Source organism: Hetaerina americana, unplaced genomic scaffold (genome assembly GCF_022747635.1).
Source record: "Hetaerina americana unplaced genomic scaffold, ioHetAmer1.1.p SCAF_18, whole genome shotgun sequence".
In the NCBI taxonomy this organism is placed as follows: Eukaryota; Metazoa; Arthropoda; class Insecta; order Odonata; family Calopterygidae; genus Hetaerina; species Hetaerina americana.
The window spans coordinates 7,491,696-7,563,784 of record NW_027286741.1 but is presented as its reverse complement, the minus strand read 5'-3'; the positions used below and the strand labels follow the sequence as shown (position 1 = coordinate 7,563,784).

The 72,089-nt window shown below is 37.3% G+C and overlaps 5 protein-coding genes across 5 annotated transcripts; 3 read left to right on the top strand and 2 right to left on the bottom strand.

Annotated features, from left to right (window-relative positions):
- Positions 1–14,816: 14,816 nt before the first annotated feature.
- LOC139687224 (uncharacterized) lies at positions 14,817–20,302 on the top strand. The gene is made up of 4 exons (XM_071584347.1): positions 14,817–14,904; positions 15,604–15,803; positions 19,851–19,940; positions 20,139–20,302. The coding sequence occupies exons 1-4, from the start codon at positions 14,890–14,892 to the stop codon at positions 20,173–20,175; spliced, it is 342 nt and encodes a 113-aa protein (XP_071440448.1). The 5' UTR covers positions 14,817–14,889; the 3' UTR covers positions 20,176–20,302.
- A 3,159-nt stretch (positions 20,303–23,461) lies between these two features.
- Positions 23,462–30,202, top strand: LOC139687211 (dynein regulatory complex subunit 2-like). The gene is made up of 4 exons (XM_071584332.1): positions 23,462–23,680; positions 23,792–23,989; positions 25,670–25,864; positions 29,945–30,202. The coding sequence occupies exons 1-4, from the start codon at positions 23,462–23,464 to the stop codon at positions 30,200–30,202; spliced, it is 870 nt and encodes a 289-aa protein (XP_071440433.1).
- A 7,922-nt stretch (positions 30,203–38,124) lies between these two features.
- ATPsyngamma (ATP synthase, gamma subunit) lies at positions 38,125–45,854 on the bottom strand. The gene is made up of 6 exons (XM_071584389.1): positions 45,767–45,854; positions 45,449–45,617; positions 45,170–45,369; positions 41,286–41,429; positions 39,491–39,711; positions 38,125–38,619 (listed from the first exon to the last, which is right to left on the bottom strand). The coding sequence occupies exons 1-6, from the start codon at positions 45,799–45,801 to the stop codon at positions 38,516–38,518; spliced, it is 873 nt and encodes a 290-aa protein (XP_071440490.1). The 5' UTR covers positions 45,802–45,854; the 3' UTR covers positions 38,125–38,515.
- Positions 45,855–46,248: 394 nt separating this feature from the next.
- Rsph1 (Radial spoke head protein 1) lies at positions 46,249–56,173 on the top strand. Its single transcript, XM_071584331.1, has 4 exons — positions 46,249–46,302; positions 46,374–46,593; positions 52,036–52,262; positions 55,538–56,173. Exons 1-4 carry the CDS (start codon positions 46,249–46,251, stop codon positions 56,171–56,173), a joined length of 1,137 nt encoding a protein of 378 aa, XP_071440432.1.
- Cog8 (conserved oligomeric Golgi complex subunit 8) lies at positions 55,957–68,170 on the bottom strand. The gene is made up of 9 exons (XM_071584387.1): positions 68,035–68,170; positions 67,818–67,889; positions 67,612–67,736; positions 67,265–67,540; positions 66,609–66,822; positions 62,022–62,185; positions 61,598–61,885; positions 60,006–60,350; positions 55,957–56,534 (listed from the first exon to the last, which is right to left on the bottom strand). The coding sequence occupies exons 1-9, from the start codon at positions 68,087–68,089 to the stop codon at positions 56,241–56,243; spliced, it is 1,833 nt and encodes a 610-aa protein (XP_071440488.1). The 5' UTR covers positions 68,090–68,170; the 3' UTR covers positions 55,957–56,240.
- Positions 68,171–72,089: the final 3,919 nt, after the last annotated feature.

The window sequence follows — 72,089 nt, the reverse complement described above, 5'->3', positions numbered from 1 at the left end:
GGGTTTGTGTGCCTTCGAACATGTCGTATTCTAGTGATTGAATAAAGCGAATACTTATTTCTTCATCCCCCTGAGCAATCACTTTTGCGCCGGGAGTTCATATTTCTAGTTACACGATGTCCACCTTAAACAACTTCTTCGTCCTCTGCCGACTTCGAATTTCGCATCCAACTCTAACCAGCTCATAAAACCTTTTCTGCTTACCCATGGTTTTTTTTCACTTGCTTTTGTTTGCGATGACGCAACTCCCGCGTGAGATCACCGTTTCGGGGAAGATGGAGGAAAAAACGGGACTCTAGCTTCCCCCCTAATGCGCCCTAATCACACCTTTTTTTCGAGGGGGTCAGCTTGTTTTTCCGCTTGCCGATTCTTCCCCATCTTTACCGGAGATCTTTTCTCCTCTCCTCCTCCTCCCCCGTGCAAGCCCCACTCCAACCTTTAGACAAACAACCGGCGTCTTATAAAAGTCCTCCGCCACGCAGAGAAGGTCTGTCCGGTGCCCAACCCGAAGACAACATGGTGTCCGTCGCTTTCGCTTCGCTCCTCTTGGCCCTGGTGTTCGTCACCCACGCCGCCACCCTCCAGGGCCCCGGCGTTCTCGAGCCGGAGTTACCCTTGGACGTGCCCCGGCCAGCCACTCTGCCAGCCAAGGTACCCGGGAGCTGGGACAAGCTCGGTGACTCCAGCACCACGCCTGGAGGCAAGCAGCGCAGGGAGGCGGCCGAGAGCAACCCGATTCCGAGCCAACCCAACCGACCCGTGATAAAACCCCTGGCCAGCCGGCCGACGACCAAACCCTCGACGCAACCGGTCGTGCCAAATCGCCAGGGGCTAACGAAGCCCGCCCCACCAAGGCCAGTGTAAGAGATATTCCCAGAAAAAAGTACTATTTACTTCTCAAGAGTTCATAATATCCTCATTCATCAAAAATGCAGGGCCAACCTTGCGATGCTATACTCCAAATGAAGATAAATTCAAATCAATGACAAATGTCCGTAGCTCCACCAGCCTGGCATCTCTCGGCTACCTAAGGGCCCACTAAAATCTGGTTGACTCCTGTGGACACCCTCAGCTTCACCCAAGCTGTGAGATTTTTCGGTAACAAGATCTTCTAAAGATCTTTCTGTAGGACACTTTCCCCTTCCGGGAATCCTCTTGAGTAAATACCTCCCAACAGGTCAGGAACGGCGGACACAAGGGATATTGAGAGGCATTGGCATGTTGGCGGCCGTGGCAGAGTGGAGGAGGATGGGCGTGCTATGCATGGTGGGGGAAAGAATGGGAACTTTGTTCGGCATTAAGCGATAGAAAGGGCAGGAACCATGTGGTGCCGAAATATAGTTTCTTGCAATGTATGCCGCTAGGCTGTTCAGTTTATCGTTAGGCTGGTAATGGAAATGCAGAAATCCCGGGGTTTGTCAAAAACCCACCTTGACCGATGGACTTCTGCTAGAGATATGTACCTAGAGAATCGCTGCTGTCATGGATTGCACCTCTGATGAATTTCACATGCTAAGGGGTGAATTCTGTGACCTCCCCTCTTTCATTAAACCAAACACGGGGCTGATTGGTGCAGTTCGTAGGGTTGGACCAGAGACTCGGTGTAGAGAGGCGCAAACTGCGTTTGAGAAACAACCGGCAAATTGTCTTTACACGTAAAAAAAATCTCCCAAAAAAATACGTAAAAAAAGCTCCCGTTTTATACAAGACCCGCTAACTAAAAATTTGAAAAATCTTATAATTTTTCATTACCATTTGGTGTGCGTGTATAAGGAATAAAAATAAATCGAGGGTGATTCACCACCAATTTCAAGTTAAGGCGAAATTTCCTTTACTAGATATAATATTTAATAGTGTGAATAGTTTATTATGACTTCGTCAGGGGGTAGATAGATAGTAGAAGGTTCCAAACGTGTGGCAGGGTTCCGCCTAAGGTTCCATCAAAGGTTAATCTAAAGATCGGAAAGGCCTCATTTCAGTGAGGACATTAGCCATAGTGATGTACATCACACCGAAAACAAACCGATCGAGACTGAAATATCCATTTAAAAAATAAAAAATCAATTATTATTGTTAAAAACAAACGTAAAAAACATGCCAATCATGTTGTACAAAATAAATATAATTTTAAGAAAATTTATTATTTATCTTCCATTTTCTTGCGGAGTTAAGGCGAGACTCAACCTCCACCACAGGACTCCAGAAGCCTCAACCCCTTCCTGGAGCAGCCAATACCCACAAACCGCAGACCCTTCCAGCCCAGACGGGACTCAATGGAAATCGCCAAGGATTGACAAAACCAGCGCCGTCCCCATCCAAGCCTGCGTGAGTACAGCTGAAAAAAACTCATCGAAATACCTTTCCGATTCTCATGAGGCGAGACATAAAATCTGAGGCCTCCGATCACTGGGAACATTCGTCCAAGTAGACATCCTACGCGGCAGATGAATTAAAATATTTCAACACATAAAACTATTTATTAAAAATTAAGCATCTTTAGAGAGCAACTGAATCATATATCCAACTTTTTCTGATATTCCTTAACTGAAAGGTGAAGATGAAGCATGGATGTCTCCAGTGAACACGGTCCTTAGCTTTTGAATGGTTTTTCATTTCCGAAGAATGTAGACAATAATTTCTAAAAAGCCTAAATGTTGACGTCAGTACAAAAACTTTAATTGGGAACTAATTTGATAAAAATATGGAAATAATTACGTAGTGTATTAAAATTTAGTTACTGTATTGATAGACACCACAAAAATTACTCGTTTGATTTTATTAATTCACGTAACACTTTTTAAAATATTATATACGATGATAGGCTGAGAACGAATGCACATATGCTTGTAGACCACGAACAAAATGATCAGCAGAAGCACTACTGGTGGCATGTGGAAGTAGCATTCCCCATCTCAATGCGCATGCGTAGGTTTGGTGTCGTTTCAGTCATCCAGTGTATTTTGAGAAGCGGAAGTATGGAGACGTGTTCTAGTGCTATGTCAACGCGAGTTAAACTGCATGCTGTTGTAGAATTTTTAACTGCTGGAAAAGTGACTTATACTGAAATTCATCGTCGTTTGAAGGCTGTTTATGGTGACAATACTGTTGATAGGTCTACCGTAAATCCATGGGTAGTAAAATGTCGTGGTTGCGAGCCTGGAAAAGCCATCTGTTGATGAAACACGCAGCGGATGTCCGATCACAGCCACAGACGATAAAAATCCCAAAATCGTCGAAGATTTTATTCAAAATGACCGGCGAATCACTCAACAGCATATTGCAAACCGTAATGGAATATCCAAGTGAGAAGTTTGTCGTGTTAAAGGCAGCCTGGCGCCAATAATCTTGAGTCATTTCAAGGCTCGTCCACACACTGGAGAGGTAACTGGAGAGGCTCTGCGAAACCTGAAATTTGAACCGATTCCACAACCTCCTTATTCCCCCGATTTTGCACCTTGAGATTTTTATTTTTTTTGCTCTAATCAAGAGACATCTCAAGGGTAATCATTGCACCTCGGATGATGAGGCGAAGGCAGCTGTCAAGTCAAGTGGATTCGAGAAAAGTCGGAAGAGTTTTTCAATGACGGATTGAAAAAAACTTGTTACACGTTGGGAGAAATGTGTTAGCCTTAAAAGTCACTATCTGTTTTTGTTCTCGCTTTCCAAGCATTTGTGCTTTACTTTTCAGCCTACCTTCGTATTAATACGTTTTATTTGTCGAGTTATTCTTTAAATAATTTAGTAGAAATATGTAAATATAATTCGATCTTGCACTGGGTTACGTAAAATACGCCATCCAATCATCCAGAAACATTTTTCTTCTTAGATAATTTTCTCTTTATCATTACCTGGAGTGGTTTGCTTAAATCTCTCTTTGAATTTAGGTAAAAGCAGCCAAGAAATAGAAAATATGGCGAGCTTTGACATTTTAATCGCACAGTTATTAGATTTGATCATAAATGAATAATACAGGTTGGTTGAACAAAAAAATGCGTCTGCCAAATGTTAAACTCTCTCCTTTACAACACACTCATTATTAATTTATGTAGCAGTTGAACAGGCTTGTCTTCCTTCTGTCATCTTCAGTCTTTTCCCGTGATTTTGCGAACCGGACGAAAACTTGTTCCGTGGATTATATCGATCGATAATGTAAATATAAAAATAACACGACCTCCCAATAAGCATTCACTTCTTAGACTTAATCCATAGTTTCATTTACGGTCAGTGAAAGTCGCGCGCTCCTACCATTTGCAGGCAGGCCAACACGCAGAGACCCCAGACCCTGCCATCGCAGACAGGGTTGAATGGAAACCGACAAGGATTGGCAAAGCCCGCACCACTCCCGGCGCACTCTAGGCCTGAGTAAGTAAAACTTAAAATAATAATAATAGCAGTTAAAAATATAAATAATCCAAATATCTTGATTATTCAATGATATTGGCTTGAAATTTATAATTTAAAATGCTAAGAAAATTATGCTACTACTTAGGCTAAAGCTTAATACAGCAGCAATAACAGGACATTTATAAAGTAATAATGGCTTTTAAGATTTCTGGTCTATTTTTAAGCATCCCTTTACCACCTGGGTGAAAAAAAAACCAAGTCTCCAACTGTTAATTTATCACGGATTGGTAACTAATCCTAATAACAGAGACGAAAACTCTTGCAATTTTCCGCTTTAAAAAGATTTTTTTCGACTAGTTTCGATGTACATTTCGATGTCCAGTCCCGGTCATTTTTAAGAACAATGCTTCACATTATTTTCACATACTAACACATTTGTTCCCGACTAGTTTTGGAGTTCTATATCATTTTCAAGTGCAGTATTTCATTTGAAATTGCTAACACATCGAAACTAGGCGAAAACAAATCTGTAATAAGTTCAACTTTGCAATAGTTTTTGTCTCTGTTAATATGAAACAGTTCCACCACATCACACCTGAATTTATATAAAAACCATAAACACAGTAATCAACCCGAAGGTCGTTTTGGTAAGGCTCACCCAGTACTAAGCCCTATACGGCGTGTGAAATTCACACAGCATGGTAGGGGGGCCAGTGCCAGTGCTTTTCCTGTGCCGGTTATGGTTTCCCTAGAAGACATCTGGTACACGAAAAATCACATGGCGAGTGGAACTGAGGGTGCGAGGGAATCGAACCTGGGCCCTCCGGCCAGTAGTCCACCGCTCTACCCCTGGACTACCGCAACCCTGTAATTTATATAACCAATTACATATTTTGTGATGGGAGAAGCCAGTTTAAAATAAACTTTTACTCAATGTTACACGAAGTAAAATATTTCAATACCTTATCGTATTAATCGTTGCGTACAGTAATTTTTTTCAATTTAGGGAAATTCGACGGTTAGACCTTAGAAGGGCCTCAGAACCATTAATTAGTTTGCAATTCCAAATAAGTTGGCACATTAAAATACTTTACGACTAAAAATTAAAAATTAAGACTAAAATTGATTTTCCTTGCACATTAGAAAATAATTTAATATAAATATTACCGAAAGTTCTTGCCTAGTCTAGTTTGTCCACTTCTAAGTCATATTCTCAAAAGTAAGCATACGTATATTATATTTTTATCTTCACTAAAGTAATCTGTAACGATAACTTGCGAATAATTTGATGATAAATTTCATGCATCGTTTTCTTCAACATTAGACGTCGCGCCATTGATGAGGAACCAGAAGCCCCGGTGCGGCCAGGCCTATCGGGAACCCAGAAGCCCCAGACGCTGCCGGCCTTCATCGACAGACCTCTGCCGGCAATTGCCGAGAAACCGAACCCTCTGCCGCCATTGGCTGGGACCGTGAGGCCGCAGACGATCCCGGCGTTCTTGGGCACCCAGAGGCCGGTCACGATCCCGGCGGTCATCAACCCGCATCGCCCCCTCACCCTTGTAGATCCAATTCCCCCGCAAACAGGAACCCCATCCCCTTCGGACAGGCCAGTGTAAGTTTTAGAAGTTTTCGGCTCTTATGTCAGGGAAGGCGGGAAACTAATTACGATTCGCCAATCAAACAATCCTCCAATTCTCACTGGCGCCAACCTGTTACTTAGTACATGGGTAAATTAAAATACAATTTTATTTTTATTATGTCACATTTTACTGATTTATGGGTTGTTAAAAGTTTAATAAAACCAAATTGGTCTGCCAAATCGTTGAAATTCAAATTTTTAGCAAGACATATTGAATTCCAGATTTAAAAAGAAAAACAGGAAGGATATTTAGAAAACGAAATGTAGAAGTAATACCCGGAGTGACAAGAATGGAGTATCAACAGGCTGTAGAGAAAATCATCACTGAGAATAAGAAGCTGGGTGTTATGGAGAAAAAATGGAAAACACATCAAAAAAGGGATATAAAATGCAGAAAAAGAAACTGGAGGGACTGTTAATAGGAAAAGGACAAGGAAACCATGGATTGCAGATGAGATCATTGGAAGGATAGATGAGAGAAGTAATTGAAAGAATGTAAATGCAGAGTTAGGTAGAAGGAAGTACAAAGAGTCAAATACTAAATTGAGGCGAGTGACAAATACATAAAGCATGGTGGCAGACGCAGTGCGAGGATATGGAGAGTTTGCAGAGGAAGGGTGAAATTGGTGCGCTACACAAAAATAAAAATCAAATATGTTGAAAAAAAATATGTTGGGAAGTAAGAAGGGAAAATTTGCGTAAACAATCAGAGATAAGTCGGGAAAAAAATTAGTTGACCCACAAATGATCAAAGGGAGGTAGAAGGAATATATAGAGGAACTGTATGGATGGAGAGAAAAACAAATGAATGCTTAGAGATTGATCATTTTTGGTTCAGGAAGAGGAGAGACGCGCGATTCCATTGGACTAATTAGGTCACTGATAGAGAGGAGCATATAGTGCACTCAGGATGTATTTGTCTGTTTCGTAGATTTCGAAAATGCTTTTAAAAGAGTGAATTGGGAAAACCTAATGGATTTCTTGCAGAAAATGGGAATAGATTGGAGGGGAAGGAGACTAATTCGCAACTTGTACATGTCTCAGACTGCTCAGGTGCGGGTGGGGAACGGGGAGTCCGGATGGGCAGTGTTAGGAAGAGGTGTAAGGTAGGGTTGCCCATTATCACCGTTGCTGTTCAACCTGTATGCAGAGGAAACGATTAAAGAGGCATGGGAAGAACTGGAGGTAGAAATAAAAGTCGGCGGGGAATCGCAAAATCAGTTAGATTTGCTGATGACCAAGCTCTAGTTTGTCAGGCAGCCAAGGGGTTGCAAGCATTTCTGGGTGAATTGGAAATGCAGTGCGATACATATCGTATGAGAATAAATGTAAAATAAAGACACTCATATACCGTTTTCTAGACAGAGGAAAACTAAGTTAAGCGTTAAAATAACAGGTCAAATACTAGAGCAGGTGGAAGAGTTTACCCATATCGAACTTTCCCAAGGAGGAGGGAGTTGATGACAGGAACGTTGAGTAAGAATGTTAAAAAAGGCTCATCAAAACTTTTATATGGAGTGTAGCTATGTACGGCGCGGAAACATGATCATTGAATCAGGAGGATAGACGATTAGAAGCTTTTGAAACGTGGGTGTGGAGAAGAATGGAGAAGGTTAAATTGACCGAAATAAAAAACAAAGGAGGAAGTGCTAGTAAGGTGAAGGAGGAGATAGTATTGTTGGGAAAAATCATAAGGAGGCAGGAAAAATGGACGAAGGGCGTATTGATCGGCAGTGGGATCTTTGAAGATTGCGAAAGGTGGGAGAATGCTAAGAAAAGAGGAAGTAGTGAACCGATCTTTCAGTAAGGTAGCCATCATTCATGCGTAGGCATCCCAAGGGCGATGAAAATCTTGGTCTAAAAATTTCTAGCTCGGCTTTATTACCTCCCCTCATGGCTATCGACGAATTCTGTCTGTTTCTAACACTAAAAGAAAAACCCAACTTGCCACCATGAGAACGGCTTTCTCTTGTTAAGGCTGCTAAGTAACAAAGAAATTTTTTCGCTTGATGACATTTCTCGATACCAAATGGAACGACACGTGGGTCGAATTGAAAACGCAATCCTAAATTGTCGATTGCTAGCTTTTGACTTTAAACAAATTCAGCACTTCAATTCAGTGATTGAATCAAATTTTAGAGAGTAAATCACGCATTCTAATTTTAGGTTTCCTTCAAATGTTTAGTTTTAAGTTTCATAGATTTCAATCTCGCTCTTCGTCGGTACATTTTCTCTAATCACGTGCAAAGTGTCATCAAAATCCTGTCCATCATTACGTAAATCAGTCAATATACACATGTACCATTGACTTTTTTGATGTCATGTAGTTCACTCAGTCAGAGTGGCGATGGCGTCCTCTTGACGTCTCCGAGGGGGAAAGTACGGATCCCGAGTCTTCAACGGGTGCGATGTGCACTGCGCGTGTAATGACTTGTTCCGGAAGGAAAGAGAGATCTTAGCTGGGCCCTACAGGGAACAGATATATAATAGGGGCAGTAATCGAAAAAATTATTTCATTTAGAAAATTCAAATGTTCTCTTTTTTCGGTCATGCGCGTTATAGTGTATTCAACCTTATTTCTTTCATACACAGGCGTGACACTTTCCAGAGTGCAACGTTGGACGGACAAGACAAGCCGCAGACCCTGCCGGCCCTAATTAGTCCCGCGAAACCACAACCCCTGCCACCCGTTGGCACCCAGCCAGTACTGGAAGGCAACCGCGACAGTTTTCTCAGACCAGCGCATTTCCCGACCCAATAGGGAAATAAACAAGCAGGGAAAACATTTATGTACTCTTTATGAACTCGAGGGGAGAGAGAGATATAGAGAGTTACCGCTTTGTCTCTTCACGTAGAAAGATGTCCGAGGAATCAATAGCCAACCTAATCCACCCGGAAGGTCCTCAACCTCTACCGGAATTCAACGGTTCGCGGTTCAACGAGTTCCCGACAGGAGTGACCAGCCGTCAATCGCCGACTATGGAAGTCGGAGGTTAAAAAATAATTCTAGCAGATGACTAAATGAAATTCCATTCTCTTCTTCTTTTTTAATCACTTTGAAAAACTATTGTGAAAATAGCCTTTTAAAATTAAGAAAATTAAATGTGAAATTTTACATTTTAAATAAAATAATTGGAATCCTAAAATACCGATGTTTGTATAAAGAGTTCAATAACCTTTTTTTTCCCTTCGCTGAATTTCATAGGAAAAATGTCGAGGTTTTTATTAAAGCTGGGCGTATATTTATGTGAGACATAAAGGATCTCCCTGAAGAATTATTGGCAATCGTATTTACGTAAAATCAGAGGAACCGACAATGCAAAGAAGTAAAAGGTCAATTGATTTAATGACATTAACTCAAAGACTTGCATGAAAATTTCCATTATAATATTATAAGGAATTTGAATTGAATTTTCGGCCCTTGAATGTTCAATTTGAATTAAAAATTGATTAATAAAGCTAGAATATCCGTGAAAGAACCAGTTAATGCCAGATAATTGATAATTTTTAAAACGATATTTCCTTAATCATTTCTAGGACAAGCTTTTCGACGTCTCATGCGTCCAATGCTAATAAAATGGTATTCTAAACGATTAATCGGCTTAATCAAATAAATAACACTAAGATGACAAAATCTGAAGTCGTCCTGTCGAAAAGAGAGAGATGTAATTTTTTAGAATGAACTAAATATAGAAAAATTTCAGTAGCGGGAAAACACAACTTGAGACGTTCTCCGCTTGACCCCTGCATGGAAGGGAACGAAGACTCCGACTGAATTCAATATTTTAAAACGAAGCACTCCAACTTGGAGCCTGCGCAACTTAGAAAAGGAGAATATAAGACCTTATCCACCAATTGGCAAGCTGCACTGTCGATTTTGATATTCTATTCTTCTACCGTTGTTCAAGCAATTTTAAAGAGTACATATAGCGTGTTTTTAAAGCTAGAATTAAAATCATAAACAAACATAGCTGCTATTTATCATATTCATTAAATACTATAGAATGTGCGCAGAATTCATTTTAATTTGGAGACTATTGTGAACATTTCTTTATGAACAAGGCAGGTTTTTCCTTAAACAAACTCCCATAGTTATTTCTACCTTCCGTAGGTTCTAAGATATCAATCTAAGAAATTAAGAAACTAAATATCCATAGATTATTAACTGGAATCCTTTTACAAAAGTTATACCAGGTAAATACGTACATGTAATAATAAGCTAAGACAATCGCCCCTTGTTACGCCATCAACATGGTTGCCAGATGTCCGCGAAAAAAATGACCTTTTTAACTTTAAAAAAATTAAACATTATCTTTTCTCGTAATGGAAGCTTTCCACTTCTCCATCATTTTCTTCTATTACATAAATATTAGTTGTGTAACATTCCAAAAATGATTAAATGTTCTTACTTAAGTATATTTAGGGAGCTACAGGGTTCGTCCGGAGAATAAGTGTACTGAGCTCAGGAAAAAAAATTTATTACACTTTTACATATCTTAAGCTAATATTCCTCAAAATAGGACCCTTGTGAGTCGATACACTTGTTCCAGCGGCGTTCCCATTCCTGGAACGCTCCCGCGAAGGCATCATCGGGAACCTCTCGAAGACTCGTCGTCGACCTCTTCTCTGCCCTCCACGAACATCTTGTGCCACCGAAAGATCATGTTTCTGGACATGGCTGACTCCCCGTAAGCCTGGTTAATCATACCGACAGTTTCGGTAGACGATTTCCCAAGCTTTACCGCAAATTTGATGGAATAACGCTGCTCCAAAAACTTCGGCATCGCGTTCCGTGACGTGGGTCGAGCGTGGAGGTTCGCGTTAACAGAGCTCCTCACTACACCACAGCTCAGAGCCGACTGCCTTTTTCAGCGTCGCTTGCCAACATACCCCCCTACAATCGCAGCCCGTCAGCGCGCCCAGCCCAGGAGTCAGTACACTTATTTTCCGGACGAACCCTGTATTTCATTCTGTGGTGTTAGAGTTAGGCAACTCATTAAAAGCAATTCAAATTCATCAAGAGAGTTGCATCGCCGCATATGTCCAGGGGCTCGCTAAAAAAATAAAACTAGTTTTATTGCGACCAGAGACAGGAAAGCATCTAAATCTAGGACCTAGGACCAAGACGTCAAATAATCACCGAAGAGTCCAATCCTCGCACGCACCCCTGTATTGTAATAGCAACACAGAGGTAAATAACTGGCGATCCCAGCACAAAGACCGACAGAGGCGATCAATGGGCAAAAAAATTACCTGCCACCCGTTTCATAGACTTGATTTTCTCCGACTACTTTTACAGTCTATGTTTTCCATTGGAGATACTGCATGAGAGTAGTTCGCAAGTGTATAACGCACTCTGAATTACTATCCATTGTGATGTTTCGAGCCAAAGGAAGGTAAAAAAAGAACAATTCCTTGGCGAGAAAGGGAGAGAATGGGATTTCCTCCCCGCCAGATGAATTGTTACATGTTAGACGAAGTATGAAGCTCGGAAAGATCGGATTTTGAATCGAAAAAAATACTGCTGTCATTTTTCAAGCGATACATTACTTGTATATCAGACGCAGTAGAAAAAAAAGAAAACTATTCAAACTGCTTGATAATCAAGGTATGGTTTCAGTGGATCGGTCTACTAGTATTCTACGCAGTTTATAAACTAAAACTATGGAATAGCTCCAAAGCACTAATTTTATTTCCCTTTATCTCTATTCTATAGCAGCTTCCTCCACGGAATAGCGCCTACGTGGTTGAATTGTTACGGTCATTCATCCGTGACGAAACAGGCGGTTGGAGTAATCAATTTAGCAATTATCTTCGACGCTGTCCCAAAAGGTTCTTTGCACGGTTACATGCCCCTCCTATTTTTGATTGCCCTGCAGTACCACCTGATTTAGCCATGTAAACAAACACAGAATATCAACAGCTTTCGAATAATGACTGTCCCGATTAAATCCTCTCAAAACAATATGTTATAAACAAAGAAAGGAGTAAGGAACCTGAAGAAGAATGTTATGACGTCGAATGACAGAGTAAAGGGAACTGTGACGTAATGATCCAGAATGCTACAAGATTAATTGCCCAGTTATTAACCTTACATTTTGCCAGCGTCGGACCGATTCTGCAGTCGGTCGACATGGTTAAATATAAAATAATTACAACCCAATCAATAAATTTTCACGTGAACTAGAATTCGAACGCCGAGGTTAACCTCTGTGCAAAAGTCACGGCAGTTCAGATATCAAACCATAAAATGTCGCGCTCCGTTGTATAAAATGGCTTATATTGGTTATCTGTTCAATTACCAATGATGGAAATTTTAAAGGAAGTTAAGGGATAAATACGAGGGGGCCTGAAAAGTTTCCGACCCAACAAAGACACAAGACATTTTTTCTGAAATTTTCTGAGATCGGAAACTTTTCAGACCACCCTCGAATATCATACTAAGTGTTTTGATGTGAAAAGTAGGGGGTAGAGGATTTATGACGATAGGACGTGGGTAAAAGGGAGGTTTCGGGAAAGGCGCCGAGCAATGTGAGGCATGACAACTCTCCCGTTGAAGTCTCTCCAGATGCAATCCTCACAATCGTAATGTCCAGCATTTTAGGGCAATGCACACTGGCTCCAAGTCCGCACGAATGGTATCCGAGGCATACTGAGATTTTTTACATTCACAGAATACGCATGACCCTCGAAAGATGGAGGTGCCCAAGGTTTCAAACCGCTGACTCGTTTATTTCTACGCCATGCGAATTACTTTGAAGATCTTCGGAGGCCATTGATACACACTGGATAAAATAAATATCATCCAGACCTCTCATTACATGTTGCGACTTTTAAGGCTTCGGTCGATCTGCAGTCAAGCGGAAAATGCCAAGCAGCAATTAAGATGGGCCCGCGCGACCTTGCTTGGAAATTAAGTATAAATTGTATGAATAGCGTCAATAAAGACAGCAAGCGAGGGACACTTCGAACATATTCCCATGGCGATTATTAATTTGGGAGCGAAAGGCTACATATATTAAGAATTTACATCATCGTCCTCAATGGTATGATACAATGTCGAAGCGAGTAGTCCACGTGCCGAGTGGTTTAGTTTAACCCTGCCCGTGTAAAAATCCCTAAGAATAACGCCTCCTTTATTGTAAAATTAATACGTCACTATTGTACGGTCCAAATTACTACTGACAAAATTACTTTAAAAAATAGGAACGTTACGTTAACTATATATTCCAAGGAGACATCTCATTTCGTGAAACTTGATCAAATGTGCATCAAGTGTTAACCTCAAGAGCCCCTGCAAAGGCATAAGGACGTTGGTTAGGCAACAGGTACAACCAAGCGTGAATTTTGTGATTCACTTTGTTTACCTTCGATTTGTGGATGGTGCGTCGAAGGAAAATACCCGCATGCATTTTTTCTTAACGCCTGTTCGCAACTTCCTCTCGCCACTGCGACGACGCACTACTTCGTGTACGACCGAGAAAGTGGTACCATTCAATATGACCGTGCTCGCAAGGCTGTGACCAATCATCATGGAAAAGGTTCGTCCTTCGAAGCGGAACCATCAATCGCAGCGTTTGCTTCGCCAAGAGAAAAATAGTACAACGAGGTTTCTAAACCGCGATAACTTTTCACCGATTAAGTCTTAATTAGGTTTTACTCTGCATTCAAAGTTTGATTTTATTTAATAAAAATATTTTGCAATTATCTTTATATAATATCTTTTGCGTTGTTTTATTTATAATTTACTTAATCCACCGGTTAAGGTAGGTTTTTGGATAGACACAACTACCAAATAAATATTTTATTACTCCTAGCAAAATACAAAATCCAGCAACCTACTCTACATCAGGTCCCTCTTCATCTCTGAGTACTTCTTCCCTTCATCCCGTCCAACATCCCTATTCTATTCCTTCCCTTTCCTCATTTGCCTAACATTCTCACCTCTATTACAGTCTTCAACACCCCACTGCCGATCAATATCCCCTTCATTCACTTTTCTTGCCTCCATTGGATTTCTCCTCACAAAACTATCTCTTCACCCAACATACCAAGTACTTCCTCATTTACTTAATAAAATGATTTTAAAAAGAAAGCCAATGAAATATTGAATACTCTTAATAGCAAGGAAGCATGATAACTCTAATTAAAAATTACGTGAAAAGAGTATATAAAAGTTAATCGTATTTTCGATCCAGTGACTAATTCACTCTTTTAAAGTATACGTCAATCGATAAATTAGGATGCCGCTCCACACGACACAATCTGTTTCTACTGATGGATCAAACAATCAGGCACTAGCGACGAGTAATACCCAGAGACGAGTGTATCGAGAGGGGCAACTACCTTTCACGAATGACCCTGGTTGCTGCTAATTTCCTCAGTGAGAAACCAGGCTAGAAAAGCCATTCAACATAATGCATCCGCCGTATGAATCATCTGACATACCAAGAAAAATTTAGTCCAAGGAGAAACTAATAATTCATCTTTCAAAAACACTCCGGAAAGGAGCAGAACAAAGGACTAGGAAGCAATAATTACTTACCGGTTTAAAAAAGCGTATTGCTTTTCGAGTGATAGGGACACCAATGGGAGCATGGAAAGAGTTATAAGGGTACCCAATGGTAACCAGAGGTCATCACCGTAAACCTGCCCTTGAAATGACTAATGCTGTGAGTAATGGATTGTGAGTGCCAACGCTTATTGCGGATCGCTAACGACTGCGAACACGTCCCGTCTCATTAGCACACCATCCAAATCACGTGGGCATACGGCGGTTTGGTTCGGAGGGGGGGGGGAGTATAAATTCAAAGCCTCTCTACGTGTTTCCACAGTAGAATTTGCCTGGAACCAAAACCAACAGAGAGAAGTCGGGTTGGTCAACATCGCCACATTCTGCAGTCATGGGGACGTCGCGAGTGAGTACATAACATTCGCTTCGACGGTTTCCGGAATATATTTAAAAGAGCCGAATTTTGCCAGATGTTTGAAATGGGGATTTCGTGGGAAAAGAACATTTTTCCGCAGGATTATACGCCATTCCAGGTGGGTCGTCACTGGTTTGGGCTTCCAGGAATGATATAATGGAAGGAAATTCCCACCTGAAGGCTTTCTATAACTGAAGAAGGGGAATCTCGATTGTTTGGATAGATCGTTAGCTTAGGGAGTAATTTTTTTTTCAAAAATTTCAATCGACCGGTTGATATTCAAAAAATAAATGCATATAAAAGGAAAACATTCTCGTTTGGAAAAAATTACAAGCAGAAAGAAAAAAAGATACGTAGGAGAAACTTGAACTTTTTTCAAATGAAAATTGTACAGCCAGAGATTTTCCATTTCATTTTATATACAGTAGAAGGGTTTCATATTTGATTCGTTGCAGGATTTACTTCATTCTAAATAAAAGTTCAGCAGGAGCGGCTTAAAATGTAAATAGATTCAATAAAACCTGCGGAAATCCTCCTTACGATGAATCCTCCTTTTTACTGAAAATCTTTAAAAATAACGTATCCACCTTAAAATTATCTGGTGCACAGTTCACAGCATTAATTAATTCATAATCAAAATGTTAAACTTATAACATCATTCAATTGTAAAACTCTGTTGAATAATTTCAGGTAAAATATGTGGCAATCCTTTTGTGCGCGGCATGTTTGCTAACAATTAATTTGGCAGTCCCTCTCGATACGGCATCGAGCACGACATCGCCCAATGGAGTGAGCACTACCGAGGTCATTAAGGGACTGACGTCGAATTCCACGAAAGAATACAACATCACAGGCAACAGTAGCGAAGAATCAGCCGAGAGTGTTGACATGTAAGTACAACAACCACTTCGATACAATTGATCCTCTGAGTTTTGAGTGAATTATTTCCACGCTCAAACAATAAAGTTCCCCACCAATATGTTTCGTATTAGTTGTCAATACATAATTTAACAACTGGAGTAAACAAGCATTCAAGTGATGCAAAAACAGCAATTACAAGAATGAGGTCAATATAGGAAAACAATATTCATGAATACTGAAAATAGTAGTTAGTGTTTAAACATTTCTTGGCATAGTATCGTGTACGCTGCGCCATCCATACAGTAAGGCCTTCGCGTCCAAGATGTCTGATTACCTTCGCACATTTATAATTCCATTAAATATTAAGTAAACATACGATTTAGTACAAACTAGCCACTTCGCCTGAATGCTCGCACATCATTTCTTAACTTCTATTCAGCCGCGAAATCGCTCGCCAGTTTCTGAGGCCTTATCTGGCAGCCTTGCAATCGATAGTCAGAAATGAATGAGAGACTCAGTACCGCCCGCAATAAGCGCAGCCTAAGTACTGACAGCACCATTCTTCATTTTTAGCCCCATAAATATTTTTCACTAGCCTCAGAATACATAGCTTAAGAATTAAAAACGTCCGCGAAAAGTTTCAGACACAACTCTTATGCTTCCAAGAAGGCTTATGTGAATTCGTTTTACTCGTATAAAGGTACTATTTCAGAATATATATAAGTAATTATTAGTTCCTATTCCGAAAAAGGTAAAGGCTACGTCATGTGAGGACTACCGGACAATTAGTTTGATATCCCACGCAGCTAAAGTTGTTCTCAGGATCATTAGCAAAAGGATAGAGAGTAGGGCAAATGATTACTTAGGGGATGATCAGTTTGGGTTCAGGAAGGGGAGAGGTGCGCGTGATGCCATTGCAGTAATGAGATTATTAATCGAGAGGAATATAGAACACAACCAGGAGGTACTTGCCTGTTTCGTAGATTTCGAAAAAGTGTTTGATAGAGTGAATTGGGAAAAATGAGTATATTGCAGAAAGTAGGAATAGATTGGAGGGAAAGGAGGCTAATCCGCAACCTGTACGTCTCAGACTGCTCAGGTGCGAGTGGTGAACGTGGAGTCCGGTTGGGCAGTGTTAGGAAGAGGTGTAAGGCAGGGTTGCCCATTAACACCGTTGCTGTTCAACCTGTATGCAGAGGAAATGATTAAAGAGGCATGGGAAGAACTGGAGGTAGAAATGAAAGTGGGCGGGGAATTCATAAAGTCAGTTAGGTTTGCTGATGACCAAGCTTTAGTTCGTCAATTAGCCAAGGGGCTGCAAGAATTGCTTAGTGAATTGGAAATTCAGTGCGACAGTTACGGGATGAGAATCAATATTAATAAAACAAAAGTTATGTGATTTTCTAGAAAGAAAAAGGCTAAGCTTAACATTATAATAGGAGGGCAAAAACTAGAGCAGGTAGAACAGTTTACGTATCTCGGTAGTGTTTTGGACCAACACAGTCAAAGTAGTAGGGACGTAAGGAGAAGAATTGCGTTAGGCAAAGAGGCTTTCACAAGGAGGAGGGAGGTGATGACAGGGACGTTGAGTAAGGATGTTAAGAAAAGACTCGTAAAAACTTTGATCTGGAATGTAGTTATGTACGGCGCGGAAACGTGGTCATTGAAGCAGGAGGAAAGACGTAGACTGAAGGCTTTTGAAATGTGGGTGTGGAGAAGAATGGAGAAGGTGAAATGGACAGAGAAGAAAACAAACGAGGAAGTACTTGGTATGGTGGGTTAAGAAAGGGGTTTGTTGGGAGCAATCCTATGGAGGCAGGAAAAGTGGATGAAGGGGATATTGACCGGTAGCGGGATGTTAAAGACTGTAATTGAGGGGAGAATGTTAGGCAAACGAGGAAAGGGAAGGAATAGGATAGGGATGTTGTACGGGATGAAGGGAGGAAGAAAGTACTCAGAGCTTAAGAGGGACCTGCTGTAAAGTAGGATGTTGTGTTTTGATAGAGGTCACAAATTATTTAATTAGTAATTATGTCCATCCAAAAACCTACCTTAACCGGTAGATTACCTAATAATAATAATAAGTAATTATTCAAATCATACTGCTTGTTAGAATATGTGACTCCAGTTATGGAGGTAAGTGGGGGCTATATTATGAGGGGTTGTGAGGAAAGGAGATAGCTAAGGAATTAGCGTATGGAGGGCTTTCCAACGATGGTGTTGAAATGCCTCTGGCCAGCCCTGCGGGGGGAACCCCCCCACAGCAAGGGGGGGAGGTTCCCTCTGCACTGATCTCCACGCGCGTAGGCTCGCGTGGGGATCAGTGAAGAGGTAACCTGCCGGCCCTGCCCACAAACCCAGGGCCTCGAATGGAGCTTCTTCTAATGCTCTCACCTTTCGCATGTGCATTCCCTCACTCATACCCACTTGGCCTCCTTCCTTCTTCTTTTCTGTGTGAAGAAAGATAGACTGACCATTTCCATAAATTTTCAATATCAATATTTCAGTATGGAAATCCTTAATACTCAAATCAAAAGTGAGACATATCAATCAATTCCAATTAAAAAAGTTGAGGGTAATCCTAGTTACTTTTCCCAAAAGGCCAGTGTCTGAAACTTGATAAATTATTTCTTGAATAGGAGATTAACCTTAGATAAACTCAAGAGGAACAAAGTAACATTGGAAGAAAGACCGAAATAATGATCTCATAATATATTAAGCATTACATTTTTCCAAATTTATTTTAGCATTGAATATTTTGGTTGTAAAATGTTTATTATGCAGTTTTAGCTGATGAATAATGTAATTGATAATGTGATTAGAATTACTAATTTAATTTTAGTTCGTTAAATAGGCTTTAACTTAAGAAAAAAAGAGACATTATAGTTTCTCTTTATGGCTTCCCACCATGAGAGCCCAGATTCAAATCCTGGTAGTGGCATAATCTTTTTGTAGTACCCTGATCTCTACTTAGGTTCCGTGTGGAGAGATTGTTAACTGCAGTTGTCCATCAATCAGATGGAATGCTAACTTGTGTGCTCCTTTTTGCTATTAGAGTAGTATAATGCAAACTCCTGGTTTCTTTCCACCTATCCCCTATTCTCTGAAAATTGGACCTCTACCAAATATCTGAAACAGCACAAATGGTCTCAGCTCTTACCCACCCACATTGATAATTATTATTCACATCTAATCCAGCTTTAATTCTTTAATTGAGTAATCACATTGCCCATATTACACAGAGCAGTTTTATTTACTGAAAAGTGATTTTTAAACTATGCATAGGCAAAGGGTTATCACACTTTTTTCACTAAGTATTAGATTTCTCAAGGGATACCCACTGAGTGGAGCACTGTTCTACTGACTAGAAGGCCTGGGTTTGATTCCCATGGACATCTCTGGGCATCCCCAACTTCACCCAAGCTGTATGACTTTTTGAGTGCCACATCTTTCTTGGAAGCCATTGGTGGCACAGAGAAATGAACTGCACCTCCCACCCCCCTGATGTGTGGATTTACATACTGTTGGACCTGAATACTGTCTCTCTTAATCTTGAAAATTAAATTCCTTTTCATATTAGAGCAAAAAGAAACATATGATATGCATATATAGGCCTAAGGCATAGAGGAAGGGGCTGATGCCTCTCTTTCAATGCATGAATTTTACATAACATTGGACTTAGCATTGTTCGAGCTCTTAACCCCATCCATCAAACCAACCTTCAATTGCTGTGATATTACATTTCTTAGATATCTTAGGTATAAGCCATGACATAAATTAGAAATGAGAATCTATGGCTAGTAAATCACCTTCACACTGTTAGTGGGCAAGGAGTCAGCGAATTAATAGATAATAGAGTCCCCGTTAGTAAGTGCTTTGGACCCAGTGAGCTCTTTACTCATTCTTAGGTTGCAATGAAGCCAAAATAATCTGAGATAGGATAGCAAAATGTCCAATAAGCAAAGTGTAAATTACTTTCCATGCTTGACCCCTTCACTCACTTGCAGTATATGCCCTTAAAATTTTGCCATTTGAAAAGTGCTATTCTAACATTGTACATCCACTTTTACTTGCAGTGTTTTGTTTCCTGCCACAGTAGTCAAGGAATTTCAAATTTTGGAGGTATTCGGATTTCGAAAGAAAAACTCTAACTCAACAACTGAAAGGTAAAATGCAATTTATAAGTTCTGCTCCAATGGAAATTTAGCATTTCTAAAAATATTAATCGATCATTCCAACTGTATTCGTAAGAAATGGAATTTATTACTTTCTAGCATTTAGAGTAATAATTTTATCAAATACTTTCACTAAGCAAGAAGCATTTTCATGTTCAATAACTTCCTGAAACTTAATTTTTTTTACAGCACAACAACGGAAAAGTATTCCACAAGCAAACCTTGAATTTCATTGAGAAGACTCATCACACTATTTTCCAAGAGATGATTTGTACAAATATATATTTTTAAAGCAGCTCCAGCTCTTAATGGAAGAGTCCTTGTATTCACATGTCTTAAGTTCAATAAATCAAACATTCTATGAAAAAATGGCTGCATATCCACAAATTTTTCCACAAAACTTATTTATAAGGAATTATGTCACATGTGGTTTCCACACAAATATTTTACCATCCCTTTATCTCATCAAGATAAACTTTAATTATATTGTAAATGGCTGTTTTCCATGAAACTCATTTCTTTGACTGTTTACTTTGGTGTTTTGAGAAATATTATTATTATAAGGTAATCTACCAGTTTAGGTAGGTTTTGGATGGACACAGCTACTAATTAAATAATTTGTGACTCCTAGCAAAACAAAACATCCTACTCTATATCAGGTCCCTCTTCATCTCTGAGTACCTTCTTCCTCCCTTCATCCCGTCCAACATCCCTATCCTGTTCCTTCCCTTTCCTCATTTGCCTGACATTCTCCCCTCAATTACAGTCTTCTGATCATCCCACTGCCGATCAATACCCCCTTCATCGATCTTTCCTGCCTCCTTATGATTTCTCCCAACAAACCCCTCTCTTCGCCCACCATACCAAGTACTTCCTCATTTGTTTTCTTCTCTTAAGAAATATGAGAGAAATTAAAGCTGGTGGTTAATTACAGTGTTAATGCAAAAATATATGTTTTCCAAATCAAGACAAGCATTTATTTTAATGTTGCTTGCAAGTAGATATCTTATTACAGATAACAGAATTCTGGAAGCACGAATGTAATGAATTACCAGACATTTCTAATTAATTTCTTTCTGTGGAACTTCAATGGCTAATTGGTTATATTTTCATTTGTAATACCACCTGCGATATGAACAATTCAAATGGGTTCAAAATGTTTGAAGGCCTAATTAATGAAATTGGTTGTTACTAAGCAAACAAAAATGAAACAAATGAAAGCTGATATTGAAGTCTACCCATCATTATTACTTAATCACATCTTTATCAATAAAATATCATAATTTATCAAATATTTTCCATATATTTCAATGGTTTTTAATTAGAATTGTCTTATTGAGGTACCGCCACATTATCATTCTCAAATTAATCGATTGAAATTTTGAATACATATAATTTACTAATTTACACAGAGAGAATGTCCTGCCTGTTGACAAGAATCTACATTTGAAGGCCAATCTTCACCACTGAGAGGAGTCCAATATCTTTCTTATCTCTTACCAAACTTGAGGTGATCCTACATAGCTACAAATTTGGTAAAAGCACCCAGAACTTCTTCAACATGCCTCTCCTAAAAAAGAATAAGGCACCAAAAATGACTAAGGCAGAGAGAATAGCTATGAAAGCACTGCAAAAGAAGTTGGAATTAATTAGAAGGAATAAAGTGAGTATTTAAGAGTTATAAATTAAAGAAATGATGATTTGACAATAATGCAAGTATAGGAAAGAGGAAAATATCATTAAATGTTGTAGGATAATAATCAATAGATCAGGTAAATACATAAACATTCATGTCCATCAGATTGGTTGAAATTTCAATGAACAATTGAATAAAAATATAATGAACATTGCAAAACCGAATATTAAGCCTGGTCAGTGTGCATGTACAGTCTAGAATGATGTCCACCTTGAAAGCATCCAATTAACATGTGAATAGGTCTTACACATTTCTATATTACCATTGTGACAGGATAAAATGGAAAGAGAGCATAAAATGACATTGTCTAACCTTCCAAAAGTTGTCGACATGCATTATCCGGTGATGAAGGAAGCAACAATCTCAAGGATGAAACAAGACATAAAGGTCAGAATAAGGGGAGAAATATGATCTTAAGAAGGAAATTTTAATAAAATTATTCAAGCACCAACCCAATAATTGAAATTACTACTTTCTATGAAAAACCAGTCATTGTGTGTTGAATAATGAAAAAAATAAACACCTCGAATATAATCTTAGAGCAGAATTTTGCATTCACAGAAAATGGAACAAATATCCAAGAGAGTGTTTGACCTCAAAAAGCACACAATTGAAACCCTTCAAGAGGACATTGAATCTGCTGAGACAATGTACATGAGGAAAACGAGAGCTCATTTAAACCATCTGGATCAATTAATAGGTTTCCATAAAAAATCAAAAAATCAAAAATCCAATTAGAATAACTGTATGAAGTAACAGCTGGCAGTTATTTTAGTCATAGTCAGTTGCTCTTCTCACAATTCAGCCCATTTTATTCAATGATAAAAGGTCTATCCCAAAGGTAGTAGTACTTATTTTTTCCTGGATAGACAGATGAATGGACGAGGCGGATTCTCCGGCTGAGTTTGAGGGAGGGGAGTCTCAGGAGAGGCTGGAGGTCGCTTGTGGTAGTTGGCTCCCAGCCTCTGCAAAGTGCAGATTGTTCATTTGCCATACCTCTACAATGTGAACTCGTTACACTCCATTATGAGCTGGTTATTGGAACAGCGCTATATCATCAAATTCTAAATGAAACTTGGCAAAACTGGGAAAGAGATTCATGGCATACTCAAGGTATGACTTTTTTTAAACAATGCCCCAGACCAGACTTCTTCCTCTTCTTCGCCTCAAATCCATGCTGAATGGGCATCACCAAGGCTCGGTGGAAGCATTACAACAGGCCATCTTAAGCTTAGCAGCATTGGGGGTGCCCCCTTCCAGAAGGCATACGAGGTGTGGAAAACTGGTCTGGTGGCAACAGGGATCAGATGCACAAGGGTCCTACTTTGAAAAATTTTGAGTGAATGTACCAATTCTGACAATAAATATTTTTTTTTACTCACTCCTACTACTTTTAGGACAGATCTTGTATGTACTTTGACCAGTATATGGCTTTTTTTATCATAACGTTCTAATTTTAACTTATCTTTGTCATTATATATTCATAAGAAACAAAAGGAGAGCATTGGCAATGATATACAGGCATGCTATTCATATAAACATGCTGCTGCATACATTTGTATATATCATGTACATCTATGGACTATAAAGTCCAAAACTAGTTGTAATTTAGCCTTAATCAATCAAAGAATGAAAATGGGAAGGCTATTCATTATTATCAATGTGACTCTTAGCCTAATGTGAAAAAAATAAAAATATCTGGGATATCAGGCAAAATTAAAAAAATATTAAAAACCCCTGAAACCATTTAAAACATTTTTATACTTGATATTAATATAGTCATCCAATGTTTATTTTAATATTATTTCAAGAGATCATGTTAGTACGAATTAACAGCCTGTCAGAAATTTACGGAATTGAAAAGGATCGCATGATTGAGCAGGCAAAGAAGACAAAAGAACAACTGATGAACTCATTTGAGTATGAAGAGGAGAGGTGGAGAGTTGTCTTGCGACTCAAAGTCCAAGAAGAAAGGGAAATGGAAGCTGACGCAGCAGGGGAGTTTTTCCTGAAATTTGAAGATATGATGGATAGAGTAAGATAATAGCCGAACTAAATGACAAGTTCAAACTACCAAGATGCAAATGACCCCTATTTTCTTGAAACAAGAACCCTTTTGAAATTACCCCTGTTTTATTTTAAATAGTTGCAAACTCAGCATGATAAAATTGAAGGATATTTTGAGTCAGCACTGATAAAGATGTGGCAGTCAATGCAAAAATATTTCCATGAGTATCAACAAAAAATAACTGAGAGAAGAAAAACTTATGACAAACTATTACAGCTAGATATAGAAAATTCTTCATGCATCAAAAATCAAGCTAACCGGATACAGCTCATGACGGTAAGAACTAACCAACCAAGTACATTTAGGTGGTGCCTCTAGCAAATTGTAATGACCATTGCTCTCCAAATTCCATTCAATACATCAATAGTGCCCTCACTCCTCCTCAGAGGTATCATCTAGTTTCAGGGTTTCGACCCAGCATATAAGACATTGCATTTATTGAGCTAGCAAGCACGTTTGCATAATTATAATGGTTTTCAGAGCCTACATCCCATTACACCACAGTGTATCCAGAAAGCAACGTAATAGAATATACAAAAGGGATAGAAAAACTCACAAAGACAAACATAGAATTGGTGGGGAAGATGGAAGGAAGCATATCACAAGCATCAAAAACATGACTGACAATTCCTTCTCTACCTTGAGAAAGTTGGTATCGCCACCAAAAATTTGAAATACCTGTGAGGTTCTTTTTTGTGTGTTTTTGTTCACTAGTGCTATCTTAATGTACATTATTATTCACATCAATGAGACTTTCACATAAGTTTTATATGCATATATCTCAATGGTAGACACCTTCACACAAAGGGTGAGAAATAATTGGCCCAAACTGAGCCCACCAGAAACATCAATGAATATGTACTTTTCAATAATGATCAATCCCAATAATGGTCACAGCATTAGTTTCCACATTCATAAACACTCCCCATTGGGTGGTCACTGACCCATGAAGAGGGTATTTAGTGCAGTTTGACGTGCTTAGTGCTATGCTTAAAAGACTTTGATTGTAGTGCATGGATAAAAAATAAATGGTGAATATGAGCCAGGGAGCCAGGGCTTATTGGGAATGGAAGTTCAGTCACTTCTGAATCCGATGCTCTTAAAGTAAAATGCAAATTTAATTGCTTGCATGGACTGATGAAGACATGCACAGCCTTGGCTATCCAGAGAATTGAAAGTAAGCTTAGGAAAACAAAACACTTATCAAATCTTCAAAATGGTGCAAAACTATATATGGATATTTTAAAAAGAAAAATAATTTACCAATATATTACTTCCATGTATATACATGTTTGTTTTAAAATAAATGAGTGTGTATGTACCGTGGTATGACTAAGAATGTGCACTCTCCATTACTACCATCCCTCTTGCTAGTGGTCACCCCTATTACTATAATTCTTCTTGTATCAATTCTTTGCCCCCCCCCCCTCCCCCCCAGTGTGGTTATTGTGGGAGAGGTTCTACTTTGTTACAAATAAGACCTTGTTGATCTGAAAACATAAGACAAACATTTAGTCTGAAAAATTTGCTCCCCATTTGGCACAATGCGTTTTAGCAATGGTCATTTGTCCACAGGAAAGTAACTTTTGCATGGGATAAAATCAAAATTATTTACTTCTGGTGGCTACCAAAACTACGAAGAAATTTTACAATTATGTTACATCTAAATTTGAATGAGTAAATTTAAGCCAATCATGTATTTAATATTTTTCTTTATTAATTTGCTTATAATCACTATGCCTTCATGCTGAAAAAAACACATTACCATCTCCCTAATGAGGAGAAAAGTTCCCTATGTGCCTCTAGGAATAGTAGCATTTTTATTATGCATATTTAAAAATTAAAAGCTGAATGAAGTACCTTTAATATATAGTTTTAAACAATTTATTTGGCTTAAAAATTCAGAACACCTTACAAGGGCCCTGGTTGAAACATTTTTTTCCCCATTCCCTCTAGAGGCAAGTTCAATCCTTGAAGGAGAAACTTAACCTCTGTGAAAAGAAATATGAAAAAGAAATCGGTGATTTGAAGGCTGAGAGAGAAGAATATGTTATATTATACAAGAAACTGAGAAACAGATTATCGCAAGTTAAAAGTGGAGATTCCTCCATGCAGAAAGACCTTGCATTTTGCTGCCATGAAGCTGAAAATGTAGGCATAAAACTATTTCATAACTTATAAAATAATGTCTAGTGAAGCCCAAAAAAAAACTTAGCCTAGCAAGGAAAAAGAAAGGGAAATCAATACTTCATAAAACAGATATTTTATTTCAAATTCAACTATTCTCAATATAGAAAATGATTTGATTTCAAATTACTTGCAGTAACCACTTAAATTTATGATTGTCTAAATGAGAAAATTTCAAAGTGTACAAATCATTTGGCTTTACCTGTACTGGAACCCAAATCCCTTTATATCCAGCCAGTTGCTGTAGCAAGTTAAGCTACCAAGGTATCCTCTTACAATCTGAAAATTTAGGAGATTTTAAGGAAAATGAAGTTATGGCAGAAATACCATATAACCAATGTCACAAGTATTCATGGTCGTACGCACTGAGATACAGTCTACACAGTTAAAGCCAACTTTTTCCAAAAAAAAATGGGAAAAAAGGAAATTGAAAGAGAAGTAATGCACTAAAATAAGGAATATAATTCATAATTTGAACAACTGAAAAGTGCATGGACAGTGTCTAAAGGGGATGGGTTAGTTTTAAGTGCAGGCGGAGAAGATGACTCATTAGAGTGTATGGAATAATTCTATTGATACTGACTTGTTTGAAAGATATTTAGAAAATCCTGGATAGACCTGAGTTTGGTTGCTACAGTTATGAATACATAATATTCCTGACTTTTGCAGCAAAACATCAAGTCAATATCAAATTTACATCAGTTGGAGAATACATGAGTAGGATGTACATCAGTTGGAGAATCCAAACTCTAGTGCCATTAAATTCATTTTTCGAAGTGGCTTTCAGCTACCTGTGTTCAAATCTCCGCATTGGTGCTAATCTTCCTTATCTGGGCCGTGGCATCCTTCGAAACAGTCCCCATTTGATTGGACCACACGCTCCCAGCGGTGCTTCCACATCTGAAAGCAGTGCTCGAACGCAGATTTTAGAATGACCTTCAGCTTGCGCATCACATTACTTATGTCATCAAACCACTTTCCTTTGAGAGCCATTTTCAATTTTGGGAGCATCCAACAGTTGCAGAGAACTATGTCGGGACTGTAAAGGAGGCTGAAAAAGCTGTACAATCTTGTGTTTTGCCAAATATTGCTGCACAAGGTTCGATGAATGCCCTTGGTGCATTATCGCGGCAAAGAAGCCAGTAACCCCTTGACTACCAATAAGGTTGTTTTCTTCCCACGGCATCACACAATCTTTTCATTACTTCAACGTAATATTCTTTGTTGATCGTCTGATCTCTTGGAGCAAATTTGTAGTGCACAACACCCTCACAATCAAAAAAAATAATTAAAAACGCAGGAAGGATACTTTTCAGACACACCTCATATAAGGTTGTATGTCAATGTCAAAGTGATAGGGAAGGAGTTGGCTATTAAATGAAGAATACAATGTATCTTTCCACTGTCCTTTATTCACATACAACTAGTTTCAATGCTCAAGCGTCCTCATCAGGTACCTGATGATGACACTTGAGCATTGAAACTAGTCGTACGTGGATAAAGGACAGTGGAAAGATACATTGTATTCTTCATTCAATAAACATGAATATCCACAAAGTTGAGCCGGGAACAATTGATTTTCACCCTTCCTCTGCATACTTTCCATATCCTTGCACTGTGTCTTCCACCATGCTTCCTTTGTTTCATTTGTTGCCCACCTCAATTTATTGTTTAAGTCTTTGTACTTCATTTTGCCTAACTCTATTCCTGCATTCTTCCATTTTCTCCTCTCATCCATGGTTGTAATCATCTCATCCGTGATCCATGGTTTCCTAGTCCTTTTCGCGTAAACAGTTCCAATAGTTTCTTTTGCGGCTTTCGATAACCCTTTCTTGATGCTTTCCCATTTTTCTTCGATAGTACTTAGCTCTTTACCATCTTCCATGATTTCTTATACCACCTGCTTGTACTCCTTCCTTTTTAATCCATTTAATGCTGCTACATTCCATTTTCTAACCTGCCACCCCTGCCTTATCTTTTTGAAACGGACGCTACATTTCATTACAACTAAATTGTGGTCAGAGTCCACATCCGCTCCTGGGAAGCTATGCAAATTTATCACACTGTTCCTAAACTTGTGTCTAACCAGGATATAATCTAGCTGATACCCTTCTGAGTCACCTGGCATTTTCCATGTATATCTATGCCTCTTGTGGTGTCTAAACCAAGAGTTGGTGATGGCTAACCCCTGTCTCCTGCAGAACACAACTGCTTTCTCCCCGCGGTCATTCCTTTTGCCTAAACCATAGTCCCCCATCTAATCACCATCTCTTCCTTCGCCTACCGTCGCATTCCAATTCCCCATCACTATCTAATGTTTCGCCGCGGGAACGCACGCGATTATGTCCTCTAACTGATTGTATATCCTATCGGCCTCTTCCTCCGTATGGTTGCCTGGTGGCATGTATGCCTGAAGAATGACCAAGTTCATCGGTTCTGCTTTTATCTCTACTAGTAATATTCTATCCGTTACCTGCTCTATGTTGACCACGCTTTTTCCTACCTCTTCATTTAATACTATGACAACCCCTCGCTGGCTCTCGCCCCCGCCGGTGTATATGATTCTATAATTATCACTCCAGTAATCCCCGCTATCCTTCCATCTCAACTCGCATAGACCTAAAATATCTGTATTTCCCCTTTCCATCTCTCGCTTAACATTCTCCAATTTCCCTGTCCTCAACATTGTCCTAATATTCCACGTTCCTATTCTAAGTAATTTGGTCTTCTTCTCACGCGTATTCTGTCCTGCTGCTGCCGGTTTTCCCTTGCAAGGGTTTCGTGGGATGACGACCGCAGAAGCCTTGCCTCCCCCGCTGCCGGGCACGACACACGGCCGATTGGGCCGAACCCCGTAGTTCCCAGGACTCAAAATCTCTGTATAGTCCATCATGTTAATCTTGGGAATGATAATTGAGGTGGTTTCCTGTTGCCTTCCTCAATAGTGTGTTTAACGTGACACCATCACTTACTGGCCACCCCACTGGGGTCAGACGCCATTGCAGCCGCCTCACTGAGGAACAGACACTGCGTGGGCTACCTTTCGTTTAGCTCCTAACCTTCGACCTATCTGGCATGGGTGACCCTACCAGGAGCAATTATTATTACTCCCACCAGCACAGCTCTAGGGGTCATCGAAACGCACAAGCCCTTCCACCACGGCCAGGTTGTTGTCCTGGGAAGGGTTAATACCATATATATCATAAGATATGAGCATATTAAAATATGAAAAATAGACAAAGGTGTAAATGTATTATTAATGCAATTTTTGCATCTTTGAAACTAGTACTTTGACATGAGGTCAAGTTTTACTCAATTTCGACCAAAGGTCAGCCTCCATATTCTCTCTATTCCTATATCTGGAGATAGGTAAGGCAAGGAATGAACGGAAGAGCACAGTATGATTACATCTGTATTAGGTAAGTATGTCAAAGTGCACACAATTTTTTAGGTAGGGAAATGAATCAAATAAGGAAACTGATATTAAGGAAAGAGTATATATATGGTTTGCTAAGAAGTGATAGAAAAGGTTAGTAATGGGTGTATTACTAATTCATTATTAATGCAGTCATGAGGACTCTCAAAACAAGACTTACGTCTTGAGAACCGAATACCATATATGCATGTTTGAAAGTAAAATATATGAATGTCGGTGAAGTAAAAATGCATGCCAATATGCTTTACTTATTTGCTCAATGACCAGACAGTGTAAAAGAAAAAATTACTCATATACAGATAGAAAGAAAGTATTTAAAAATATTCAGATCTTTAAACCATAACTTGAAATTGGGCTTTATTAAGTGACACCACCCTGACATGGAAACTATGTATATATGTAATGACTAAATGACTATTTTCCTTACATTTAAGAGATTTTAGCTAGTCTATATATCTAGAGTTACAAGCTGGGAAAAATATTTAAAATTATTGAATACAATATTTTTTAGACTGTAAAAACAACTTCACTAACAACATTGCTCCAATCATCTTCAAAATGTGTTGGCAGGTAACATATCTCTCAAATTGAATCATCTATGTCTTTAGAAACTAGGAAAAGCAAAAGATAAGGCAGGAAAGATACTGACTTTAGCACAAATGTGCCGAGCTCTAGAAACAGAAGAAGAAAAAATTCTGCTGCCAAAAACTTTCCAGAATGATGAAACCAGCCATTTTAGAGGTCAGAATGCACATTTATCAGACCTTTACCTGAATGCCAAAATACAAGCAGACAGTGACAGAAAGGGAACAAACAACATCCACAAAGAAGTGAGTAACAATAATGATGCCAATCTAAAACACTGATCAAAAATATATTCATTGAGTCAACCCTTATCTTATACTCAGTTTCACTAATAAAAATATGGATTTATTTCAAAGATTTATTTCTCTAACTACCTAGTTGTAATCATTATTTAAGATTATAGATAGGGGAGTCAATTGACACTGAATTTAAAATTAAAGACGGGCCTTACTGCAGTGTCTCTTGCGATGTGTTTTACCCATGGAGGGTAGGGTATGTTTAAAGTTATTTAAAGTGCATGTAATTAAAGAATAAGTGTCATTTAAAGAGCCTCAGGAAATGCCATTAAATTTACTTTTACAGAGTCTTCTGCTGATGAGCATTAAAAAAATGCTGAAATTTTACAAAGCAGAAAATCATTCACCTTGTTCACGATTTACAACCAGATTCCCTCGATTTCATTATTCCCCTTGAAAGCCAGCCAATCCAGGTTTGAGTAAAGGATTTTTGCAATGTGGAATTTCAGCATTTCAATAATTGACATCTTCAAACTCATTTGGAGAATGCATGTTCCCAGTGAAAACATGAAATTCAACTAAGTTTTATAAGTGAATTGAAAATGATTCAACATATGGAATATTATTTCATTAAAAGCTGCTTAGAGGTGCAAAGTTTCCCTACAAAAATAGTCATTTTTTGAAAAAACTATTCAGAAAATATTTAAAGCTGGATTTCATTGATTTACTGGAGTGATAATTGGCATCCACATTAACTGTTCAATTGGGCCATGAGCATAAAATTAGGGTAATTATTTGCCATAATTAATAGATTTACATAGTTCATTCTTCGGTAAATAATACTCAGCAGATATATTAAATATGAAATTTCCTACATCATTCCATTTCCATTGCTACTTGTATCCACTGATTCCAATGGGTGGCTGGCAATGAAAAGATGTTGACCTAAGTGGCTGTAGAACAAGAGTAATACTGAAAAATCTGAACCATCCGCAAATGATAGAGTAACATTTGATGGGATCATATGTACAATAAACAGAAGAATCATTTTTTTGGAAGTGGCACTATTTATCTGTTTTTGAGAACCATATCATCAAAGTTATTACCTTAATATCTGACTACTTCATTAATTTTGTTTTTAGTACATTGATGTGATTGCATATCGACATTTTTGCTTCCGTTTTATGAATTTTCCTGTTAAAACTGTTTTGGAATAGCCAATATTTAATTTTATTCTCATCAATGGAAAATTGTAACTAACTTAAAAATCCTTTCCCAGCAATTCTTTTCAGACATACAAAATTTGCAGTGTTTCTGGGCAAGGGTGGGAAGAGCTAATATGCTTCGAGGAGAGTTGGGACTGAAGAAGCAGATTCTCATGAAAGAGAATGAGATGTTAAAAAATAAACTGAGAGAACTTCTGTTAGTGTTGGGAAAACAAAATTACTGTAAAGGTGAAATTACACAACTAATGGCAATTCCAAAGCATGACTAGATAACCTCAGTGCACAATAAAAATGTAACTTTCCTTCTTGATAAGAGAGTCAAAATATTTCTCCCGAATATTCATTGTTGTGAACTTTTATTACCCATTATATATACTGGTAAGATATCAGGAACTTATTTCCCATGAAAAAGATGATTTGAAAATAACCAGGTTACTCTACTACTGACCAGTCTTAGACATGGAGATTGTGGATAGTGGCCTCCAACCTACAGCTATTTTTGACAACATTGATCACCGTCTACGTCATCATTTACCTTCATCTCCATCCTCTTAATGATGATCCACTACAGGTAACACCTTTGCTTTGCTGTAAACAAAAGTTATGGCTCTATAGTCCTCACTTATGGCTGCCTTTCATGGCATGGAAAGTAATACTCATCTGATGAAGTCTTTCAGCCAAATTACCTTCTTATAAATACTGCAAAGTAGTCCATAAATTCTCTTTCTTCAATATTTTCCTAGACCATTAAATATGCATCAATTTTCAGAGGGTAAAAATTTTTCCAGTTTAGGCAAATGATTTTTACACTTTGAAAACTTTTGAATTTGTAATGCACATTAACAGATGACTCCATTAAAAGTTACTGTTGTGACATCTCTCACAGTTTCTTTGAACTTCCCTTAAATGTGTAATTCTGAGGGGATGCTATATATGGTAGATACCTCAACGCCTCACTAGCTTTCAATTCCATTAATGAGGTCTATCATACAATTCAGTATACCTGGGCCAAGTTACCCATTATAATTTTTGTCAATTATTATGATATTGAATATCAAATTACCATATGTGGTCATTAATAATGGAAAAAAGGGCTTGAGAATTTTACCCTTCACTGACACCAACATATTAAAACAGAATAAGTGAAATTGATCCTAAACAATTCCAAGACTAAAGAGATACCTTGGTTTAATATTTTCTCTTTTTACTTACACTAACTGGTGAAGAGTATTCTCTTGTATTTATGTTCTTGTACTACTCTTCTGTGGTCATACTAACTATTTACTTAAAACAGAAATATAAAGAGTATGGTTGACTAAATATATACACCCCTGGTCTAGTAATACTCCTTGCACCTAAATGCAAATTTTCCTCAGCAACCCAGCCAGATATCCAGGGATTCTCACTTACCTATATCTAGTAGGAAAGGATACAACAGACCAATAATGCTTTGCAAGCAAGATTAAATCTGCAAACTCTTCTCCATGGGTAAATATGCATGCACTTTCTTAGCTGAGACATTAATAATCTGAAATTTGTTGTCTACTGCGTACTTTACATAACATATTGAAATGAAATAAGTAACTTTGTAATTCCACACACTTTATTTAGGACACGACCAAGGTTTTGAGGTAGGACATCATCATCAGGTGGTCCTCATAGAAGCCAACGACAATAGTGGTTGGCTTCTATAAGGACCACCTGATGTATATTTGTATGAGGGGGATTCGAAAAGTACGGTCTCCTATTTTTTTTCAAGAAAAATTAAATTTATTCTCTACTTTGTGTACATCATAGGAAAGGCTGAGCATTTAGCTATTTTCCTACAGAATATTGAGTCAAGAGGTCCTCGGTTACAGCAAGGTGTCTCACCAAAGGAGTGAGTGTGTTTGCATCATGACAATGCACGTCCACATGTGTCACATCAAACGACCACCATACTCAATGAATTCGGTAGGGATATCAACGACCACCCTCTCTACAGCCCGGACGTTGCCCCCAGTGACTACCTCTTGTTTCCCGCTCTCAAAAAACACCTTGGAGGACAGAAATCAAAGTCAGACGAGGAAGTGCAAGAAGCAGTCGTCAGTTGGCTTCGGGAGGTTGAAGGAGAAAGGTACAACGCCGGTATTAGAAATCTGCTTACAAGGATGCAAAAAGTGATTGATCGTCATGGCAACTATGTAGAAAAATAGCCAAATACTTAACCTTTCCAATGATGTATGCTAAGTTGAGAAAAAATTTGATTTTTCATGAAAAAAAATAGGAGACCTTACTTTTTGAATCGCCCTCCTATATATACCTTCGGAGTTGGGCAGGGGGGGTTTGGTCAGAGTGGGAGGGGACAGGGAGTACAGCTTTTGATTTTAACTGTTCTGTTAATGGGGTTTGGTCTGGGAGGGAGATATGCATGTAATATGCATGCAGGATGGAATGAAGAGCAGTAGAATGCAGGTTGAATTGAAGGGGAATTTATAGTAGCATGGGATATCTTATTAAACAAAGCTAGGAAATGTAGCAATGTTCCATCTGGGTACATCTAAATCCATCATAAATGGTAGAATACCACAAAGTACCTGTAAAATTGGGAAAAGAAGCTCATTGCCAACTGCTTCTCAGGCCCAGATGTACAAAAAGGAGAAATGAATGGCTAAACAAATGATCTTCACAAAAATAAGCGATTTCTTTAAGATAGCAATCAAACAGGTACACTTATATTCAGATGAGAGAATTCTCCATAGGTTTCAAGCCATTTCCTACCTTTTTAATTTTTTTCACCTTGGTGTGACATAGCCTTTGATGTCTTAATGATTATTTTACATATGTGCTATGCATCTACATCATGCCCTGCAAGCTGCTGCAGGGGTATTAGATCATCAGCCAAACCTTAACATCTAGGTTCGGCAGAATCTTTTAAAAATTTACCTGAAATGAACCTCTTGACTGCTGAGCATGTGATGTCAAGGAAGTAATTCAACGTATTCTCAATATTTCGGTGATTGCTGTCTTTACTTTCCTTGAAATATTCTTTGCTCCTCTATCTCTGTGGGTAGTTGCTCTTTATTTGAGCATACCTCTTAAGGAGGATTCATTGCTCAGCCTTAATATGCAGGAATAGCAGAATTAGTTAGAATACAATATTCTCATTACGTAAAATGCAGGATTTAGTACCCAAGACCAAGAAATGCATACAATTTTTACCCCATGATTGTTGCCATGAGCAAAATGATGAGTTTCTTTTAGATTTATTGTTTTTGTTTTTTAGTACCCTTCAAGCCACTGAGGTATCTGTTACAGACTTATTTGCGGCAAGGATTTGTAGGTAACCTAGGAACTGGCTCCAAAGAACATTCACATGTTTACTATCCTCGGCATCAACCCCTAAAATAAATTAACCACAAGAGTTGATCACACATCAGGCTACCCTTGACACAAAATATTTCCCCCAAATGCAGTTGGACAATACTGTTACGATCCCCAACCGCTCGTAGGAAATATGACATCTAAGTCAAGTTTAATAGAAATATCGACAATTTTTACGAGGGTAATATGAATTAGTCTCTGCTTGACACAAAGATGGCATTCCAATCATCAAAAATTTATGATTCCTGACTGGATGCATGTGTCATTAGTTTGTAAGACAAGTTTCCACTTGCTCTCTCGAGTAGTTTGTTTACATGTATTGTTGCCTTAGAGTTCTTTCATATTTTTCATTAAAAAAGAAAAACTTGAATTCCGTGCAGTCATAAAATCTTTGTTTTGGATAGATTAACCCCAAAGAAAATTCATCCGAAGTTGACATAAATGTACGGGGACTCTGCTCCTTCAATATCAACCATTAAAAAGTAGGCAGCTGAATTTAAATGTGGTTGCACACCCCTCGAAGATGACCCATGTGAGGGACAGCCAAAAACCACAACCACACTGGAAACCATCAAAAAGGTGCACAATATCATGTTGGACCATAGGCAAGTGAGATAGCTGAGGCAGTAGGGATATCAGAAGAAAGGATGCGAAACATCTTGCATAAAGAATTAGGGATTCGAAAGCTCGCACCAGGTGGGTGTTGTATTTGCTGAATGCCGATCAAAAGCAAATGCGTTCATGATTTCTGCAGGAATATTTAGGCTGATTCAAGAGGGAACCGACCAATAATGCAATTTGTCACCATGGATGAGACATAGGCCCACCACTATGAGTCAGAAACAAATCAACAGTTGAAGCAGTGGGTGGAAGCTGGTGGTTTAGTTACAATAAATAAATGAAAGGACTAACTTTGTAGTTCCACACGAAAACGATTTATTCACACGACCCGGGTTTCGAAGTAAAACTTCATCACCTGATGATGAAGTTTTACTTCGAAACCCGGGTCGTGTGAATAAATCGTTTTCGTGTGGAACTACAAAGTTAGTCCTTTCATTTATTTATAATGAATCGGTTCCATAAAGTTACGCCAGAAACCATTAATGTTTAGTTACAAAGAAAGCAGCTTGCGGGGTATTAAGTAGATGTAGATGAAAGCAACTACGATCGCATCTGCCAGAAATGTCATGGCTAATGTGTTTAAGGATGCAAAAGGGATCCTGTTATTTGATTACCTTGACAAAGGCAGAAAAATTACAAGCAAATATTACTCCAACCATCTTGACCAGCTGGATGCCAAAATCAGCAAGAAGTGGCCGGACTTAAAAGAAAAAAATCATCTTCCACCAGGACAACGCACCTGATCACAAAGGCCCATGGCGATAGGAAAACTAAGGAATTATGGGTACAATTTGCTCGGCTTCCCCCCCTATTTTCTTGATTTGGCACCCTCAAGACTTCCATCTTTTACCAAACTTGAAGAAATTTTTTCCTGGGAAGTGATTTGCATCCAATGAAGAAGTTAAGAGGGCCGTAGATTGATAATTTCACAGTCTTCCAGACTCTCCACTTACTTATGTTGAGAAGCACTTGGCCAAATGTGTTGATGTCAAGGGAGAATATATAGAAAAATAAAACCATTTTTTAACTGAAAATAAGTCTTTCATTGCTATACCAAGAACTTTTCACAATATCCCTGTAGACCTATTATGCATTAGTAATGTAATGTAAATTCCATGAAATATTTTAACAGAATCAGCCAAGTACTTATTCAACATGCCCCTCTCCCCTTCCATCTCTGTCCTTACCGTTTGCCACACCTCTCAAATGCAATCCATCAACACTTCTGGCGCCACAAACTTAATAGGAAATGTTGGGGGTGTTAGCTAGTTTCATTGATGGTTATTCACCTGGAAATGGCCTCCACAGCTGCAACATTAGCACCAACCATCCATTAACCAAACATGAGCCAATAATCATGAAAAATAGCTTCGTGAAATATTGGCTTCATTGATGAGAGAGTCCCTAGTTGTCAAACTAAGTTTTCCAACCTTCCCTGATGCTGTGGATTTTTTTTGGAACATTTTGATTCAATTTCTAAGAATCTCATATTCATTAATACAAGATGCATGCATATCTTCGAGTAGAAGTCAGACAATTTCATATATTTTTAAGCCAAAGAAACTTCTCAACAGTAGCAAAGAAAAATTATTTTCAAGTTTGATAATAGGCATTGGAGGGTTATGCAGTAGACCAGGAGTCGAGCATTGGACTACTGACCGGAAGGCCAGGGTTCGACTCATAGGCAAGCCTGCCCGGGTACCCTCAGTTCCACCAAAGCTGTGCGATTTTTTTCGGTTACCATACCTTCCTGGGATACCATAACCAGCACAGGCAAAGGAACACGAATGTGTCAATGTCACAAGCCATCGGGATTAGTACTGGCTGAACTCTACCATCAACTACCAGACCGACCTTCAGGTTAATTACTGTGCTTATGGTAATTGGCATAGGACTGGAAAAAATATTTCTTTTGGTGCATGAGAATGTAATTATCAATCCAAAACACAAGTAGCTAGACTAAAATCTATCGAGGTATATGGTCAAGTGCCATAATCTGAAATTAGGCTTGAGGGATTTTATTAATGTCACTTCTTTGAAAACTTATCATAAAATAAATTTTAATAAATGCTCACCTGTGAAATACTGAATGCTTTTCTTATTTGCCTGCACTACAAGTAATACCCCCCCCCTCCCTGATGTGTGAATTTCACACGCCATCAGGCTTAGTGCTGGCTGAACTCTACCATCACCTACCAAACCAACCTTCAGGTTGATTACTGTTTCCATGGTTTTTTTTAAAGCAATAATGATTTCCAGAATTACACGATTAGGATAATTTTTGCTCAAATACTTCTCTCCCAATTGTATTAGTGGAAAAGGATTATTTATAAAGATTTTGAGCTGAGAGTGCATCTTAACTTACACTTAGAGATGTACCGTATGGTTCTACATATCATTATTGCTTGCATATGTTTCCATGAAACTGCTTGGGGCTCGCAACAATGATATTCGTTTGACATGCATTCACAGGTATGCTCAATAGTTCCAAAAATTTAAGGATTGAGTAGAAGTGTACTTTACTTGTGTTCACCACGCCTTCCCTAGATAAGGATTGGGATATGATAAATATTTAGTTTAGTGAAGATATTATCAACAATAGCCTGTGGCATGTAAATGTACCAAGACATACCTAAAATCCTTTTGAAAAAGGAACTCATAACACTTTGCTAAGGGGACTATTACACAGTGCATCTGGATCAATGTTATCGAGAATTTATTAAAACTGTTAAACAGATATTGAATGATACAAATATAAAATCTTTAAGATTAGTTTATTTCGTAAAGATTACTTTCAAGTGAAAATAATCGACACAAAAATACATAAAAAAAGGTTTTTACTTTTTCCAATGTGAAATAACAATTTTAAATGACTTAAATGACGAGAAAGGTGGACCATTGATGTTAAATGAGGGCTGTTGGAATTCTTTCTTGCCATTTAGCCAGATAAAAATGTTCTTCTGATGACCCTAAAAAAGCTTATGTGACATGAAAACCAAGGTACTCAGGCTAACTTCTTGAAGTGCAGTTCCACACCAATATATACATTTAAATGCTTCTCAAACAAATACCCACTATAACAACATGATGATTCGGCACAGCGTTAAAAACTCATTCCTTGCAAGGGGGTTTACTCAATGAAACAAGTTTAGTCTAGAGCCGCAGCACCAGAGATGATTTCAATCAACTCCCTGGTGATGACAGCCTGCCTGGTTCTGTTGAACGTCAGTGTCAGTTTGTCAATCATTTCCCCTGAAACACAAAATGGAACATCAGACATCTCCTACTTAAAACTGAAAACTCAACACAAGAAATTCAACAAGATATAGTATTTCATAAATATAACATTTAGGCATTATGTCACTTTAAGATGGTAAAATTAACAGGATTTTGGATGAATTATGGCGTAAATAATTTCTGGACAACTTAATGGAATAAACAAGGATAGTCAAAAAACATACACAACTGAAATATGTGGATAATAGGGTTATGATAAAAACATGCATAGAAACACTGCTTTTCCATTTTGTGTGATTAATTCCAGATTTTTAGCAACTGGAATATATTTTTTTTCTTTTTATTGGAGTGGAATTATAGATTCACAAGAAAACAGAACTATCAATAAGTTAATCGCAGAATTTATTTTGCTTAGTAGCTAAACTGATCATGTAGCTGTGAAAAAAACTAATGACTGGTGAAGGATGAATTTAAAAATGGATTGAAAATGGTTGCTTGCAATTTTTAGCAAATTTAAACTATGAATTAGCTTACCTTATAGAATAGTATGGATTTCTCAAGGACTAATTAATGCAAGGGAAACAATAATGGGAGAGTGCACAAGGTACAGAAATATTTGAACTAAAATATTAAATACTCTTATTGACAACTTTTGATTAGGTGATATTATACATTGTTAAGAAAGCCATGGCATTTCACATCGGTATTTTTTTTAAGTATATTAAGTTTAAAGCATGTGATTATCTCTAAGATTGTCATTTTCTTAAAATTTTGAGGGACTGGGAAGAGAGAATAGAACAGATAATCCACTAAACGGAAAATCTAGAGTTTATTGCAGTTGACCTTAACAAACAGAATTAATTGCATGCCCTAGGGAAATTCTTACCGGCATTTTTGCTGGCATTGTCCATGGCAGTCATTCTGGAGGATTGCTCACTGCACGCACTCTCCTTCATGGCATAATACACGAGAGAAGCAACTGAAAATTCCAGATAGCTCTGAATAACATCAGCATCCAGGGAGTCATACACAGACAGTTTAGGAGCAGCTGATACAGCTGGCAGACTGTATAGCGGCATCTCGCTGGTGACATATGACACCACAGACCTGGGGTAGTGGACAAAATAACAATTAGAGCCCTGCAGTCCAAAGGTAAAAGCTGGCAAACACTTCATCAAGAAAAAACTATAGTGTCATCATTCCATTGCACTTGCATATATTTAAAAACATGAAAAATTTTATTTCTAGATAACATAATTAAATGAAAAACTTGAAATAATTTTTGTGGGGACTTTATTTCTTTAAGGTATAATGTGAGTAACTTAATTTGTAATTTTAAAAATTCTGATTGCCTCCCAGGAGAGACTACAGCTTAATTTCGGCCATGGATTACGAACAAATGGGACATGCATTAGAAGGGATTTCAGGGAGTATTTTTCTTAACTTTTTACTCCAACTTCATTCATAGTACATAAATATGGTTAATATTGTCTATTAAGTACATTTTGGTCCACATTCCATGCATCAGCTAACATACATCTTTTAAAAATATTAATTTTTTGGATGTTTAACCCTTTTATTGCCAGCAGGATTATCTATCAGGCAGTGTGCGAAGAATGTCATGGGCCGGATGTTTTTTTCACTCACACCTTTACTTTCCCGTCCATTTCAAAGCTTTTGTAGACAATGGTTGAGTATCTGTTCTGCTTTCTTAACTATGCTGACAAATTTTCGTGATGAAAATGAAATATGTGTACACATTTTGGTTATTGAACTAGTTTTCTGCATTTGCAGCATATCTTCTTTTCGTCTGCACATGCCATATCAATATCAGCTAATATATAAGCTTTCATTTTATCGTGTGTCTCTATATTATTTACAAGCTCCTCTTCGCATTACTACGTGTAAGGTCACCTTTGCAGCCAGCACTATTTACCTCATCCCTCTTGTCCTTAACACTTTTCCGACGACACATGATAATTCATTTCAATGGAAATGAAACATTTCATGTTTCCTCTGGAATGGGTATGGAATCCATTGTAGCCCTTTTGGTGTTGCTCAGGAAAAACTAGCAGTGACAATGATCACTAAATTATTCATTTTGTTGAACTTACTTTGTCAAAATAGCAAAGAAATCATCTTTCCGGAGTTCCCTGTTCGAAGCCTTTGATAGAGGAGAGAAGTAGTAGCTAATTCCCAGGAAGATTACGTATGTAGCACTTGAGTACATATTTCAATCAATTAATTGTAACTTTTTAAAAAATAACATCAAAAGCTTAAATTGTTTGTGCGAGCTAAGTAATAGAAGTAGAAACTAATGCAGACAAAATTATCAATGCAAAAAAAATTTTAACGTCAAATTTTCCAATCTGAACCTAAAAGTTTACATTTTTAAAAAATAAATTTTAAAATTATACATTCTCCCAATTGCATCGACAAGATAACTTTTAAATGCACCTGTAATTATTTTAAGTGTACATAAAAAATTAGCTAAAACATACGTTAGGCTTTAAATAAATTTCTGAGCGAAAACCTACAAGTTCATCAGAGCAGCCCAGGCATTTTTCACATATACCAGGGAAGAGAGGCATGAATTAAAAGGGTTCATCAAGAAGAGAAAACTGAATACCTTCAATCTTCAGCTTATGTACAATTAAATACAATTTAGGTGATGAGCTTACCTGAATCTATTGTACACTATCTTTCCTGAAGAGAAATCATAACCAGACTGGAATATTTTATCAGTTAACTTGGCAGCATCTTGAAATGTAGGTGGCTTTCGTCCAACCTCATTGGCCACAAGCATTATGTTGTTCCGGTACATCCTGGAGGGATAAAATGTTGCATTATTATCAAATACAGCAATTACCTATTGCTTGACACTCAGCTCCAATAAAAAAATGCCAGAGTGGAAAGTACTTATGGGTTTTGGGCAGGGCTAAAAAATGCTATTACGGTCAATTGATTTCAATGGCATGTACATGTAAAATTAATCAATATTCTTTTATCTGTGGTTTTCCCTCAACATACTCATCCTTCCAGGACTATTTTTGGCCAGTAATTTTTTACTGGTTCTGTTAATATCCAAATAAGAGAATGACCGCATGGCATTTTGAGGTTCCTCCAAACTGCTTCCCCGACATTATCCCGATTCCCAGATATTTTTTTCTTCACCCAGGGAGCACATGAAACCCTAAATGAGGTTTAGCAATTTTTCAGGAGGATTTGTTTTAAAATAGACCAGGGTGCCAAAATTCTTCACTTTCTGGGTCTTCTGCCAGTAGGATAAATATATTAGGGCAATCATAAATGAAAAAACACGCTCATGAATACATATAAGTAACCTAATTCTAAGGAATTATCACTGGTAAAGTAACTAAAGAGCAATAAACTGATGTTTGTCAGAGTGATATAGCATTTTTAAATTAAGGCGGTCCACTCTAGTAATATGCAGAAATCAAATCAAAATTGTACATCATCATAATAATAGCATTTATGCAAGGTAGGAGAAAATTTGAAATATAGAAGACCCTAGGCCAACACTATTTAATCATATAACTTGGTTTATCATTTTTCTAACAACAGATGTGTGAGTGATGTTCCGAAAAGATGGTTAGACCTATGAGAAATATTGCCGGGCAGACTGAAGAGAGAGATTCTATGAATGTGAGGGAGGAGGTGAATTGGATAGGTGGTGGATTGTAGCTTAAGCCAAGGAAATATGGTAGATAGCTTTACAAAGAGACAAATAACTAATGCAAAAAAGTAAGCCTAAATACAAATGGCATAAACATGAAAAATATAAGAATGATTTTGAATATGGATCATAAGGGCAAAGCAAGGAAAGAATTGGTGATTGAATGACAAAGTGCTAGAGAGGTTTTATTATCTGGGATGAATGAGGAGTTGGAGGAATAGTGTAGAATGGATGTGAGCCATGGGCTATAGGTGGAGAAAATGAATGCAGGAAAGTTGAAATAAAATCAAAATTAGGTTTTATATGAAGTGAAACTTTGGAAAAATGAAAAAGCTGCTGGAACAGTGAGTATATTAAGGGAAGTACATACTTTGAAGGGTTAGTTTAATGAGATAACTGAGATCACCCTTCTTGATTTCCCCCACTAAGAAGAGCGTTGATGTGAAAAATGTACATCTTTATCTCCTCCTGGAGCCGAACCACAAATATTGTACGACACTTATGAATTGGAACTCAACGACATAACCTTTGGGTTGGCATACTTCTACCATAACAATCAATTAATTTTAATATTCTTACTTAGATGCTAAGTGGCTCCATTACTGCTTTTTTAGATCAATCAGATTCACTTGAATTTTCAAGAATTTATAATACACTTATTAGAAGTTATATAATGGTTCAAATAATTTAACTAATGGGCCAATAATAATTCTAAACGGCACACAGAATAATGCCTACCACCATTATTGCTATCTATCTCAGTAGTAGTAGTAGTAGTTTTGAGGGGAGGCGACCGACAGCTAAGGTCATTTGCGCCATAGGGGATGGATAGGAAAGGATGAAGGGTGGAGAGAAACCCGGCGTCGGCATTAGCCTACTCTTTACGAAAGGCGCCAAGGGGTCCGCAGTTTAACGTCCCATCCGACGGACGGCGTACTCACTCAAAGTGCCCTCCACAAAGCACCTCAAGTAGGGATCGAGATACCTCTGAAAAATATTCAACACCGCCGGGACCTATCTCAGTAACAGAAGTTTAAGGGGAAGCGACCGAGAGCTAAGGTCATTTGCACCATTAAGGAAGGATGGGAAAGGATGAAGAGAAACCTGGCATCAGCATTAGCCTACTCTTAACGAAAGGTACCAAGAGTCTGCAGTTTAACATTCCATCTGACAGACGACGTACCCACTTAAAGTGCTCTCCACAAAGCACCTCAACTAGGGATCAGGACACCACTGAATAATATCTGCTGTCTCCAGGATTCGAACCTGGACCCTTTCAGTGGGAAGCCAGTACGTTAGCCACCACACTATTCTGATCCCCCACAATCTATCTCAAAGGACATAACATATTATAACATAACACGCTATAATAAGTTATGTTCAACTTGGTTATGGTTAAAACTTGTAAAAAAACTTTTAAATTGCTCAAATTTCTGTAAATGAGACAGTTCCTAGAAAATCACCCATGAACCACTGCCACATAATTTTTTGATCACAGAATTAAACGCTGGTCATTTTTACCAGGATTAATAAAAACATGACTTCATTGAAAGACAGATGGCACTATTTAGGATCTATGTGCTGCTATTCATACTTGTCTTCATCCTTCATACTTGTTCATCTTTGTCGTGTAGCAAAAATGACCACACACGATGCTATTTCTAACTGCCTGCATGGGCTATATGAAAACCAAAATAGCTCCTAACATCCATGTATGTTTAATAAATCATTCCAATATGATGTAGACATTGCTTTAAAGAATGAAAAATTGCTGAAGAATCTTAAGTAAATTAATATTTTAAGGGATTATTTAAAATAAAGAAAAAAAATACAGCCAGGAATTACTAGAAATTGATTTTTAGAATTTATGAAATCATGAGCAACTAATTCAACTAAGATTTCAATTAATAATCATGGCGAGCCACTCAAAAAGAGCACATTAATTAGAGAGAGAAAAAACAGCAATGGTACACATATGCATTACTGCATACAGGTCAATAGACCCCTAGACTTATACCAAAGAAATACGCATTTTGCTTGCATGCCATGACTTAATTGAAAATGAAAAGCTAAAACTCCCAATTGAATTTCACCTTCAATACGATGAGACTTGAGGTTAGCAATGTTAGTGCAGAAATTCGGCTTTAGAATCGTTATTTTATGGGGTAAGGGTAAATGATACCCACCCAATAGAACAACTTTTAAGGAGCAGTGGCCCACATTCAGTTCATATACCGCTGGTGAATAGTGTCAAAGCTGCAATTACAAGAGCAGTTTATGATGGATATATATTTATGAATTTTATTTAACTTTTCTAATGAAGAGACATTAAAAATTCCCACATCATGACATTTCTTTTCGAATTGTTAATCAATCAAAATGATTTCTTCCTGAGGGGAAAAAAGCAAATTCCAGCAGGGCATAATAGGATGGGAACGGTAGGAAAATGTTAGTCATTCTTTTCATTGAAAAGAAACCTATTTCACAGAGTTCAGAATAAAAATTATTGTGCAACTATTAGCTTCGGATATTCCCATCAGCGATATCGTTTGATTGGACCCATTCCTTAACAAATAATCGTATATGAATCGAGCCCTTCGTTTTCTTGCAAATGCAGTGCTAAGTAGTTATACACAAATATTCCAGAGATTTGGGAAAAGAAAGCCATTATAGCAATAATGTAATTCAGCCTTAACTTCATTCTTTTAAAAGGAATCAAAAGAAGTTTCATAAATCGCCTTGCCACCATTGACCTTCGAGTATTTTGTCTAGAAAGAGAACTTTCGTGAGGATCCACGAAAAAAATTATAATTGCAGCACGACGGGAATAGATCCAATAATAAAACTAAATAACATAATACATCTTACATTTGAAGGATACCGCGGGATTTATCTCCAACACAAATGACTTTGATGTTCGACGCATCCGCAGCAAGTTCCTGCTTAATGGCTCGAGAAACACTACTGTGGACAGCACCACATAGACCTCGGTCAGAAGTTATGGCAATGATGAGCTTTTGCTGTTTCTCGGCCTCTGGTGGACCTACTTCTGCTTTCTCGTAGAAGGACTATGGAAGGAATAGAAATAGCAATACAGAAAAACAACATCTTCCAGATCCTATAAGTTACACTTCACGAACGACTGACCTTAGCTCCTTCTCCGATGGGGCGAGCCATTCTCAGCTCTCGTTCAGCCCGGGTATATTTGGCAGCTGAAACCATCTTCATTGATTGAGTAATTTTTTGAATGTTTTTAACTGACTTTAGACGGATGGAAATGGCCTTTAGGGTGGCCATACCCCTTGCTTGTTGGCCACTAAAATTAAATTAACGATGACTACATTTAAAAACCATTTCCATTATCACAACACATTTACACAACCATTATCATATGAATATTGAATGTGATGAGAAAATGATAGAGTAGACATGAAAATAATACGCAATTTTAATTAATTTACTCACCATACTGGAACTATAGGTTGCAGTCGGCAAAACATATCGACTGCAGAGCACCGAAATGGCCACAGGAAGAGTTAGCAGTCAAAGGACTCTGTTTAAGAATATTTCAATTATCATTACTCCATTAAGAGCACATTTTTACAGTTATAAAAATTTAAAAATAATTTTTAAAATATCTTAAAGCTAACCATAGACATTGAATTCAATTTATCAAGATTTCAAAGTTTTAATTGATTACATCTTGAGGATGCTCGTGAATTAAAAATGTGTCAAATTTGTAGAAAAAACATAATATTAACATACTTTCGTTAAAACGATGATTTTAATAGCAAAATTACTTTTTATGATTTTTTGGTTGAGATTTGAATATTTTGGTTGCCCTTAGAGATAACAGGAAAATATAGACTAGCCCGCGATTTTCAAAGATCTATGAGGTTATATTTGGGAGAACGTTTTCGGACATTTTTTTAATTATTTCGGTCATCATGGATGAAGATATTGTCGATGAAGAATTTGGAGAAGAAGATGACAAAATTGGGGTAATTAAGGTATAACACTGAGTTTCATACATATAGGATCAGTTGCCTTAATTTGCTAATTCTCGCACAAGGAATATGAAGGCAGACGAAATGAAATCAATGAACGTCATGGATTAGGAAGAGCTATACTACCAAATAAAGATCTATACCAAGGATACTACAGATATGGGAGGAGAGATGGAAATGGTCTCTATATGTTTAGGAATGGTGCAAGGTATGATGGGGATTGGTACCAAAATCTCAAAGATGGCAATGGAATTTTCTACTATCCTGACGGGTCTAAATACGAAGGTATGTGCATTAGAACTTGAAGAATAATACTCATTAATTGACATAAATAATGCATATTATTTATATAATTTAAATAGGTCACACTATATTCCAATTATTACACATAACGTCATGTTATACACAAAATTGTTAATTAACTTGTTTGAAATATTTTAACCAATATTTATGGCTTTGTAGGCAAGCTTTGATATTAGTTTGCCCAATTTTCAGTTGGAATATGATGAACTTCAATCGTTCCTAATTTTATTTTATGCTTATTTTTCAAGAGCTAGAAGGCGGTTAATGATTTCGTGTAATTTCCTCTTAGTAATGTTTTCAAGCACTTGTTCCATGCCTAAATTACACAGTATGTGAACTTGAAAGTTTTGCTTTAGGTAAATTTTAGAACGTTTTCAAGGGACTTATAACTTTGAGAAAATAGCCCTTGATCACAAATAAAATAATAACAAAGAACCTTAATTTCAAAAGGGTGATACCTTTAACTTGCCAATGCTGATCACTCTGGTTCTTCAGATGCCTTAACATCCAAGTCTGTGATGACAACTTTTGTTTAGAGCATTTTCCTACTGTTGAACTTAGGATCACACATTCTAATTCCATTGATGTTAAGGTCACATAGTAATCTTTCTTAAATGTCCAACAAACACTTACAGCATCTGAATATATTAAAACTGAACCAAAGGTATCTTCTCTGTCTCAGATTGCAGCCTGATTTACTGTACTGGTCAGAGTTAATGCTGACACTTATTGTGGCTCAACACAGCATGCCAATGGATTTATTGAGGTGACGATTGGTTTAGGATATTCAATAATACACATAGATCAGACAAATAATTGAAAATGCCCAAGTAATTAATGTTACATACAATTCCCAGAAATTTATCTCTCCATACTTATCCCTAAGTAGGAAATTAGTGTAAATGAAATATCTACATGTTTTCTAAATGAAAATGTACTTTTTGTTTCGTACTCTTAACACTAAGTTGCTCTTTTTTCCATTTTGTACTTAAAATTTTTTTAATCAAATACATACATACATTCCAATAATACTCTAGTGAAATGATGAAGCAACTAGTGTACACAGACAATGAAATTATACTATTCTGACAGCCTGTCATTCAAAATGATCGAGGAAAACCCATTATGTCATCACTCCTGAGGATTGGAAAGTCATCACATTTCCTTAGTAATAAATTGCTTTTTGACACGACTTTTAAACTAATTTTACAAATGGATTTTCAATACCACATTTGTACACAACTACATAAACATAAATAAGCACACAAATGTATTCACCCATTCATTAATAAATAACAATAAATACAGTGATCAACCTGAAGGTTGGTTTGGTAGGTGATGGTAGAGTTCACCCAGTACCAAGCCCAATGGCATGTGAAATTCACACATCAGGGTAGGGGGACCAGTTCCTTTCCCTGTGCCGGTTATGGTTTCCCAGAAAGATCTGGTACTCCAAAAATCACATAGCTTGCGTGGAGCTGCAGGTGCCCAGAGACTTGCCCGGGAATCAAACCCGGGACCCTCTGGTCAGTAGTCCAACACTCTACCCCCTGGACTACCGCGACCCACCCATCGGGTTTTCATCAATAAATGATAAAAGTAAAATACCACTCATGCAAAATGTTCAAATTCTCAACTGGCAACATTTTGTGAGGTGGTAGAGAGGATGCCAGTGTCGTTATCAGGGAAACAACCAACGCCCTAAAATACAGATGTTTTCAGTACCTACCTACAGCATACATACAGATACTTATGAGAGCCCTTAGAGGGTATGACGACAACCTGGAATCACATTTTGAACAATGATATGTAGGTATGAGAAAAACAAAATTTGCACTTTTCAACAGACTAATTTGTAATGTACCACGTGTTTCAGTTAACCGAACCATCTTCAGGTATAAGACAAGATTCAAATTGTGATACACCATATTTATACCTGTTTGAGGAAGGGGGAAGACAAGAGTGAGGAGTAAGGTGGGCGGGGACAAAAGAGAGGAAATATGGAAAACCCAAATAAATAGGGAAACTAAAGAAATGGAGAGGTAAAAAGAGGGGGGGGGAAGGGAGTAGGGAAGAGTAAAGAAGGGTTAAATGGGAAGGGGATATGGAAGGGATATGGGCAGGTTGAGGGATGAGGTATAAGTGATTCTAGGATGGACATAGTCAGGGAAGGGTTGTTCAACACACACTTAGAGTGGAGGGTAGAGGGTGGCTGGATGGGAAAATACACAAAGGGTGGAGTCAATTGGCAATGCGATGGATGTTACTAATAAATCTGCAGAAAATTGCAAATTTTTTATTTCTCATAATAAAAAAATTCCACTATACCTTGCCTGAATCTATTGAATATATTTGACACCAGGGGTTTATTCAAGCCACAGAAAGATACAATCTTCAGTCCAAAAATAAGGGAAACAAAAAACTTTTGGGCATAATGTACTTTTAACAATGGAAAAATTCAGAAAAACTAAAACCTCATTTCATTTTTAATAAATTTTATAGATGAAGTTCACATCAGTAATGGTTTCAATCACGTGAAGGCAAATAAGTCCAAGGCTTGCTAGCTTATCCCACTAGAACTGCTGGGCACTTCCAACAAGTGCTTCACATGTACTTAACATTGATGGTTAAAGTTCAGTGATGATTGGAGTTCACAACATCATGGACATTAAACAAGATGCCAATTCAATTTTTAGAAAATGAACTGAATGAAACCTAAAAATCATATAAACCACAGTTTTCTCCTTGAAGGTCGGTTTGATTGGTGATGGTAGAGTCCACTTTATAATAAGCCCTATACGGCATGTGGAAACACATCAGGGGGGAGGGGGTTATTCCTTTCCTTGTACTGCCTGTGGTTTTCCAGGAAGATGATATCCGAAAAATTACTGAGCTTGGGAGGAGTTAATGGTGCTCAGAGGTGTGGCCAGGAACATGGTAGAGGATGTGGAAGTCCACAAGTTATATATCAGTTATTAAACATTCATTTTTGGTATCAGCTTGTGGGAAATTGATAAACCAATAATAACAGATAAGAAGAATATGAGAAAGATGGAAACTGAGAACAAACACTCTTTCATGATGATAACTAATTAATGAAAAGAAAAACATCCAATTACCACTATGATTAGGGAATCTAATTTGTGGAAAAACTTAGAAAATATGGAGATGCCAAAAAAAATGCTGAATTTCATGGAAATCATGAGTCAATAATTAAAAACTGGCAAATTATTGAACATTATCATTAAACCTCTGAATTGCAGGATAAAAGGGATTACTTTACCTGCAATATAATGAAAAAGTTTTATTCTTCAAATTTATAAATGTACATCATTAAGCAGGAACCACCAATAAACTTATAACTTCTTGATCTTGACTGTTGGCATTTTTTCAAGGAAAAAATTATCTAGTTTTTTTTCATTAACTCAAAAACACTGGTGGCTAGGGAACTACTGACTAACCCTTTGTTCACATTTTATTTACTTAGTCCAAAAACACCATCAAGCCAATTAAATTGGACAAATAACAAAGATAAACAAATTATATCAACAAAAACATAATGGTAACAAATAACAGAACAATATAAAAAAATGAAGTTTGAACCAAAATTAGGGGACAAAATGAGTAGCAAGGAGGAAGAGGTATGAATGAAATTAGAAGGGAGAAACAACACAGCAAGGATGAATGGTATGATGAATTTGGAACGGGATGAAGTCAGGGAGGCACTCCATCATTGCATTACAAGTTCGTGGAAGGGTAAAGGTAAATGAGTGTTCAGTGAATGAGAGGTGAGGGGTGACTCAATGAAAGACATCATTCAATTGTGTCATACACAAGGGCACTCACTATAAGAGGGAAAAAAAGTTTGGATGACATATAATTACCATTGATAATTTTTATGAAAAACCTTTTATCATACATGGCAAGGGGGTCAGTAAGGGAAGAAATGCCAGGAGAAGACCAGGTATAAACTAGAGAGAAGTTAAATAAGTGTAAATGAAGGAGGCAAATGATAGAGAGAATGAAATTTGTTGGGCACTCAAGCAGTTTGAGGGGGATCGGGATGGTGCGATAACTAACGCACTGGCTTCCCTCCCCGAGGACCCGGGTTTGAATCCCAGGGGCAGCAGATATTTTTCAGTGGTGTCCTGATCCCTAGTTGAGGTGCTTTGTGGAGAGCACTTTGAGTGGATACATCGTGTGCCAGACGGAACGTTAAACTGTAGACTCTTGGTGCCTTTCGTTAAGAGTGGACTAATGCTGATGCTAGGTTTCTCTTCATCTTTTCCTGTCCATCCCTAATCTCACAAATGACCTAAACTGTTGGTCGCCTCCCCTAAAAACTACTACTACTTAAATAGTTTGAGAGAAGTGGGTGGAGCAGAGGCTCAAATAAAGACAGGAGAAACATAGGCCAAAAACGAGTGTGAAGAACTGAAAGTTAGATACTTCACTGTATCAATAAATTAAGTCCACCAGAGGTAACACTTATGATATATACATGAAAGAGAAGTTTGGAGTCAAACATGGCACCAAGGTCTTTTTGCATTGTGACTGCTGGAATAACCTGATTAAAAATTTCATAGGTATATGCATGGAGTGATTATGGAGAGTGAAAAATAGAATATTTGTTTTGGCAGGATTTATTTTTCAGCACCAAGTATTGGACCACTTGCCGAGTGCTTTGAGGGCATTCTATTAGCCAGTGATGCATTAGACTTGTTTGCAAATTCTGTAGTCATCTGCATAGAGGAAAATTTTGCATGATGCCACAGTAAATGTTTTAACTATGGATGTTGTTATTACAGCAATTATCTAATAACTAGAAAAATATGCAAAGGACTATTTAGATCATTGCCTCTTGACTAAGATTACCGAGTAGCAAAATAACAGCAGAAGTATTATGAAACATCACTACTCGCAATAACTCGAAAGTATTCAAAACTAATTTTTATAATCTTTATGTTTAAGGGAGGTATCGCAATGCCTTCACTGCCAGGGATTATTTCCAAGTTATTAAAATTGTCCACCTGCTGAAGCAAAAATTAACTCCTACATGATTCTATACCAGTATATGTAGTATGCCAAAATTAAATTTGAATAACTATAGATGCATCCATGATTTCACCAATTATACACAGATAAATACTATTTATTAAAATCTAAACAAGGCTATGAGCATGTAAGTATATTATAATTATAAAAACTGAAGTTAAATGTTTATTAAAGAAGACACTGGAAAGCAATTATCCCTCCGCTTTTTCTTAATATTTCAATTGACACTGTAAAACTCTAATTGTTTTTATAAACTCAACTGTATATTATATTGTTTTCCCTTTCTTCCTGCACACCCTTACCTATCAATCACATAAAGTTAATTAAGTCATGGCCAAATAATTAATCCATAAATGCCATTGATTTCAGGGCAGTGGCAGTCAGATATGAAACATGGTTATGGAGCTTATACCTATCCAAATGGTGATTTTTATGAAGGTACATGGAAGGAGAACTTTAGGCATGGCCTTGGCACTTATCTTTTCAAAGCTACTGAGACGAAGTTTCTTGGAACATGGGTGAATGGAATCAGAGAAGGACCTGGACAGCTTTTACATCCTAAGAATCGTTTCTATGGAACATGGGTGAAAGATATGGTTAGAAAATTGATTGATTAATCAAATTTCAGACCATTTAAACTGTATAATAATTTTTTCCTGGGCATTCATAATAGTATTTGTTCAGGTGATTAAAAAGTTAATGATTTTTAGAGGCATGGAAAGCAGTGAGCCACTAAAGAAATTTTACAGGGAAGTTGAGGGTTAGATGGGGTGGTACATTTTGTAGTTAAAGGGGACCAAAATTTTCCATCGGATATGCCATCGCAAAAGGTAAATAAATATACTGAAGATCATGCTAGCTGTATTCTAGATTTAATTTGATATGCAATATTCTGGGATGCTGACAAAATTTTCTACACACCGGTGTCAATATTCACAATGTATTTTTCAGTTTTCTATCAGTATGGTGCGCATGCTAAAATTTTTCCACTCTTCCTGCTGTAGATGTCATCAGGAGCTGAAATAAACATGAGGAATAACACATAAGAGTTTTTTAACACGAGGCAGAAACTGCTTTGTGGTACAAAATTAGGTGTTGCAAAAACCTTCAATGTCATGCCAGTTACCTAAACAGGTACCCACATGCATTGCTGTAGCCACCTTCCCTTGATAAACTGCACTATATTCTGACCACTCATTTCCTATATTCACATTCCACTTTTCCCAATGAATATGCCCTTTTTTGCCCCCTGGAGTTTGGAATCATTAACCATTTCTCTTTCATCCCTCATTGCTTTGCACGCCATTATCACTAAAGCCAGTGTAACCACAGTTTTCATTTTTGACAGGGCACACCCCTATGCCAAACATTTAGTTTGCGCAAATAACAGGACTATTATTATTATTAGAAATTCCCAATTTGCATATTGAATTCCTGCTTTCTCAAGTAATATACCTTTTCCTCCCATTTTATGCTGCATTTTTGTAGAAGTTGAGCAATTCCAGACTTGACAATTTTCCTGCATTTGGCCACCTAGAACTACTTCGCTATGGCCAAGTTATATCATGTATACAATGTAAATCCTTCCTCAATTGCTTTTGCTCTACATAAGTTGTTTTGGTCTCTGGATTTTTTGTTCTGGGTTTTTGATTCCACTTTTGCTCATTACTAATACTTAAGGCTGAATTCTTTTCTCGAAGAAAAACATTCCATGCAATCTGAGACACCTTAATGGAGTGATTTTATTTTCCATTGATTATATTTCAATATTATCAACGTAAAACAGGAATAGAAGGATTTTTCATGAAGAGCTAAGTGTTAGTACTTCTGCAAATTTGCTACTTTTACCAAAATCATTTTACTTACCTTTAGAGAATTCATGAAGTAACAATTTTCTCTTGCTAATTGGAAGAAAAAATACAAGAAGCTGAGCAATAAATATGCATCGTTGCTTAGGTCACCCCCATACCCTCGGATGAGATGTTGAAAAGAGCTCAAACCTGGTTCACGGTAACGTGGTACTATGGAAGAGCTCAGTTTTCCTACAAAATGAGTGAAAACATCTTGGGCTGGCAGGAGAATTTAATCTCTCAACTATTTACACATAAGGATTCTTGGGACATGAAGGTGATAAGTGAAAGAACTAGCAAGTTGGTATATTCATTGCCTAGGCAGTGGTGGGAAATGGGTTACCTCTTCTCTCAGAAAGCTCTTTGCCCTGGCCTTGGGAGCACCTCAGTCACCACCAGAGGGGCATGCATCAGTATGGTGTCAAATCAGGCAAGCTACTACCAAGAGAGAAACAAGGTGGCAGGGAATAACTGGTGGAGACCATAGTTTCTCCCACATCGTAACATGGCATATATCCTAAGATGCATCAGTTGGTGGAGAGTTGTGCTTATTACAATCTCACATTAGGCAATAGATGGCTGTTCATTTTTAGTGCTGAAAGCAATTAGCATTACTATGTTTTAATATTAATATTTCCGACTGGTCTCAAATAATCACTTTGACTTTCCTGTTGAAAAAGAAACTTTCATATGATGCATGTTTTCGCTCACGAGACATTATAAAATTCAAGACATAGGGTGTGACCTTCTTCATATCCCAGTAATTTCTCCATTTAAGCTTTCAAAGGAGTGAAAGTCACTAAACATGTATTACCATTTCCAATGGCAATGAAAAAATGCAGTAAACTCCTGATTACTCACTCACATTGAGGTGAATCAATTGACTACAAAATGTTTTGAAGGAAATTCATGAGCGAATTTATTTTAGATTATTGTATTTGACAGCACATAAGATGCACCCTCGTTTCAGAACATAAAAATGTTTTAAAACAAATAATTCCACTCAGAGTACACACTTTTTGTAATTAACCAGTTGGGATAAATTAAAATGAAGTTCATTCAAAGTTTTGCTAGCATCTTTTCCAACATCACAGAAGCTATCAACATGACATTTACCATCTGAGGTATACATAAAATTCCGAACTGAATGGTAACCAATGGAAGATGAACTTAATCTGAAATGCGTGATTTTTTGAACCATAACTTTGGAAGAAAAGGTGCATCTTGCATGCCATCAAATACAGCAATTGATTTTTGTTTTTTGTATCTACTAAAATCTCAGCATGAAATGGCCATATTATGGTATTGTTACTTTGGTTAAAATGCAAGAATTACTCGGTGAATGTTTTTTCATCTTTGACATTTCTTTTAAAAATATAGTCATTCCTTTAAAGTATTCTCTCCACTCAAGGTAGATTTTACAAGGCCTCCAACAACTGCTACATTCTATACATCATGGGAACTTCCTCTTGTTTGCCCAGAATTATTTCCTTCATCAGTTTTCTCAACTCATTCCTGCCTCCATGCTGCTTAAAAAGTCTACCCCCTTACTTCTTTAACCCAACTTGCCTAATACTGCCCCTTCTATCGCGGCCCTCAATAACACATTACCTTTCAATATTCCCACTCCCAGTTTTTCTGCCTTTTTCAGATTTCACCCACAAACTTCCTCTCTTTGCCCATCAGATTTAAATCTTAAGTCATTTATCTTCCTCTCCATCCAATTTACTCCTTTCCATTCTTCTCCATAAACACATCTCAAAGCCTCCATTTTATGTACATCTGCTTATCAGTTTTCAGTACTAATGAATTTTTTCAGAAGTATTATTTTTTATAATCACTGATTGCATGGGACAATTGAGAATGAGGAGTATACACCTTTTAGCACACAAGTCTACTTTTAGCTAATTGAAATAAATACACACAATCTCTAACACTCCTATTTTCCTCCAGGTTGTATTCCTAATGTTGGGCCAGTCAGGGAATAAATCCATTTTGATAGAAATATTTTAAACTTCAAGCCTTTAGGTCCTGGATGCTACGTGTTCGACCCACCTGTTGACTGCATGATCCATGGAGAATATATCCACGTTAAAGATCCAGCGTTTGAATCAATTGGCAAATTGGAGGAAGGTGACCAAGACGAACCCCAGGCCAAGATTGGATTGATACCAGTGTGGCGGAGTGACCGAATTACCGAATTTGATCCCACTTTATTACCTCCAATACCAGTTCCCACTCAAATACCAGAAATAAGAATAAAAAAATCAATATTTGAGAGGGATAGTGAATTGGTCCAGAGAATAGTAGATTTTGAGAATATAACCAATGACTGCTTAGAGACAAAAGAAGGTGAGGTAGAAGAAAGGGATGATATAAATGAGGAAGAAATCATGCTATCAAGTCAAATGTTACATATGAGACAAACGGAAGAGGCAGACATTACTGCTAAACGCAATGGGAGTTTAATAGATACATACAGATATGGCAGCACAACAGACAAAAGGCAATCCAGCCATATGGAAAACATATTTTCTCAAGGCAAAAGTCAAGCTGATGATGACTTAGTTTCAATTGGTACTAATGATGAAGATGAAAGTACAACTGTAACTGATCAGAATACTGCAAGGGATAGCGAAGACCTTACAGATGACTAATTATAAATATGGCATGTATATTTGAAATTGTTTTATATTTGTTTGTGGGCGATTGCTTAATTTTACATCATCTTTCATCAGTTTGTGAAGCTTCCGCGATGGAACTTTCCTGTTTGTCTAAGTTGCTTGAAGCACAAACAATATTTGCAGTCTCTTGAATGTCACCAAAATTTTCTAAAACAGAATCCTGGTCACTTGCATCTACGGGAGCAGAGAAGGTTTCTTCTTCTGAACTTTTACTTTCAGTAGATATAGCCAATTCGGCCAGCAAGGACTGAAGTCCAATAGAAGGCTCCATCTTCACAGGCAGAAGATGACTTATTGGGTCAATTATGGCCGAAGAATCCAATGTAGCAAGCTCCTGCAAGGGAGTCGACAAAAGTTAAAATGAGTCAAATGGACAATGAGCATATGAAATATCGGAATGTAACAAACTATTTGTTCATAGCTGAAAGAGTAAGAAATGAATTCACTGTCAATGTAAGATTTTTTTAATTGAAGTTTTTCAATTTCAAATATAATCGTGCTTATTAAGGCAATTTAAATTGAAACACAATAGAAAAATAAAACTTATTTCATTGCTAAAATTTTGAATAATTCTCTTTTACGGCAAATAATTATAATACAAAATGATCAAAAAATTTTACAATCTAACTCAATGGCATTCTATGTTATTCATGGAATTATAATTAAATATTTATTGATGTGGAAAACCTGAGTGAGTAACCATAGATAGCCATAGTACATTTATTATTAATAGCTATTTGTGATTCCTTTAAAATGAAATGCAATATGATTAAGTCTGGCTAATTCCATCATTAAATGCTAAAGGGCATTATGCATAATTCTGTCCTAAAATAGGGTGGCCAGATTTTGGCCATCATAGATGGGTATTTGGCCATCATGATGGGTATTTATCATTGGGCTTTGGAATTATTTCACCATAAAACATAAAGAACAAACAATTATCTTAAAGAATATTTAATTTGCTCAAATTGCAACTCATGAAAACAGCAATACATTCTCACTTGCAATTTTTGAAATCTTTGAAAAAATCCTCAAAATTTCAGAATGCATATGAATATAATAATGCCTTTTCCTTGTTGTCTAGTAATTGGTCTAGTCATTATTGACATAGTTGTATGTCTGGTCACCCCAAGGAAATATATAATTATTCAGTACAAAACACAGAAAAGAATTTTGTCCAAAACAATGAAAAGGAATATTTTCCATTTCTCATTTCAAAAAATCAATAAGGGGTATTAAATAATTTAATTCAATAAATAGGATTATACTCTGAAATGGGGCATGTCTGGACTCCATAATACTAAAATGACAATCTCAAATTATGGTAATAAGCTTCAGATGAACATATACAAAGAACTATGAGAGATGCCATGGCATTATCTATTCTTTTATGTATCTTAACTGAGCCTGTGTCTTTGCTCCTCATTGACGTGCCTTATATCATGTACATACTCCACCCACCTGGTATTTTTGTATTGTGATCTCTGGGCAAATAAAAAGTAATAATAATAATTTACTCCAATAAAGTCATCTGCTGATGAGCATCAAAATTCAGTAATTTCAAAGACTGTGACAACCATTTGCCTTGACTGTGAGCCAAACCCTTTTGAGGGTTCAGTCCTGGCCAAGGCAAATTTCTGAATTTTAGATCAACAGCTGTAGTAAGGATCTTGCTTTCCATTAATTACTTGTATGCCAACTTCAGATAGTCATCCTTAAACTGGGCATTTCAGAACGGTCTGAGTTGACTTATATAATCCGTTTTCTATATTTAAGTTTCTTATCAAAACAAGAATATAAAGCATGACCAGAAGCTGAATATGATAGAACTACAAATCAATGTACACCTATTTCTCAAATTTAATGGCGCCATTGAGTAAATCTGAAATCTTGAACCTTACACTGGTGCCCATGCTGATGGCCTGTACACATATTACAAGCTTCACTCAGGGCATCATTCCAAATTCCTGAGAGCACCACTTTTTGTCCATGTGGCATATTATACGGATTGACAGAGCATGATTACTTCCACAGAATCATTGAAAATCGTTTATGATCACTGGAACCCATTATTCTTTATTATCTAGGCCATTATTCTTTTCGATGATTTTTTTCTTCCTTTTAAGTACACATTCTTTCTAGCAGCATTTGCACTTAAAAATTGCACCGCCCCAGTAGTATCAAGAGGAGTATTTTCATTAATGATTATATTATTGTGGTTGTTATGTATGCTGATGAGGGGGAAGAGAGATGTAGTGAAGGGTAGGAAATAGTATTACTATATATTTCCAATGTTATGTCCCTTCCCATGCAATTCCCTTTTAAAGCATCTCATGCCCCTTAGACAGAACTTCTCCGTCATCTTTTCCAATCCATCCTCACCCAAAATTTCTTCTTCAATTATCAATTGAATCTCAAGGTCATAGGCCATTGTACAATTGGAAGTAGATTTAGTCCATCCACTGCCAACCCCTTACCGGACATTCTTGAAGAACAACTCCTCTCCATTTAGCCTTTGAACCAATTATATGGCTCTGATTCATCCACAATAATTGCCCCATATTTGATTTTTTCAGGCTTAACTTCGTGGTAATCAACTATCACTGAGGTAAAATAACACACAATGTATCTTTACACCAATTTTAGGTAAGACATCAATGCATCGACACTAGTCATATCTAGTAAAAATTGGTGGAAGGATGCATTGCGTCTTTACTTCAGTAATATTTTCCCTCTCTGTTCACATGGCACTTAATCCCTTTACTATGTCATCTTTACCCTCAAGAACTCTTCCTCTCTCACCTTCACCACACCCAATCCTCACCTACAATTCCTTTCTTTAATGTGGACATCTCCTTCAATAACAATAATTTTCACACTTCTGTTCATATAAAATCCACAAAAAACAATCATTTAATTAAAGCAGCTGCCATACCACCCACACCAACATTCAATCCCATCCTCCAAAAAATAAATCCTCAAACACTCCTACACAACCAAACCCTCACCCACTAAAGACCACGACCAATCTGAACCACCGATTTCACTGCGATACAATATCCGAAGGACTACTTTTCCATCTTCAAAAACAATAAAACTATGGTCAACATCTTTCGTACATGATCCTCCATGATGCACAGATGTCCTGCCAACCTTCCCAACCCAATCAAACCCACCAAGCCTCTCCTTAAAACCCTACGACCACCATATCTCTAGGGCCAGATGCCAGACCTACCCCATTCTCATCACTCCTGCCACCCTCTCGCTTATCAACAACTCTTTACCAACCCTTGCCTTCTCCAGTCGCACATTTGAGCAGAGGTCAATTTTTACACTGCATTCCATGTTTTATGAAGCGATCCTTTCCATTGGATTGAACAGTCATGTTTAAATTAAGTGGATAAGAGGGCTACAATATTTGAAAATTTCAAATATTGTAACCCTCATATTTTCATGCATTATGTTTTAAGACTTTTAAATTAATAGATGTGACTTACAAGACAGTGCCTTTTAAGGCATTAGCTTTCCTCCTCATTAATTTAAGATGATATAAAGGCTACATACTTTTGGAAATGACAGGAAGCATTTCTCTAGCCTTTTGTCATTGAAATTATATTTATAACGTTTGAGATTGTTACTTTTTGTGTTGATTGGGAATCAGCTAATACTAATCTAAATGTGCAGAAGATTGAATTAAGGTGCACTTGTTAAAATAGGTAAATAAAATTAAAGTATACGCCAAAATTGTGTCACCAACATCAATCATGCATACAAAACCCTGTTAAATCTCTGCATAACATCTCACCTCTTTGTGGACTTGTTGCACTGTGAGTCCGAGGTGCAGAGCTATGTTCACTGGAGGAAAGAGAAGATGCAGGCAGTGCTGTATGTGCGGAATGAGATCGTCTGCATAGCATGAGCACATTGCAATGAATCTCTCTCTTTCGCCTTCAGAGAAGGCTTGTTGCTTCCGTCTGAACACGGCAAGCATTATCTTGCTAACAGATGTTAAAGACTCCTGCAAGTTATTGGTTATGTTCTGTGTAACAGCCAAAGGGGCACAGACGCGAAGCTCATTGAATGCTGTCAAGAGTCCATTACAATACTCTGCTAATGGGTAAAACTCTAGGAGACTGTGAGGAGGCTGCTCCTTCAGGGAGAAAGGGTGTGAAGATACATGAGATTGATACCATTAAATAGTACACATATTTTGCTAACCTAATAAGCCTATTATCCCATTTATTTTAGCATCATGAAGTACAATTTGAATCAAAGTGATATATTTAATTCAAAGGAACAAAAAAATTGTGAGAATAACATCTTAACTTGTCTTTATTTACATGGATGAGAATGTTCTAGTCAAAAAATAGAAATACAACTCACATTTTTGTTTCTCACACAATTGCTTATCATGCATATTTTTTCATTGAAAAATCTAAATTTCATACAGTATAAGCTATTTAAGAATCTTACTGAGGGTCTTTTTTTGCCTCTTAAGGCCTCGGTTATCATGGCACATTACAATTTGTATTGTTCCATACAAAGCAGTCAGATAAATTAAAAGGAAAAGTATCAGGTATCAAACATACGAGGGGGTGCCCAAAAATAACCGGAATAGTGCTGTGGTTGGCGGAGCTTACGTAGTATGCATTTCTTCCACTAGGCGAGCATAACACAACCCATTACCAGTTCAAGGAAGGCATTGTTGTTATCTGGGCAGATCAAGGTCAGCCAAGACAATTTGTTTTTTAAAAGCATTTTTACACTTGCTCCTCATTTTTTATCATGATGAATTTAAGTGAACAGCATGCCACTGTGAAATTTTGTTTCCTGCTTGGGAAACCTCCGACAACCGCGGCACTATTCCAGTTACTTTTGGGTACCCCCTCGTATAGCATGGAATATTCAGATGAGACGCTTATACATGCTATCACATTTGGTTGATTCCATTGCATACTTCAGCATTTTGTTAATATATTTAGTAGATTTTTTGTAAGAACTTCCCAGCTGTAGCAATTCAATTTTTTGAAACGACTTTAAATAAATTGAAAGGGCATAAAAGTAAGACACGCTTGGTCTGATTCAGCTTTAAATACACGGTGAGTCGTACTCCCTCACTAGGAATAAGTTTATAAAATAATGAAAATATAATAACACCATGAGTTTCTTCCAAATTCAACTTCATTTCACTTCTATTTGCTGCTCATTCTTGATTAACTTGATGGTATTGATTACCTCACATTATGATTAAAATGAGAGTGAATGGGTCATTACTTCAATTAGTCAAAAGAACAAAGAGTCTACTTTGCAAATATTGGACTACAATAATGTCTCAGATGACTTGACAATGAACATAACTGCAATGTATTTATGCTTAAGATACACTGTCAATCATACCTGTTTGGTGAGTTGTGAGGATGACACTCCAGCATAAATTTTTGCCTGAGACTTCACCAGAGAAAATTTTTCAATATCACTTTCAAAAGTTTTTGTACACTTTTTGATGGCTAGTGCAAAGTTTTGAGAAATTACTTCGATGAAAATTGGAGCCATTAAGCTTCTGAAATCAGCTCCAATCCTACTGAAAGACAACCCAAAATACATGCACTGACCAATAATTGAATCGAGTGAGTTGCCCACACCTTTGGTCAAATCATCCTCCAATGTTCTTAAAAACTGGCTTATCTGGAATGAAAAATAACTCACTCATGAGTTGGATACTATGCTCACAAACTATGAAAGCTTTTAGATTGGGAATACAAAATTTTAATTGAGTATCTCTGAGCCAACAGATCTGATATTTACGTTATAGCAAACTCACCTTATCTGTTATCCAACTATAGAAGATTGCACTCTCATTTATAGTATTATATTTATGGGTAGTAAGGTTAGGCTCTTCATCACTAAATATAGCTTTGTACTGGGTTACAATACTAAATAAGTGTATCCTTGTCAATTCAATTGTTTTGGTCAGGTGCTGATTTGCTGAAAGAGATGAGTGAAAATGCATGATAATAAAAATTTAAAAAGAATAATTCATGCTTTTAAAGTGATATTATCAGTAAATAGAATTACAACTTGAGAGCATATACAGTTAATTCATTTACAAACAATGATTATGAAAAACCCAAAGAAGTGTCAAAGGAAATCAAATCATGAAGGTGGCTTGACAGAACAACCATATACAAAGATCTCAATTCGAACAATAGGCACCTTTCCAGAGAGGGGAAAAATGTGTTTGAAGGCAGCTCCTAAGCATGAGAGTGTCTACAAAGTAACAGGTGTATAAGTATGAGGTGCGTGAAGAGAGTGTGGAGGTGGAGGCCTGCACATGACGGCTGTGGACATCAAGAACCAATGACAACGTGTGCGTGAAGTGCTGAATTCAGACTGTCCGTTAAGTGCATGCCTGATCACAGTTTATATTGACATTGATTAGATAACAAAGCACATCATTATCATTGAAAACTTGGCGATACATAAGACCTGCACTAAACTGATCCTGATGGTCTTGACGGAGGACCAGGAGCAGAGTCGGGAGTCTGCTTGCGAAGACTTTCTGCAATGGCATTGCGACGATTCTCCCATCCCCTTATAGTCCTGACTTGGCACCAGCAGACTATTTCACATTCCCGAGAGTGAAATTCACCCACAAAGGATACCACCATGGGATCCTAATAGCTATTAAAGAAGCTGGATCGCATATCCTTAAGGGCCTTTCAGTATCCGCCAGCCAGGGAGTCTTCGACTCATGGAAAAACCACTGGCAAAAGCGTGTTGACGCTCGAAGAACGTACTTTGAAGAATTTTAAGGCATTTATAGAGAGACAGTGATACATCTCTGAATGGAAAAACCAAAACAACACTTCAGACTGACCAAAGAGAGAGTGGTCTTCATGACCCCCCTATATAAATGAACACTTTTCCATCTCAACCACTTATGACCTCATTATAGATACTAAAGCTCCTGAAATACCTGATGGAAAATGAAGATTCAATGAAGGAAAGAATTGCAAAAAGCATGAATTTCCAAAAGAAATATTTAAAAACATCTCTTCTGAAAATAAAAGCACATCAGCCACCATGATGCACATTAGAGCTATGGCATCGCACGTTTACATCTCTCCTTTCTAAACCCAAACTGATCATCCTCTATGTAATCATTTGCCCTGCTCTCCATTCTCTTGTTGATGATCCTGTGAACCACTTTAACTGGTTGCAAAATCAAACTTATTGTTCTGTGGTCCTGACATATTGCAACATTAACCATTTCTGGAATTCGAACTTGCACTTATCTGATGAAGTTTTCCAACCAAATTAGTCTTTCATAACTGCTGAGAGCTGAGAGAACTGGAGGCAGGTCTGCCCGCTTCAAGAGAATCCAACCGACTGCTCGTCCCAGGCTTCATCCCAACTATATATCATGCCGGTCGATGGTGAATCCTAGGCTGACATGGCATAGGGAGGTAGGACGGTCTGGGACGGACGGTCGGCTAGATTCTCCAGCGAGGGGACGTACCTCCAGGCTACATCACGCAGCTGCTCTTTTATTAAAGATACATACAGAGTCCATATTTTGGTGTATCCCCATGCCGGGATTACCTAGGCCACTTGAAACGGCATTGCATCCGCGTATACTTCTATAATGAAGGTAGCTGGTGAAAATTGTCTCTCCTTTCTCCACACTTTTGCCTTTCATAATTCCTCAGCCCATCTTGTTTGCCACCTGTAGGTGTCCGAGATGAGGAAGTATGGGAGGCGAAGAATGTATACGCATCAGGACACAAACCCTGCCACCTTGGGGATATCGCTCTGTCGGATATTCTTTAACACATCCAATAAATATCTCACACGCTTCAATGCTCCACTGGTGAGTCTTAAAGTCAATGATGTTGTGTCAATGTGCACTCCTAGATACCTGATCTTAGTTGCCAGGGGCAAACTACTTTTGGCGACATTCACTCACTTGGCGACATTCCCAGTTCCCACTGTAGGAGAGAAAGGATCTCGGGCATAAGGTGTGGGGTATTGGGTGGGAAGACGAAGACCCAGTCGTCCAGGTAGGCGATCATCTGGGTATGAAACCTGGAGTAGATTTCGTCCCCTACTGCCCGTGCCCATCGCTACATAATTGCTGGTGCCAGGGCATGCCTCATGGGCAACCTGTTCCACACATAATTTTCATTACCAATGTAAATCCCGTAAAAATGACGTTGAGCCGGGATGATGGGGATTTGCCAAAATGCATCCGTCAGGTCCACCTTAGCTAGGAAGGAGCCTGGTGGGATTGTTTCAAGGGCCTTGGCGGCATCCTTGAGAGAAAATTTTGGTTTCTTATAGAATTTCGTCCACGCGGAGAGGTCTTGAATAATACAGGTGGCCCCTGATGCCTTGGGAATCATGATCAGGGGGAAAGCATAGGAAGGCCTGGCCATCGCCAACACTTGGCATTGCGTGAGCACATTAAAAAATTAGCCCATAAAAACTCCTCCTCCCACCTTTTCCCAAACCTTTATGTATTTCCACCAGAATGCAATCAACCCCCACTGCCTTATTTGATTTTATTTCCCTTAATTTCATTTGTATCTCATAATCAAGTAAGTCTGGACCTAAGCTATCTTCTTCTACAAGAATGCATGCCGTATTCTCTTTCTATCTCTAACCTTGTTGGCCTAAGTTCTTTACCATAAAGTTCATTTATATTCCCCTTGCATCTCTACTGAACCTTCCCACGTTTAATGAATAATTTTCCGGACTTGTTTGATTGTTCACACGGGTTTCCCCTTCTTAATTCCTGACAGAGCTCTCACCTTCCTGTGTAACACACCAGTTTCACCCGTTCCTTGCACACTTCTCTTAATCTGGGTCTTCCAACACACTCCTCTTTTTCCATTTCCATCCTGCCTCAGTTTAATATTTCACTCTTCATACTCAGGTGAATACAGGGTGCGGTGCTTAAATCCGGACAAATTTCAATCTGAATTTCCTGCCATATCGTAGGTTCATTGAAGGTCGCAATTAGCGTTCTAGAAAGCTATAGGCATCTAGTAAACAGTCATACCCTCAAAATGGCTGAGATGTTACGTACAAGTGCGGAGTACAATTGAAGAGCCGCTATTACCGAAAGTGTTCGCACTAGACTATTGCCCAGTGAAATAGTTGGATTCTTTGGGTACCCCAGATCAACTGTTTACAATATTGTGGCTTAGTACTCGTATAATGCTCCGGAGAAGTCTGGGGAAGGTTTTGCTAACCCAGCGAGGAAATCTCATTCGACGAAACCCATGATTGCCCAGATTTAAGGCCCGCACCCTGTATATATTCAACACAACACATTCAACCTATCTCCATGCTGACAATTTTTCAATTTCTTCTCTTGTCTATCTCTAATCGTTTTGTACATAATCCAAAACTTTCCTCACCTTTTCATATTCTTTGAGTCTATTGTTTTGCTTGCAGCTTTTGATGTCCCTTTTATGTTGTGTTCCCATTTATCATATATTCTAGTCTGTTCATTCACCTTCATTGACATTCTGGTTGATGCAGTCCGGCATTTAATGCTTAGTTTCATTCATGTTAAAACATTTCATTTCCTGAACCATCTTCCCTAGTTAATCTTTTTGAATCAGATGCTAACACTTCATTATCATTAAAACACGACCCGAATCCTCATCTGCTCCCAGGAAACTGCAAATTAATCACGCCCTTCCTACATCTGTGGCTAACCATAATATAATCTTCACAATTAATCACACTCTTCCCACATCTGTGGCTAACCACATAATAATCTTGATACTGGTATTTTTCTGAATCCACCAGCATCTTTCATGTATCCACACAAAGGGGTCATCAGACTGCACAAGCCCTACCACCATGTCACATTAGTAGCCAATGAGGAGATGATGAAAACATATACTGAAAAATTATATAAATGCACAAGGGGGTGTTAAAAATCATTCTATTCAGCTAAACTGAAAGCATGTCCTTTATTGTTTTTATGTGGAAAATAAAGACCTAAAAGAAACATGGGAGGTAACTTAAAATTTTATATTATTGTCAAGAGTGTGCATTTTGAATTTGTATGAAAATACATATTGAATATGTATTAGCCTACTCAGTTGAAATCAGATGGTATCCAGAGTTTCAAGAATAGGGTATATACCTGGTTACTTGCTCACCCACTATACTCATTGGATGAATTCTTTTGTGACAATTTTCATCACATTTAAGAAAGTATGTTTATATTTTAAATAATACTTATATTGATGACATTTAATATGGTTGTACCATTTTTAAAATGAATAAAGTATTATTATTATTATTTTCATAATATTTTATTGTCAGTACTAGCAGTAGAATGGTAAGACTGACAATTAACTAATTATTAAATGTAAATATATATATTTACCAGGATCTTTTTTTATAGACTTCAGGAGACTCTGGAGCCATGTGTCTCGGGCTTGAAGAAATTTTAACCGCAGTTCTGCCTCAGTGAAAACATCCATGCGATATAGAAATGTGACAACTTGCAGGCACTGGGGTAGTTGTAAATCAGTGCGAAGTTGAGCTAAAAGCTGCGTTAACATTGCTTGCCAGGCTACTTGAACATCTTTAACAATATTCTGCAAAGGAATACAGTATGCCTTACGAATATTTGATTTAGTTGTTAACAATATTTTCATTGTAATACAACTATCATACATTTTATCACATAGAAAAATCACCTTTTCTACAAGTGAAGTAGTTACCATTTGAAAACAACGAATTACATCTAAAATACTAAGAGTAGAACCTATTCAAGTGTTAAATATTTATTACAAGACATTTACATCATGCTCAATATGCAAATTAATTAGAGCACGTAGATAGTAGGGCAATACAATCCAATTTTTATACACGACTGGGAGTCAAGAAGAGGAAGAGAGTAATTTAGCATTTTAATAACTGGTGAATGTAAGCGATCTCTGCATAAATTTAAAAGCCAATTTTATCTCGGTAAAGCCTCTCCCTGAGATTACAATGAAATTGCGTAATACATTTCTATATTTGCGCTTAATACATTACCTCAACAATAGGTATGTCATGATGCTTCTTTTCAAGTCGCCTAACATAAGCTGCAAGCTCCAGGGCTTCTTCATAGTTTCCGTTTTGAATGCAGGTGTTCATTAACTGTGGCAACTCCAATATTTCTAACAGTTGAGTGTTACGCGAAAGGGTGAGAGAGTTTAAATGACGATGCGCACTTATATCAGCTGACTTTTTACTGAACTCCTGGCATTTCTTAGAAAATACTGGCAGTTTCTGCAGAAGTGACTCAAGATGAATTTCTGTTTTATTGAACTGTCAGGAATAGAAAACAGAGTAAATGGCAAATAATTAACACATATAGTAAAACAAAAAAATGTTTCTACCTTCTGAAATATCTCCCTCGAGCATTCGGCGGTTTGAATGAACGTTTTATAGTTAGTAAACGCTAATTCCTGAGTTTGTTCCAACACTGCAGCCTTTTCTTCGCTCAATCGATCTGGTTCTTTCACTGAAAATAATGCTATGATATGAATTGATCAACTAAGTTGTTTACCCACATTCATAAAAATAATTGACTAATTCGACTGACCCAAATTATCCACTCCTAAAGAACCCAATTTAGACAAATATCCCACGAACTGAGCGTCATTTCTTTTCACATCTGTGAACCAAGAAAAAATGTTTAATAAACTCACGAACAAAATAATTCTCAATACAAGATTACATGTATGAAACAGATATATTATTAGAACGTGCGATGAAGACTAATTAGTATCTCATGCAACATATGTACACATTATAATGACCTGTCAGCCCTTCCGGGAATAATAACTTGATAAAATTATCTTCAGCTTCATTCATATTTACATCTAATTGCGATAACTGATCTTCAAATTTCAATACGTTTACATTTTGTCTTCAGCCTGCTATCACACCTATCACCGCTTGCAACGTAGGCAATTTTGAATTAAAATCATAGTTCCCTCTATCGTCCTCTGCCTGAACCATCTCCTTATTTCAATTTGCAATACGTAAAAGAGCGGGAATCCATACTTATTTGTGATTGCCAAGACATTACTTTTTAATCATTTGACCATTACAGATTACTGTTATCGTTTTGTATTCTTGAAGAAGAATCATACCATTAAGTTGACGTGTAGAATTGAGTTCTTATATCATAAATTTTCGTATTATTGAAATGTACGTATTGTTCATGACCTGAAGTCTGGGACGATGGATCACCCGTGGCTTAGAAGATGAAGAAGGATCATGCATGAAGATGTTGGCACTTTCTCTAATTTTGGTCTTTTTGACAGGTAAATCTTTCTTTTTTCGACAGTTGTAATAACCTGAATCACAATTATATTGAAATTTTATACTATACCTTCGAGTTATTGTCCACTTATATTTTCATAAATGTAAGCGGGTATTACCACAGAGTAAAGAAATAAATCTTTACTCAAATGCACTACATGTGACAAGGGGTGAAGTTAAATCCGTAATTTTAAGTACAGAGTAACTTACTCGGGATATGATGACGAAGATTAAAAAGATGCATTTTCAACAGTCATTGCTTCAATACAAAGTAATTAAATACATGCGCCGTAACGAACATCAATGCCTCGAAATGTTTTGGCCTGCTCACTGCAATTGGTGAATTGATTTATTTTTAATGAAGATGGTTTAGAATTAGATAAATGTGTTTAACCCGCTTTAGAAAATGTCCATTCAAATTTGCCAACGTATAAATGCTGTTCATACCCGTCCGGACTTCAAGTATCCCGAAAATATCCCCCTATTTCTTCTGAATCAAGAGAAGAAGAGAAAAATTTCTTTGAAGTACTGCGATTAACTGCTGTAACGTGGACAATTATAACAGTTGCATCATTTTTCTAGAGACTCAATAAGGTATGTTATTTGGTACTCAATAAGGTATGTTATATTTTACCTGTTTTTAAGTGTTAGCTTTGTGAATATTAATTTCTTAGGAATGATGGCAAAATTGACAATCATATGCTCACGATTCAGGTGAGAGATTGACTATTTCATTCTCGTCAGTTGGATTTGGGGATAATCTTTACATTGACCCCAGTGCTTTTTACTTATCTTCCCCATCTAAATTTATGTAATAAGTAATGTGAAACAATTAAATATGTGTTTATGGAATCTCTGGAAGGTTTTTTTCATTTTATTAGCATCTTTGTGTTGCTCTTACTCATAAATAATTCATAGAACAAGTGGTACCATTCTTCTACAAGCATAAGCTTTTTGTTTTAGTATCTAAGTCTTAATATTAAGGTAGTTCATTATTACTTCATTAATATTTAATATAAAGGTGTACAATGCTTTGATATTATGAATTACTTAACATGATTTTTTTCTTCAGATCATTGCATTTGCAATATTTTTCTTTGCCCATTCCAGTGAATGATGAGTTATGTTTTATTAATGATATGATTTTTCCAATACTTAGTGTGTAGAATAATTCAAAACTTTAATTTCTTTCTTCAGGGGAATGACAGCAGATAAGAGCTGCTCAATAATGGTCAATTCAATCTTCATGTATCCTTTCAAGTGACTCAGGTGAGATTAAATCAAGAAAGTGAGGAGGATCTCATTTACAATCAGATGGTTCACATTCATGGGCTGCAGAAAAGGAAAAAAGCAAAAGCACAGCTGCCCCAGGTCATCTCTGGTATACTGGGGAGTTATTAGCTCTTAGAAATGATTTACTTAGTTACTATCACTCTTACAAAACCAGTGGAAGCCGGCATGACAAAGAGGCCTACTTGAAATACAAAAGAGATTATTATAATTTAGTTAGGTGTGCAAAAAATAATGCTTACAAGGATTTTATATTGAATGCAAAAAATAAACAAAAGGCAGCATGGAGTGTAATCAATCAAGAAGTTGGTCATGGTAATGGAAAAGAAAATCTTCCTTTCACCCCAGATGCTGTAAATAATTTTTTCTTAAAAGCTGTTGAAGACAATTTGTTCTCTCGAAAAGTTGATGCTGCCAATATTGGTAATATGCTGCAAAATCTTCCTCCGAATAATTTAAATTTTAAATGGAATTTTGTTACTCCACTTGATATTATATCGACTGTTAAAAAATTTAAAAAATCCAACAGTAAGGATATTTATGGTCTTTCTAACTCCCTAATAAAGGACATTATTGTGCTCATTGCGGAACCATTAGCAATGTTAGTCAATTTATGTTTTGAGATAGGAGATTTTCCAACAGCTCTAAAATATTCCAAAACAGTACCTGTCTATAAGAAAGGTGATAAAGATGATTTAGCTAACTACCGCCCCATTTCCATAGTCCCCGTTTTTGGTAAAATTTTTGAAGCTATTATGAAAGATCAAATATGTAATTTTTTTGAGTTAAATAATCTCTTTTCCAAATCCCAGTACGGCTTTCGATCTGGGAAATCTACAATTTTGGCAGTAGAGTCCATAGTTAATTATGTCATTAATGCATTTGAAGAAAAGGAATCAGTCTCAGTGACACTATGTGATCTTAGTAAGGCCTTCGACTGTGTTAATCATTCAATATTACTAACAAAGCTAGAATATTATGGTATTAAGGGAGTTGCACTGAAACTAATGAAGTCATATTTGGATGATCGCCACCAATTGGTTGAACTTGATGGCTGTCGGTCTGCAGCTCTTAAAGTAAAATGTGGTGTACCACAGGGCTCTGTGCTTGGCCCAGTACTTTTCATTATCATGATTAATGATTTGCCCTGTAATATGAAACCTAGATCTGTTTTATATGCTGATGACACTACTTTTGTACAAAAGTGTCAACATCCAGAAGATGCAAAGTTACGATCTAGCCCTACCCAAAAACAGGCTAAGGAATGGTTTGATGTTAATCATTTACAATTAAATACTAACAAAACTCAGCATATTGTGTGCAGTCTTAAATCAAAAACAACTAATATTGAAACTGCTAAAATACTAGGAATTTATATTGATACAAAACTTAATTGGGAGACTCACATCAGTCAGACCTGTAATAAACTTAGTAAAGCTGTTTATATGTTAAGAAAGCTCAACTTTATCATTTCAAATGAGTATCGTTTAACACTTTACCATGCCTTCTTTCAATGTCATTTGAATTATGGTGTTGAGTTATGGGGTCATTCCCCTCATGTTAAACAAATTTTGCTACTGCAAAAGAGAGCTATTCGCTCTCTTGCTAATATACCACCCCGTGATTCCTGCAAACCTTTTTTTATTAGGTATAGAATCATGACTGTATTTTGTTTGTATATCTTTAAGGCTCTGATTCATGTGAAAGTTAATCTAGAAACTTACCAATTAAGATCCAACCTCCATAACTATTCCACAAGAGGTAAATCAAATCTAAATACTACTTATTGTAGATTGTCATCAACTTACAACACATTTCACAATATGAACATACGACTGTATAACTATCTGCCTACTCAGTTGAAATCAGATGGTATCCAGAGTTTCAAGAATAGGGTATATACCTGGTTACTTGCTCACCCACTTTACTCATTGGATGAATTCTTTTGTGACAATCTTCATCACATTTAAGAACTTATGTTTATATATTAAGTAATATTATGATTGACGACATTTAATATGGTTGTACCATTTTTAAAATGAATAAAGTATTATTATTATTATTATTATTATTGAATTCAATGAAACCATGGGATCCCTATGCAAAAAAAAATTGCACTAATGTCAGAGTAACAAAATAACGTAATACATTTAATATTCCTTAGTTGTCCAAAAATTTTACTTTTTATTTGCTGATATTGAAAATCATGAGATACTTGAACCGACTATTACAAAATATAGACACTTTTTCATTCTCA

Excerpts from the sequence above, each read along its gene's own strand:
- LOC139687224 (XM_071584347.1), top strand. Across the intron at positions 15,804-19,850 it reads TCAGCCGAGAGTGTTGACAT|TGTTTTGTTTCCTGCCACAG; the intron begins GTAAGTACAACA and ends TTTTACTTGCAG. Across the intron at positions 19,941-20,138 it reads TCTAACTCAACAACTGAAAG|CACAACAACGGAAAAGTATT; the intron begins GTAAAATGCAAT and ends TTTTTTTTACAG.
- LOC139687211 (XM_071584332.1), top strand. The coding sequence starts at position 23,462 with ATGTTAGTACGAATTAACAGCCTGTCAGAAATTTACGGAATTGAAAAG. Across the intron at positions 23,681-23,791 it reads TTGAAGATATGATGGATAGA|TTGCAAACTCAGCATGATAA; the intron begins GTAAGATAATAG and ends TATTTTAAATAG. Across the intron at positions 23,990-25,669 it reads ACCGGATACAGCTCATGACG|AGGCAAGTTCAATCCTTGAA; the intron begins GTAAGAACTAAC and ends CATTCCCTCTAG.
- ATPsyngamma (XM_071584389.1), bottom strand. The coding sequence starts at position 45,801 with ATGTTTTGCCGACTGCAACCTATAGTTCCAGTATG. Across the intron at positions 45,370-45,448 it reads CCATCGGAGAAGGAGCTAAG|TCCTTCTACGAGAAAGCAGA; the intron begins GTCAGTCGTTCG and ends TTCCTTCCATAG. Across the intron at positions 39,712-41,285 it reads ATAGTGTACAATAGATTCAG|GTCTGTGGTGTCATATGTCA; the intron begins GTAAGCTCATCA and ends CCACTACCCCAG.
- Rsph1 (XM_071584331.1), top strand. The coding sequence starts at position 46,249 with ATGGATGAAGATATTGTCGATGAAGAATTTGGAGAAGAAGATGACAAA. Across the intron at positions 46,594-52,035 it reads TGACGGGTCTAAATACGAAG|GGCAGTGGCAGTCAGATATG; the intron begins GTATGTGCATTA and ends CATTGATTTCAG. Across the intron at positions 52,263-55,537 it reads GAACATGGGTGAAAGATATG|CCTTTAGGTCCTGGATGCTA; the intron begins GTTAGAAAATTG and ends TTAAACTTCAAG.
- Cog8 (XM_071584387.1), bottom strand. The coding sequence starts at position 68,089 with ATGAATGAAGCTGAAGATAATTTTATCAAGTTATTATTCCCGGAAGGG. Across the intron at positions 62,186-66,608 it reads GTCTATAAAAAAAGATCCTG|CAAATCAGCACCTGACCAAA; the intron begins GTAAATATATAT and ends CATCTCTTTCAG. Across the intron at positions 60,351-61,597 it reads CCTCACAACTCACCAAACAG|GAGCAGCCTCCTCACAGTCT; the intron begins GTATGATTGACA and ends TTCTCCCTGAAG.